The 57,686-nt window shown below is 41.1% G+C and overlaps 7 protein-coding genes across 8 annotated transcripts; 3 read left to right on the forward strand and 4 right to left on the reverse strand.

Annotated features, from left to right (window-relative positions):
- The first annotated feature begins 2,626 nt into the window (after positions 1-2,626).
- LOC115764309 lies at positions 2,627-3,262 on the forward strand. The gene is made up of 2 exons (XM_030707247.1): positions 2,627-2,727; positions 2,794-3,262. Exon 2 carries the CDS (start codon positions 2,794-2,796, stop codon positions 3,043-3,045), a length of 252 nt encoding a protein of 83 aa, XP_030563107.1. The 5' UTR covers positions 2,627-2,727; the 3' UTR covers positions 3,046-3,262.
- A 7,883-nt stretch (positions 3,263-11,145) lies between these two features.
- LOC115764359 (kinesin-related protein 13) lies at positions 11,146-15,833 on the reverse strand. Its single transcript, XM_030707319.1, is given in 4 exon segments — positions 11,146-12,259; positions 12,331-12,639; positions 13,123-13,329; positions 15,323-15,833. Coding segments are annotated over 4 exon segments (1,710 nt in total). The 5' UTR covers positions 15,470-15,833; the 3' UTR covers positions 11,146-11,212.
- Positions 15,834-21,342: 5,509 nt separating this feature from the next.
- Positions 21,343-26,649, forward strand: LOC115764388 (arginine/serine-rich coiled-coil protein 2-like). 2 transcript variants are annotated; one of them, XM_030707356.1, is made up of 4 exons: positions 21,343-21,539; positions 21,925-22,479; positions 24,882-24,950; positions 25,154-26,649. In XM_030707356.1, the coding sequence occupies exons 1-4, from the start codon at positions 21,474-21,476 to the stop codon at positions 26,378-26,380; spliced, it is 1,917 nt and encodes a 638-aa protein (XP_030563216.1). In that variant the 5' UTR covers positions 21,343-21,473; the 3' UTR covers positions 26,381-26,649. The 2 variants fall into 2 exon arrangements, with proteins under 2 accessions (XP_030563216.1, XP_030563217.1); XM_030707357.1 differs by lacking the exon at positions 21,925-22,479 and having other exon boundaries at positions 21,347-21,539; positions 25,154-26,638.
- A 615-nt stretch (positions 26,650-27,264) lies between these two features.
- Positions 27,265-29,231, reverse strand: LOC115764289 (tetraspanin-33-like). Its single transcript, XM_030707221.1, has 2 exons — positions 28,617-29,231; positions 27,265-28,553 (listed from the first exon to the last, which is right to left on the reverse strand). Exons 1-2 carry the CDS (start codon positions 29,035-29,037, stop codon positions 28,057-28,059), a joined length of 918 nt encoding a protein of 305 aa, XP_030563081.1. The 5' UTR covers positions 29,038-29,231; the 3' UTR covers positions 27,265-28,056.
- A 315-nt stretch (positions 29,232-29,546) lies between these two features.
- On the forward strand, positions 29,547-31,022 carry LOC115764316 (seipin). The gene is made up of 3 exons (XM_030707255.1): positions 29,547-30,047; positions 30,112-30,599; positions 30,675-31,022. The coding sequence occupies exons 1-3, from the start codon at positions 29,764-29,766 to the stop codon at positions 30,998-31,000; spliced, it is 1,098 nt and encodes a 365-aa protein (XP_030563115.1). The 5' UTR covers positions 29,547-29,763; the 3' UTR covers positions 31,001-31,022.
- Positions 31,023-32,060: 1,038 nt separating this feature from the next.
- LOC115764315 lies at positions 32,061-36,699 on the reverse strand. Its single transcript, XM_030707254.1, has 7 exons — positions 35,679-36,699; positions 35,367-35,608; positions 35,057-35,280; positions 34,258-35,005; positions 33,999-34,192; positions 32,402-32,864; positions 32,061-32,339 (listed from the first exon to the last, which is right to left on the reverse strand). The coding sequence occupies exons 1-7, from the start codon at positions 36,589-36,591 to the stop codon at positions 32,079-32,081; spliced, it is 3,045 nt and encodes a 1,014-aa protein (XP_030563114.1). The 5' UTR covers positions 36,592-36,699; the 3' UTR covers positions 32,061-32,078.
- Positions 36,700-38,269: 1,570 nt separating this feature from the next.
- On the reverse strand, positions 38,270-46,691 carry LOC115764397 (ATP-binding cassette sub-family A member 3). The gene is made up of 11 exons (XM_030707377.1): positions 45,926-46,691; positions 45,285-45,861; positions 43,930-44,073; positions 42,213-43,865; positions 41,032-41,870; positions 40,616-40,962; positions 40,209-40,541; positions 39,910-40,063; positions 39,642-39,839; positions 38,694-39,467; positions 38,270-38,629 (listed from the first exon to the last, which is right to left on the reverse strand). Exons 1-11 carry the CDS (start codon positions 46,189-46,191, stop codon positions 38,431-38,433), a joined length of 5,484 nt encoding a protein of 1,827 aa, XP_030563237.1. The 5' UTR covers positions 46,192-46,691; the 3' UTR covers positions 38,270-38,430.
- Positions 46,692-57,686: the final 10,995 nt, after the last annotated feature.

Here is a 57,686-nt window from a genome sequence, read left to right on the forward strand (position 1 = left end):
GGCTAAAATCGCGGCAATGTTCACCGAAACAGTGTCTGGGGGGGCAAAATTAATGCCGGACACAGCGTTCGCTTTGTGTGCCAATTGTTGTTGCTGCTGTTGGGTCTTTTATTAATCGTTGCCACATTTAAGCCCAAAATACGCTCTCGAATTTAGAATTTCTCTCTCTCTCTCTCTCTTTTTATGGAGATGAGCGCGTGCACAAGCCCAGCTGTCAATTAAGCGCCAGGACTTACTCTCACGAGAGCGCAGTTCTTTTCTCATACCTGCTTTGTGCCGCATTCGTAAACGTTGTGCTTGGCTTTTAGTCTGAGATTGAGAATTATAAGTAAAGTTTTGCAAATGCGGGAATGTAATATAGGAATCGACGGTAATTTGCATGTTAGCTTGAAAGTCGTTTATCTACAAATAATCTAGTCGCTGCATTTTACATGTATCTCCATGATTCAGGTGCTTATCCATCTCAGGTAACAAAAAACTGAATGCTGTTGCATAGTGTAATCAATTAAGTTTAGCTGCAATTTTAAAGATTTGATTCCGATTTGGATTCCGATTTTGGGCAGCACAACCGCACAAAAAGCACACGCACACACACTCATACACACATAGACACAGAAGGATAGGTCTAGGCGGTTGACATCACCTGCTGCATTAGCTGCGAGCTTAGCTAACGTTGTTGTTGTTGTTGTTGGTGCGTGTGTTTTTGATTTTTCCAGCGCAGGTGGCAGCAGCAACAACAACGCAGCCTTTGAGTAAAATAAATGATAATGGCCTCAATGATTATGCATCGGCACGTTTCTCATCGCGGCCTGCACACACACACACACACACACATACACAGATATATATACACACACAGCCACACACAAATACAGGTGTTACCTTCTATGTGTATTTGTGTGAAAAAGGATTCAACGGCCACTGCTGTTTTTGGCTTTGTGATGGCGTTTAGCTGTCGTTGTTGTTGTTGCTGTTGCTGTTGTTGTTGTTGCTGTTGTTGTTGCTATTGTTGTTGTCTTTTATCGCCACTCGCGCGATTTGCCCAAACAAATTACAAATTGGGTTTAACTACTATTTTTTATGCTGCCACGGCGTTTTGCCAACAGCTCCTGCCGCTGCCGTTGCTGCGTTTCAGCCCCCGCTTCCGCACACGCACACAAATACACACACACAAACGCAGTAACATACACACACACACACAGTGCCTGTGTGCCGTCCAACCGTCTGTACACTCTTTATTTTTTATTGTTGTTTGATTTTCGCGGTCGCGCGTTTGGCTTTTCATTTCATTAAACTGGGCCCGCCAATGTTTTTGCGGCCACGTTATGTCAACAGCAAATCGGCCGGACCCAGCCAGGATCCGTTCCGGCTCCAGCTTTGGCCTGGACGCACTTTTTGCCATGTTAGAAATACATTAGGCGGTTAGACCGCGCCGTATCTGTCGCTGTTTGCTCTGTTACAAAAAAAAATAAATAAAAATAAAATAAAAAGAAAAGGAAATCAGCATCTGAATGTATTCCACAAACAAACGAGAAAAACTTGGGCAAGCTGCGACCATTTGACCGCTCGCTTGTTGATATTGTATGGCAGGTTTCACATTCCATCAAATGTTTGTAAAATATAGGCGTTATTAAAGCGATATGATCTAAAAACAAGCAACAACGGGAGAGCCTAACAAGCCGACGTTCAAATACTCTTATAGACATCTGCGTTTCCGCAGACATGCAAGGAGATTGTGGAATTTGTTTAAGATATCTTATTAAAAAGAACCCTTAATCATACAATTAGTCAGTTGTCGGTCGATTATAGAAGGATAAAAGTATAATATATAGAAGTATATATAACATATAGAACGAGAAGGTAAACAGCAAAGTAAATGCCAAGCTTGGTCAAACAAATCTTGAAAAACAAACGAGAAGGTAAGGATATCTTCGCCACGCCGAAGATTTAATACCCTTGCAGACATTTGCCTAATGCAGCTTCAAAATGCTGAGTTTGTTGAGATATCCTTGAGAAAAGAATATTTTGAGATGCTACTATTCCACCGATCTTTCCAATAGCAGCTACATGTTATAGTGGTCCGATGTTGATCAGCTTTTGCATGCGTAAGGGGAGTATAGTAAAACATATAAATTCCGAGTTTGGGTAGAGTATCTTGGTAAACAAAAGAGTTGCTCATCGAAGTAATTAGTTTTGGACCGACCGTTCCTATAGCAGCTATATGATATAGTGAACCGATCCAAGCGGTTCCGACTTATGAACTGCCTGCAACTGCCTGAACTGCCTTTTGATGCTGATCTAGAATATATATATACACTTAATGGGATCGAAAGGGTATTTTTCTAGGCGTTTCATGACAAAGATGTAATATACTCTAGAAGGATATAAAGAGGATGGATATATGAATCGTTACAGGGCTATTTTTTCGGTTCGGTTCTCTGTCTCTCTCTCTCTCTTATCCTCCTTTTGCCTCCCACTATCTCGCTCTCTTAATTGAAAGTCGATTACAACTAAATACTGTTAAGCAGGCGATGCCTTGGATGCCTTCGTATAGCCCAGCTCTAACGTCTCGAGATATTCTCATATCAGTTTTCCTACGCCTAGCAAACAGTTCAACAGAACTGAACAAAAAATACATTTTTTTTTTCGCTTTTAACGAACGTATATTATTTTTTGCAATTATTTAAGAAAATATAAAAATTCAAGCTCTTTGCATTAACACGAACGGTAAGTAGCCCAAGCCAGGCAAGGCATCTAATAATATTGGATTCCCAATCAAATCGCATCGAACAGATGAATAAAGCAAAGGACGGTATCCAACAGAGGATGAGCCCAATCCCTTCCTGCTCGGTGCGTTCGCCAGCCAACCGGGAGCGCCGTGCCGTGGTGGAATTGTACGAGGGGCCACAGATGATGCCCGATGAGGCGATGCTGCCGATGCCGCCGCACAATATGGCGCGCAGTCCTGGCCATTTGCTGCAGGACACACAACAGTGGCTGGGTCGCTGGCAGATCCTGTTGCGCCTACTGAAGCGTCGTATCTGAGAGATTCGTTTTGTTATTGTCGGTTTTAACGTTATGTTGTTGCGCTTTGCCCCAGTTGCGGTTCCTTTCTGATAAATCCCATTTTGATTCCAGTTTCTGATTGTTTCAAATGCAGCTTTGCATTTGCGCTCGCGTTACAAATTGATCGAAAAGTGCCCTCCTGTAGGTAATGCCCAGTTTTTGAATGGTATATACTTAATAAAGTTCTACAAGTGCATTTATTAGGCTAAGCATCGCCGTTTCGATCTCATATTTGGAACTAACTGACCCAGAGCCACAAAATTTGATTGCTTTGAAATTTGAACTCTCTGAAATATTGAAATTTGCAGAAATTAAAATTTGACGTTAAATCCATTACTTTTCTTCTATTTTCTGGCCATTTGACTGTATAGAATTTTCACCAAATTTCCATGAAATAGGGTTGACAGCATTCAAGTGTTTTCCAAGCTAGATTCAATCTTAGTACTGCACTGCACACTAAATACATCGTGCCTGATTGAATAACTGATTGAGGATCAGTACACAGCTCCAAGAGTTAGATCCAGGACGGGATTTTAGTAGGTTTGACTAGGTGCAAATGGCAAGTGGAAATGGCAAATGGAAAGCTACAGCAATGCAGCGAATGAATTATGATTTGCAAGCATTCAACTGAGCGTCGAACTAGCAAGCGAGAAGATGCTGGTTCAAATCAGGCAACAATTTCTATAACTGAACACTTTATTTGATATTTTTAAAGTAAAAAGGTAAAAAGGGTATATTGTATTTGTGCAAAATGTAAATGTATGTAACAGGCAGAAGGAAGCATTTCCGACCCCATAAAGTATATATATTCTTGACCAGCATCAATAGCCGAGTCGATCTAGCCATATCCGTCTGTCCGTCTGTCTGAAATTTTAGCTGTAGGTCCTAGTGCCTGCGCAGATCGAGTTTGTTTCCGATAATCGATAACTTGCCCCGTTTCCAAGCAATCGATAAAAATTAATATGGATATCCTATTTTTTGGGCAATTTTGTAAATAATAAGAGCTAGAGTCACCAAACTTGACATGTAGCTTTTAGAATAGTATATATATTTGCATTTGGTGTTGGAAAAAGAAGGTTTAGGGTATCCTCTAGTCGGGAGCTCCCGACTAGAACCTCTTATTTTCTAATCAGTTTTGTTGCTACGAGTCGGTCGACATCGGGTAATTTCTTCTAGCACAATATACAAATAAACAAAATGCACATATTCCGTATTTGAGCCCAGTCTCGTATGCATTTCTGTACTTTGCACACAGAATAACTGCTAGTCGAGCACACTTTCCGGCTGCATCTGGCTGGCCCTTTGTTTGTGCTTGCTGGAGCAGAGGGAGGCTGCATTTCTTCTTTCTTTTTTTTTGGCCATGGCGTTACATTAACAAAGGATTTCGACACCACAGACACAGAGAGCAATTTAAATGTATTAAGGGTCGCTGTCGAGCTGCAGAACAGCTGCCCAAATCGCAAAAGGCCCCCAGCAACAACCACAGCAACAACATGGTAATGGCAACATTAAAATAAGTTTTAAAAACTAAGCAGCGCGGCTTATGCCACGTCTCAAAACAACAACAACAACAACAACAACAGCAAAAGCAACAGCAAAAAAGTGCCACAACATTTAGAATAGAATTTTTGTAAAACAAATCTCAGGCGCGGCTTCCCCAAGGTACAAGCGGCAAAAGCGCCGCGCGGGCAGCCAGGGTAGCCAGAGCGCACGTGCAGCCGTCGGGGCAGAGTTGCCACCAGCTCACATGTGGACTGTGCATGTTACAAATATGTATTTTTAAAAGATAAAACAATTAGAATTACTGGCAACATATAAATATAATTGTGTTAAGAATTTGTATAAAATGAAGCTTTATTTTGTTAATATTTTTTTTTATTTTTTTTAAATGAATCAGATTTACCACAATTATAGAATCGAAGAGCATATATTTTCTTATTGCTACAGCTGCCAAGACTGAAAATCCACAACAAGCCTTAAAAACCTGGGCTTGGTTCGTGGTTCAAACCAACGGAGGCCTGCTTTGAGGATGGGCTTCTCCACATTTTCAAAACCAGACTTGACCGCAAATCTTGCTTCTCACAAGAAAAATAAAAAAGAATTGAATTCTTTTCAGGTTTATATTTGGCTTTGCCTTCCCTAATTAAACTGAAGACTCGGTTAAAGGTAGATACAATATTGAGAATTTCCGACTCAGTCGGATTCGGCTTAATTAAAATAGCGATAACGATAACGATAACGCTGCCGATAGCGATGACGATAACGATAATGATGACGATAACGATACCGATGACGATAGCGATGACGATGACGATACCGAAGCTGATTGCGATTACGATTTCATAACTCTCCATGCGATTACTTTTACCTTTGCGATAACAATTGCGATAACAATTTCGATAACAATTGCGATAACAATTTGGATAACAATTGCGATAACGATTACAAGTAAAGTAACAATAAAATTAAGTACCTCTCTCTCTCTTTCTCTCTCACTTTGCTTCGTCAAACTTTTCTCTCTCTCTCTATTACTCTTAGTCGAGCAACCTGAGTGCGCTTCGGATCATTTTCGATTACTCTCTTTCGCAATGTGCATGCGCGACTCGAATGTAGGACAACACTTGAGCCCTGGCCCCGACTGCAAAAGTGCATTCCGGCCTGCTTTGAGCTTGAAGTTTATATTATTTGCTTTGTTTTTGTTTTGAGTTTGGTTTTGTCTTTTTTCGTGTAGGCCCAAACACACAATGTTGCAACGCCTGATGCTGCCACCCACCTGAACCCTGCACACCCCCCCCCCCCCCCCCCCCCCCCCCACCCCGCCCTACGGCCACTGACAAAACGTCAAAATATAATTTTTGCGTGGATTTGCGTCTGCACCACAGCAGCAACAACAATAATAAATGTTCAAAAATAAAAAGCACTGAAAATAGACAATTTTTTTACCACTTTTACAACTGCTGCCTGCTGCTGCTTATCGCAGCGCAGCCTGAGCAGCACATTAATGTGGCCTATGTGACTGGAGCTGGCAGCTGGGAGCTGGGAGCTGGCAGCTGGGTAGTGGGGAGCTTGAAGCAGTTGCCTGCGCGTTGCATGTCCTACTGTGAGACATAATTTTTAATAATCTACAACATGACCGGGTTGAAAAGCGGCAGCACCGTGGCCCTTAGCTGAGCGGCGCTGCCCCAAAAAATACGCGCATGCAAATGGCTTAATTTAATATATAATTATACCCTGTAAATGGCAAACGTATGACAATTGGGTCTGTGGAACCAACAGCTGAGCTGCAGGGTCTTAAGCTGAAAAGCTTCCAAGCATTGATTAAATATATAAACCCAACCTTTTCAACACTTCAGATATAAACCTTAAGTTGCAGCCTCTAGATGACGCAATTTCTTTTTAATTCAGCACAGAATACATTTATCCTGCGGATAATTTGCGGTGCTTCTTGATAGCTTCATTGCATATCCTACAGCTTAGTATATTGATCACTGAACATCAAAATCTACGTACACTTATCGCATTTAGTTTCAATGCTTTTTCCAGGACACACCAATTCTCATTGTAATATTTGCCAAGCAGATTAAGTGGCTTGCAACTTTTGCCAAGCAGATTAAGTGCCTTGCAACTTTTGCCAAGCATGTTAAACTTGCAAATTAGCCTGGAAAAAATGAAATTTTTGCATTTGATCTTGAATGGATCAGTTAGTATGCTTATGCCCGACTACAAGTCGGACATGCTCCGTCGGCTGTTGGGCCCTGGCCAACTCTCTGGCTGCTATCTGGCACTCCGGTGCGCTAAGGTGCTAAGAATAATGTGTATATGCATAGGTGTACTATATGCGCAGATTGTCTTGTCTAAGCCGGAGATTGATGCTGCGACGCACAAACACCAAGCAAACAACCCTTGCCCCGCGCAATCCCAGTGCTGTAATTAAATTATCATGCGAGCAACGTAAAGTTGCCTACTTTTAGGCTGAGACATTGTTGCCCTGCATATGTAAAGATGCCGCTTAGTGTGGCATGTGGCACGCTCTATGTCTGTCTGTGTGTGTGTGTGTGTGTGTGTGTGTGTGTGTGTGTGTGTGTGTGTAGGAGAGGAGGGCGGAGCTCTTGCTGCGGTCTTGGCTACTGAATGTTGTAATTCAAACGACAGCAACGGGTTAACATTAGCGCAGTTTTTATGGCCATGCGTTGGATAAGTGCTCGTTGTCGTATACCTCGTTGTTGTTGTTGTTGTTGTTGTTGTGCTGCTGCTGTTATCGCATCTCCATGATTAGCCTTAAAATTTATGCCAGCCGCAAAAGCCATTTGTGGCAGCAACAACAACTGCATTAAACCAAGACACATTTCCTAAAAATCCTCTACGAATAACAGCAGGCTGTTAAGTGTGGAAAGTGCTGTTATCGAGCTCTCGATTATTAACAGTGATCGATAATCTGTTACTGTTATGTCGCTTGAGCTGTTAGTTCAGCTTTTAGGCTAGTTGGGAATTTTAAAATTGAATATGAGGTTCTATTCCTCCGCAACCTTTGGTAGGAGAGACCGAAGGGTCTTGAAGTTTAGAAATATTTTACACATAATTGTCTTGAAAGGGCCAAACAGGACTACCATGCAAATGCAATTACTTATTGGTTTGGAAGATGTCCTCAGCAAGGAATCAAGGTTCTGTTCCGTTCTAGCACCGTTTTCCTTAGAACTCTGATCTGAGTTGCAAGTCAAAAGTAACAAATATGCACCCTTATTTTGAAGATGGTAACATTTCGCATTTTCTTCTTAAATGTGAGTCGCCTTTCTATGCGAATTTCATAACATAAAGTATTAACGAGATTATATTGCTTTCTCTCTTTCTCGGTGTTTAATCGTCTCTCCATCTTACTCGTTGTCTTCTTTGGTCTGATTCGCTCTTGCTTACTCTCTTTCTCTCTCTCTATGTTTTCTTTAAGTTCTGTTTTAAAGAACTGTCCCAATGCATTTGTCCCTCTAACACATTTACTGCCTCTAGCTCTCTCTCTCTCTCTTTCTCTCTCTCTCACTTATCCTTTATCTTTCTCTCTTTCACTCATCATCTGTGTTTATCTCTTTCTTAGTCATCCTCTGTCTTTAGCTCTCTCTCTCTCTCTCTCTCTCTCTCTCTCTCTCTCTCTTCCTATATGTTTGTCTCTCTGTTCCGACTCTTCCATTCGAATCATCCGATATCAGATGCTTTCCGTAAAGCCCCAACTAGTTAGGGTTGGGTTTAGGTTTAGCTTAAATTGGCCCATGAAGATGGCGGCGCACTTAGCGGTCAGTTGTTGGTTGTGTGTCAATTTGTTGTGCGGCAAGGGGCGGATCGGGTGGGGTTTTGGGCGCAGTCGAGTTCTTTGGGCAGCAGCTGTGTTGACCAAATGTGGACTTAGGACGTGCTTTTAATTTTTAAAAACTGCTCTTAAAACGTGATAAAACACGTTGAAACTGCAAATAGTTGTAAGAGACACACAAAAAGCGCACCAATACACACTCAACGCTCGCAATACATACATAGGTACATATGTATGTGTGCATGTATACACAATCTATGCAAGTATATTTATGTATGCAGCGATATTTTTTATATAATGCGCGCAAATCTCCAGCCACTAAGTGGAGGTGGGCCCGAGTGTGCGAGAGAGAGAGAGAGAGAGAGAGAGAGAGAGAGAGAGAGAGAGAGTGAGTGAGCGAAAGGGTGACGGGGGGAGTGAGAAGGGGCATGGAGGGCAAGCTGTAAGTGGTGGACACCAAAGGCAACAAACAAAAAAATGTGTAAAGCGTGCATTTACATAATGAAAGATGTAGCAATATGTGACTGTATATGCATATTCCCTTTCTCCCAGTGTATGTGTGTGTGTGCGTGCGTGTGTGTGTGTGTGTGTGTGTGTGTGTGTCCGAGTTCGGCTGGGGATAAGCAGCAAACGGGACATCATGTGCGTCGCGTTTTTTTCTTATATGCCCGGCAAGGGGTGTGCGAGGGGTTTGGCGGTTTGCAACACACACCGAAAAAAAAAAAATGAAATTATAAAATATTGAGGCGAACAAGAAATGCACAAAGCACACACACACACAAGCAGTGGGCGCTGGGTGCTGCTTGACTGCCCGCACTGCTTGCCGGATTGGGCTCTAGATGGCGCTCTGAACCACACTTACGGGCACACACAGAATTAATGTCCCTTTAGATACAAATGCAATTTATAAGCGCGCGCGCGAGCGTGTGTGTGTGCGTGTGTGTGTGTGTGTGTGTGTCCGAGCAGCCCCAAAAAATGCTTTCACATGGTCGCTCAGCATCTTCTACTCTCCCGCTGCTGCTTCTTCTTCTATTTTTTTTTGCTACATAATTTTGAATAACATTAAAATTATTAGCTACAAATGCAAAAAAAAAACAAAAAGAAAAACAGAAAAAATGCGCAAAAACGGGCGTAGCCCGGCAACAAATGTGCATAATGAGCCCTGGTCAGAGTCACAGACGGCGTTGGCGTTGGAGGCGCGGCGGGGGCGTGGCGGGGCCAATGTGTCTACGCGGTTCCTTGCCGAGATTTACGCGCGACACATTTTTATACCCTGAACCCATTAAAAATGGGTATATGGGTATATTGTATTTGTGCGAAAGCCAAATGTATGTAACAGGCAGAAGGAAGCTTCTCCGACCCCATAAAGTATATATATTCTTGATCAGCATCAATAGCCGAGTCGATCTAGCCATGTCCGTCTGTCTGCCCGTCTGTCCGTCCGTCTGTCCGTCCGTCCGTACGTATGAACGCAAGGATCTCAGAACCTATAAGAGCTAGAGACTTGAAATAGATGTAGATGCGATTATCGATAACTTGCTCCGTTTCCAAGCAATCGATAAAAATCGATATCGATATCCTGTTTTTTGAGCAATTTTGGTAAATAATAAGAAAAAAATCGAATATATATATGCATTTGATGTTGGAAGAAGTGGGTTCAGGGTATCCCCCAGTCGGGAGCTCCCGAATAGAACCTCTAACTTGTTTTTTTTTTTGGTTTTTTGCCTGCCCGTCGTGGGGCTAAACACTTTTCAGTTGATATCGCAAATCTTTTTTCGCAGCGCTAACATAATGATATGTGGCATATATTTTTTCTTTCGCCAGCAATCGTAGGCGGTGGCGGGGGCGGGGAGGGGGGGTGCGGTGGGCGTGTCGACATTTGCATGCAATTTGCGTTGTTGATTTTTGGGCGGGCGGCGGCCAACGTCCACTTGAGCAGACCTTGTCGCCAAAAAAAGAAAGGAAATAAATAAAATAAAAAAAAATAAAAATTAAGCTCCGTGCTGTGGCTCGGGCTTTAGCAAACGGACATGATAAGATTCCGGTACTTGCCATAAAAAGAAGAAAGTAGGAAAAGAATAAGAACCAGAACAAACTACAAAAAAATAACTAGCCAGTGCCTCGGTTCACGGTTCAAACCCATGTCCGGCCCGAACTAAGGGTCCCTTGCTGCTCCCATATTCCACTCCGATATCGATATCCGATAGCTTGAAAGGCAAACAAGTTATGCCAGCCATATTATATAGTATAGCCCGATCCGAGCGGTTCCAATATGTGTACTACCTGCAACTGAAACGCGCATCTATTTAAAGTTTCTCCAATCTGTAAAGCTCTTAAAAATATCGAATAATGCCTGAAAAACCCAAGTCTCAGAATCGCATCTGGGAATACGACGAATTTTCGAAAGGATATGATCAACACGCTCTGCCCCTCAATGTGTGCAGGGTACAAATATAATAAGCTCAAGGCTTTAAGACAATTGAGTGCTGGGCCAAGGGTTATCTTGAGAATAAATTGTAATGACAAACTCGACATTGTTGTTATTTGCCTTGTAAAGCCAATGTATTCAGAAACGGGAGTGGCACAGGGTATCTGCTAGTCGAGCACTTGATGGCTCATAGCACACATAGTGCAAATATTTACAAAGAGAATAACAAGAATGCAAGCTTTAACACTAGAATTGAAGCTCATGGTAAATTTAAGCTGATGTTAAACCTCACTTCAACTTCATAATTGTCAGTTTTCTTTTTTTTTTTTGGCTTTTTATTATTTTTGTTGCGTATATATATCATTTGTAGTACATGGTATTATTTGAAAGTGCGCCGCAAATAGATTTCCCAGCGCTCGCTTTTACAATTGCAATGCGCTTTTTCTTCCTGCTCCTGCTCCTGCTCCTGCTCCTGTTGCTGTTCCTGTTGCTGTTCCTGTTGCTGGCGTTTTCATTTTGCGCTTGCGTCGCTTTCGCGCCTTGCGCCGTATGCGATCGAATTCGCGTATGTGATAAACAATGAAATGCTTTAAATCATCGCCCTCATATTGACGGCACGACATTGTGAATAATATAAGCGAATTAATATAAAAAAAAAATCTTATATCATAATTATGCATAGTAGAATTTGGCCCATGCTTGCTGCTCTGCTCCTCGCTCCGACTGCCTTGCTGCTGCTGCTGTTGCTGCTGCTGCTGCTGCTGCTGCTGCTGCTGCTGTTGTTGCTGCTGCTGCTGGTAGTTGGTGTAGTTGTGTTTGCGCAGCTTGGGCGAGGGCGGAGGCAGCTCGTCATCGCGGTCCGAGTAGCGGCGGCGATTGCGTTTGCCGGCCGCATTGAAATGTTGACGTAAGTAATCGTAAATGCTCATATTTCTAATTGTGATCAAGTTGATGCTGTTGCAGCTGTTGCTGTTGCTGGTGATGTTGTTGCTTTCGATTGTCGTTTGCCTGTTGAATGGTCCCGATTTATGCAGCGCCACATGCTGTAGATACCGCCAACTGCCGCACGCCGTCTGCGTGCGAGTTGGAATCTTTAAGTTAGTTGTTGTTGTTGTTGTTGTTGTTGTTGTTGTTGTTGTTGTTGTAGTTGTTGTTGTTGTTGTTGCTGGCAGCATTGGCTTCGTTTTGTTGTTTGCATCGCGAACATTTTGATCTACAGCTGTGACTGCAACGCGTCAATGATCAGTGATCAGCGGACCCCAGAACATTTTTGATATTTTGGTATCATCTTCGGTTAAAAAGAATTGACGGCCCAAATGTACAAACTCCTTGAGCGACACCTGGCCATCGCCATTCTTGTCTATCACAGCGAATGAAATGGCAGCATCCTCTTCAGATAGTCCCAGACAGCGGAAGAAGAGCTTATATTGTTCGAGATCCAAGTGGCCAGTGTGATCAAAGTCGACGGCCTGTTGGCAATGCACATTCAGTTACAATTGAATTCTTGATATTTATTTGAATTATTTAACTCAACATTTACCTTAAACAAATAGGGCAAAAAGCGTCCAATGCGCTTGGCCATTTTCTTGTCGTTCAGTCGATGATGCAAATCGGTTAGGAACTGCTCAGCAGTTACCAGATTATATGGTGTTATCTCCCCGAATTGCTCCTCCCATGTTTGTTTGATCACCTCGTTAAATTCGGCGGCCACATCCTCCGACAAATGGCCCAAATCGCTGAAGCGTTTGGCCAGCAATGTGAAATCATCGTACGAGATGACACCATCGTGATTGACATCCATAATGCGGTGCAAGGTGCGCATTTTGCGGCGCCAGAACTCTGAATCGCCCTGAAAATAATAATTTTTGTTTTTATTAAAACGGTTACAAATTTCAATTTTCAAATCAAAATTCAAATTCAACTGACTGCAACTGCTTGTTGCATGCACTGCTTAATATCTTAAACATTTTACGGTTTTTAATTTTCATGTATACCCTGACAACTTTGCACTGCTTGCATAAACTGCTTGTACTGTACACACACACACACACACACACACACACACACACACACACACACTTACCAACGAAATATCAGACATAACGGTTTCATATTTAACTGTGCACTGCTTGCATGCACAGCTTGCATGTTCACTATTAGTCAAGACACAAACCACGGACCGCGCCTGCGCCACCCACCCACCCACACCCAACACTTTTGCGCAGCTGTCGCGAGCTCAAAACAAATTTCAACTTCCCAAATTGAAACAAAAGAAAAACTCGTTTCAAGCACACAGACAGACAAGTCAGACACAGACAGTTCGTTCGCTTACCCGTTCGCTGCGCTTCACATTTGCATTTTTGCGACGTCGCTCGAACTCATCATCCGAATCCGAGTCACTGTCGCTGTCCGTGCGGCGCAGGGTGGCTGCGCCGGCGGTTTTCTTTGAATATTGGCGCACATTCTGCAGCACGACTGGAGGGCGTTGCATAAGATTCCACGCACCGTGTGTTGCGCCATTTGATGATTTGACCAGACGCTGCAAGCCATTAAAAATAAGATAAAACAATTCGATTAGTTTTTCTTTTGAACTGTTTAAGTTACAGTTTGTGAGCAACTGGCCCGTGACAACTGCTTGCGACACCAACACACACACGCTAGCCTACTCCATTTCGAATTCGCTGTGGTTTTCTTTCGAGCAACACGCACATACATAAATCAAGTCTGTTAATTTTGTTTTCGCCCATTGTTTACTGTTGCATTAACAGCGCGCTGTTACACAACATTCGCGCTCATGCTGCGCTGTGTCCTTCAGCTTATGTGTACATACATATATGTACGTTTGTGTTTATATATAAACAAAAAACTTGCGTTATATACTCATGGTGGTTGTTGTTATTGTTAAGGTCAGTTCTAGATTCTTGTTATGGACCGGTTTCAACGGCTACTTAACAGCGGCCCTGAGACCATTAAACAACAGTCGTTGTTTTGAGAGGCATTGATGATGTCTCAAGTCACCACGTGGCGCAAACGCAAAAAGAACCAGTGCATGTTCAACTAGAATGTTGTAGAAGTTGGATTATTTCTTGATTTAGTCTCTCCTTGACCCTGTGTATGGGGAGAGAGAGAAAGAGCGCGCGCAAAGGAGAGGCGGCCTGATCAGCTACACACACATACATACATACATGTGTGATTGTGGGAGTAACATTACAAACGCAACAACAACAAATCACCAATTTGTGTATGTGTGTATATATGAACATATTAATGAGTTTTTGGGTTTTGTTATTGTTGTTGTTGCCAGACTGTTGGAGATAACCGTATACAAAGTTTCTTTTTCTTTCTTTCTTTCTTTTCTTGTATTTGGTTTTTAATTACAACCCCAAAAACTTGTCAACAACTTCAGGGAGCTACAAAACTGCTGGCCAAAGATAATGGAAATTGTAGCAGCAAATGCTGCTGGTCTCATTATGATAATTATGATGACATCACTAGCATTAAGTATGTATATTGTTGAGTTTCTCGCATTCGGATACAAAATAGCCTGACTTGTATACAAATGCTGATCGCGAGCCTCTTCTCAAACATAGGCACACACACACATATACATGTGTACATTAAAATATATTTATGCACGCGTGTGTTGATTAAAAGAAAAAAAAACAAAAAAGAAACAAAAAAGAGCTAAGCGTGTGCCAAAAACTCAATGACAAGCCCGCAAATAACATTTGATGTATGTATGCCGAGCGAAGAGCGAAGAAGCACAAGGCACAAAGGAAGTCAACAAAAATGCGAAAATAAGGAGAATGCAAAACTGAAAGAAGTTGGTGCATGCATTTGCTAGAATAGTCAAACACAATCAAGCGACGAGTGGGTTTGTGGCGCGGCTAAGCGCAACTATCGCCGCAAAAAGTGTGGCAGGCTTAGCTGGCTGCCTGATTTCCGTTTCGCCAGGTAAACATGAAACAGCAGGCGTTTATTGTTTGTTTTGTTATTGCTTTTTGGCGCTTTGCGCATGTTTTCATTGCCCAAATTTGCGCAGTTCGCCGAGTCGCCCCCATTTTTTGTTTTTGCTTTCGGGGGATGGTTTGAAACTTGCCATCACTCAGCGGCGAATTTGTTATTGTTGTGTGTGCAGCATTGAAAGATATGCGTCTTTGGCGGCAGTATTGATTGCTGTTATAGTAAAAGGGGGAAGCAGTGCGAATCAATGCAGACATATGCACATACATACATATGTATACATATAGACTGATCTATATACGTGTGCATATTTGAGTGTGTGACTGTTTGTATTGCTGGTATTTGCATTCGCTTCTCTTTACTTGTGCCACGCTTACAAATTGTTTCTCAAATCCGACTTTAAATTCTGTCTCTGTCGCACACATGGTGGCCTCATTTCTTGTAACTATAACAGATGCCCCTTCCCACCAATCGCACGCTTCTCTTTTTTGGAGCTCTTTGTAATTTAATTAAACTAACACACACACACACACATATAGATATGCACATACACACATACAAACGCTTACATTGTTGTTGCAATCGCTCGCTGAAAGCGGCAAGGTGGAGATGGGTTGCTGCTGTTGCTGCAGTGCGCCCACCGTTGCGGCCATATTGCGTTCCAGGATTTCTCTCGAAGTACGCAATAGACCACGGCTTACAATGGAGAGGGCCATGTTAGCTGTTGTTGTTGTTGATGTTGTTCTGTAACTGTTTTAATATCGATGCCAACTTAACGGTATAGTTTAGCAATTACGCTCTCTTCGTCTTTGTTTGTGTTTCTGTTATTGTTGTTGTTCTTGTTGTCCCTGTATCAGGCAAGCGAAAAAAAATGTGCAAGCTGACGGCGTTGCTTAGCTGCTGGTATTGTTGTTGTTGTTGTTTTTGAATTTATTGTTGCAGTTGCAGCGCGCATTTAACAACCGGTTTAAAGTCACAGACACAAGCACACTTTTATAAAATTTAAAAAAAGTTGCACTTTTGTTTGCTTTTGCTTATTACACTTTGCTGCTCCTTTTCAACTTCTTATTCGTCTTCTTCTTCTTCTTCTTGAACTTCTTCCTTCGATTTCTTTCCGTTCAACACGACCGTTCACTGGCGAGTTCCAAATCGTTTTGACAGCGACTGTTGCGGCGAAAAGAAATGAAAACAACATCGACGGCAACGCTGTACCAGAAGCGGCAAAGGCGCTTTAGGTGTATGTGTGCTTGCGTGCGCCTGTGTGCGTTCGTGTGTGTTGTGTCTGTGCGTGGTGTTTATTAAATTGGGAGTGCGAGCATAGAAGGGCAGCGGCGATGTTACCAGAAAAACAAAATACAAACAAACATGCGGCAGACACATACATACATACATATGCACATTTTAAAGCCAGCGGCATTATTAAAAACAACCTCAACAGATGTTCAGGCCGGTCAGTGACTCTCAAACCGTTGCACATCATGTTTTTAACTATGTATGTACGTATGTTATGAATGCATTTGTATTTTCAAGCGATTGAATAAAGAGAAATTTAACCAAGCGATGAATGTATGCTCGTATGAACGTAAATTTACGGTAGTTTGTATGTTTATTGATAAAGTAAACGAAAACTTACATATTTAGGTCGGTGTGACAGACCGTCTGATGACGTTGGGTCGCTTTCAATGTGCCAGACATACATATGCATGTGTTCATATGGATTTATGTATATGCACATACATATGTACACACATACATATGTAAGTGCCATCGGCCAAACGGTCGAGCGAGTTTTCTGTTTTTGTTCTACTTCCACACACTTCATTGCCTCACGCGCAAGCACACGTACACGTGAATATTTACACACGCACACTAAATGAACGAACATAGATGTATGTATGTATGTGAACACATATGTAGCTCTGTACATGTATGCATAGATATGCTTGTGTTATATAATCCGTCTTGCTCAGATGGAGCGCACTCTTTACTCTCTGAGCATAACCTCTTTGCAAGCGATCCTGCAGCGAGTAAATTTAAGAGAGCCAAAATATAAACAAGAACGGGCACTTAGAATATGAGAAGGAGTCGGCAAATGACTTTCAAAAAAATTAACAGCTGTAATGCATCAGCTGTTATGCATACAAATGCTGATAGGTACATATACATACATACATATATACATGAACATGTACACGTAGTTTTTGTTTTGATTTACGGGCCTAAATGTGCAACAAGTTACAAGTTGGCTTAGACTGTAAATGGCCCCAAGCAGCGCCATTTGTTGTTGTTACTTTGTATTGGGAGTGCAATGCACTCGGGCTTCATTCAATGTGTTGGTGTATCTGTTTCTCAGTATGTGTGTTGCGTGTGTGTATGCATGTGTGCATGTGAACGTGTACAAGAACAACGCGCGCATCGACATCGGCTGACTCCCAAATCGTCACGTAACATTTTAAGCGCCGGCGAATGCAAACGATTTACATGAAACAACAACAGGTTCAAGAAAATGCTTGCAATATGCATGTTGACATAATTACATGACACTGCATGTATGTATGTATGTATGTGTTTAGTTGTATCAAAAATCATTTGGGAAGTAATAAAGATGGGTAGAAAAATAGTTGCGTTTATCCAAAGAAAATATGAATTACTGTTATGGTTATTTTCTTTCTATTATTTATACAGTCCAAATAATTATCTTCTGCGACGATCTCCTCATTTGGCTCTGTGCCAATTAATTGAAATTTTTCGTGGGGCCATTTTATAAACTTCACGGCTTAAATCCACACATTTCGTATCTTTTGGCAGTGCTTTTGCTCAAGAGATAGACGAAAAGTTCGGGATATCAAGCAGAGTGGATAGATAAGTATTGATTATTTAAGGTTTTGACTTCCAAAATATTCAATATTTTGTGCATATAAAATACATTTAAATAAAAGGCATGTGATTAAAGAAAAAAAAACAAGAATTAGTAAATATTATTAAGAATGTAGAGCATATTGAATACCCTGCCCAGCTGAGCAGACGATCCAATGTTCCAGTTAAGCTTGGTATGCAGATCGTTGTTAACAAAAATGCATTGAATTGAGGATTTTATTCTATTCGCAGCTCTCAGCTTTTCCATTTAAAATAACACCTCGATATAGTTAATAAGGTTTATTTGATTTCGAAATACAGCTTCGAGCGCAATTTATATTAATGGCAAACTTTTATACAGTGTGTTTACATTTGCGTGATCAGCGTACTAACCATGACGTCACATGCTTAAGCCTGGGACTGCCAAAAAAAAAAAAGAAATGCGTATTTTGAAAAGTACAGCTGCATGCTAATTTAATGCTTAAGATAAAAAACAACAAAACACAAGATGGCGTAGAAAGTTTGTATACTATTTCATATATGTATGCATGTGAATACATATGTATGTACATACATACATATGCCTATAAATCTGCGACCGGCTTATTAAAATGCGAAGCATTGTGTGTACACACATACATATGTAAGTGCATATGTATGTATGCATGCTTCCCAGCCTACACGCGACGCGTGTAATTGTAATTGTAATTGCTCGTGCTCCCGGCGCTGAAGCGTGGAGCGACTCCGAGACATGCGTATGTATATATGTACATACATACATATATGTATGTATATGTACTGTTAAGAAGTTCGGTTTTTGTTTATCGTTCTGTCCTCTGTTGTTTTTGTTGCTCTTTTCGATGTTGGCTTTTTGCTCTGCTTGAGCGCATGGTGTTTTTTTTCAAGGTTTTCTTTTTCGCCTGTTTGAGATTTCCGCAACGCCATTTAATTTTTGGCGTACGTGTTGCGCCTCATTGTCGTCTGCCGGCTCAACAACAAGAGTTGAGAGTTTTTGATACTGGTATTTTTCAATTTCATTGATGCTACGCTCTGCATCCGCACCGCACAGTTACTTGACATGCAACATGGAGGGCGAGCGCGTCAGTGTCTGGGCTCTGGGGTCGGCAATTGCCGCTGCGGTTTTTGTATGCGGATTTTGGCACGTCAGCACCGTTATGCCGGCAGTGAGAGAGTCAGCCGAAACGGCGCACTTTTCATTTTATTTTTTTTCATTTGCAGCTTTTGATCTGAGTTGAGCATTAAATGACATTGTATTGAGCGCCTTTGTATGTGTGAGTGTGAGTGTGAGTGCATGCAAATATGTATGTGCGTGTATGCGTATTTTTGAGGTCGTGGTGGCATTGCCAGACAGCAGAAAAGTGTACGTGCGTCCTTTTTGTTGTCGTAGGTTCTAGATGCTGAACTTACAGCTAATTGCAGCTTTATGCACTTATGTATGTGTGCATGTATGTACATATGTATTTGTGCATATGCGTGCATTTCTATGTTTATTTACAAATATTCATGGACAGCCAAAACTGTCGCCTTATCAGCGACCTGCTTTTGCTGTTTTTCATTTAATATAATTATTGTTGTTGTTGTTATTGGCATTGATAAAAAACAAAAAAATATATAACAACAGCAGCGGACTCTTTGTCCATCATTAATTTGAAAGTGCGGCGTGGTCGCTTTGTATGTAAAGATTAGTCCAAAAAGTAAACAGAAATTATCGAGTGTGCTCGAGGGTAGCTCGACAAGTTATTTAGTTCAATTCTCACACTTGGCGTAGAAAGTGCTCGAAAGTGCTTTGCCATTTTTTTTTGATTTAATGATTTGGGGAAATGCATAACACTAAAGACTGTGTCTATCTATATAACTTTTAACTCTTAAAGATAGCTACTTAATAAAAAAAATACAAATTAAAGATCATGTGAGCATACATATCGATGTACCTACGCAAGGATCCACCTGGTTGTCTAAGCTAACGATGCTGAAACTACATTAATTATTACCTAAATACCACAACTACATATATAGAACATGTGTACAAACTTACATTTTAGCCCTCGCAGAAAAAAGGTCAAACAAATTTGGAAATAGCTTTGACGAATTGGGTAAATAAGGAGCAAAATTGGTAAACAAGGTTTTTAATTTATGGAAAGGTTCTTGTGTGTGTGTGTTCTTATTATTTGTTTGTAAGTATTTTCTTTCATTCGCCTCATACATATATTCTTAACAAAGTTCAAGATTTGTTTATTCGCAACAATCCAAGTCCAAGTTTTGCTCTTTATACTTGTGTATGTATGCATAAAAATGTTTGAAAATTGCTAATAAGCGATTAATAATATTAGAAACTGATCGCAAACAATATTAAGTATGCGAAAAACAATTGGCCTTGCATAGCAAACAAACAATAAAAACCATCCAAGAGAAATCAAAACAACATTAGAAATAAATAAACCGCAGCAAAAGCGTGCTGTATAAATACATATGTACATACAAATGTATGTACATGCATATGCGTATGTGTGTGTATTTACATGATGTGCATGTGTTAGTGGCATTACTCTAGCTGTAATCCACACCAGTAGCGCACCACAGTGGCAGCCCTGACAGTCTGCGACGATTGGCGAGCATAGTACAGTGCACGCTTGATAAGGTTGACTAGTTCAAAGCCGGAGAGAAAAAACTCTTTGTTGACGTGATGTTATGCTTGAACAGAGACTTAACATATTTGGAATAAATGTATTGTTAAGAAGTTGTTCAGCATTGGCTGATTAAATAAAAAGTATTTAATTTTCGTTAATTTACCTAGATTGCTCTTTAGCTTATTTGGACGCTTTTTTAAGCTGAAGCATATGTATTTGTCAAACAATGCACAGTAATATGAGCATAAGCGTGTGTTCATTTTGCTGAGCATTCACTGTGCTATGTATAATGATTACCCCTCCCCAGCATTGGTCAAGTGCTAAGTGGTAAACACCAACTCAACGCTCCGATGGCCCTTCGGCAAGCACAACTGTAAATTTATTTATGGTTATTTTTAGGTCCAAATATGTTTTGCTTTATCTCTCAACAAAAATAAGGTTAATTTGTAACTTCGGCGACGTTGAAGCCGGCACGTTAGCCAAAAAGTTCTGCGTAAACAAAATTGTAAAAAACAACACAAATATATAAACAACAATAACAATGCGCCACAACCTTAATGTACTTATCTTATTACAGTTTTAGAGCCACTTAAGGAAATCAAAATGATGGATGTTTTTTATGAGGGAGAAGTGAAGGAGAGTGGATTTTAGCATTTGTATGCGACAGGTGACATAAGAGCACTTCACATAATGAATGCAAGTTTTTATTTACTAGTCATTAATTTTTAAAATTGGCGCGCTCAATGCAGAGTTGCTCTGGGGCAAGTGCTGCCACAGCTGATAAGCGCCGGCGTTTCTTGCAACAAATAGGCTGTCACATATCGATGCATGTGTGTATTTTTCTCGGCCAAAATATCGAGCGGGAGCGCCAACAAATCACGTTGAGCACTGCTATGACTGATTTTACATATACAATGATTTTATTTTATTAAATGTTAAAACTCTTAGTATATGCTTTTTGTTGTAGCTCAATTTGTGGTATAGGCAAAGAAACGATACAATCTCATTGACATATCGATAGAATATCGACACTCATTTGCCGTAATACGATATATTGGCAGTCGATGCCAACAATTGTCATCCCAGTGTATCGACAAGCTGTCTGCCAGAGAAAAAAAAAGAAAAGATAGCAGCAGCAACGGAATAGATTTATTGATTTTAATATTCAAGTTTTAAGAACAGCCCAAGCGCGAAAATCAATTCATAATTTGGCAAAATGGAGGCGCTGGTCAATTATAGCAGCGAGGATGAACACGAGGACGATCCCGGCTACGAGATAAGGGTAAATACTCCAAATATGTTAGGGGGAAAAAAAAAATGCCAAATGTCAGAGCATTTTTTTTTTGTGTATACATTTTACCGAGGCGAGCATGCCTCTATGCATATACATATATATATATAAATATATATATACCTATGTAGTTTTGTGCGTATGTGTGAGTGTGCATGTAAATATCGTATGCTTGTGTGCATATGTATTCATATATTTATAAGCAGAATCTGTATTGAAATACGTATGGCGCGGGTCATACCTCAAACTGAAATCAAAACAATGAACTTTCCCATCTTGTCCCCCCCCCCTTTGTCTCTATTAATGTAGTTGTGCCTAGTGTTTTAGTAAAATAATGCGAATTTGCTGTTTCTGAATAGTTGAACCATTCCCCTAGGCACCACCAGCCGCAGCACCACCACCACAACCAGCTGCAGTCACAAACACAAGCACACGAAAAAAGCGCAGTCCGCCACCCGCTCATGCAACTGCAACAGCATCTGCATCTGCTGCTGCTACTGCTGCCGCCGATGCCGCTGTCGCTGCTGCTGCTGCTGCTCGACGCCGTTCACGCTCGTGCAGTCCGCCGGCAATGGAGGCGTCATCTAAGGCAGCCGTAAAGCAACAAAAGGCTAAAAACAAAAGCAACGACCGTCAGATGCGACGCCAGCGTCGACGCTCGAGCAGCAACAGCGCCAGCAGCGCCTCTGACAGCAGCATTGACACTGACAACAAAATAGACAAGTTGAAGAAACGTCTGCCAACGCTGTCGCCCCAGCCGGCCTCAACATCCATGTCCAAGATGGCCAGATACCATCAAATGCCGACCACACCTCCGCTACAAAGTGGCGGAGGGCGACATAGTCATCACCATCGTCATCGTCATCACAGGAGCCGCAGCAGTCGCCATAACCACAACAACAACAACAACAACAACAACAACAAAGATGAGGTAAACTTTTGTTGTCATTGTCATAGATATTTAAATGCCTCATATAATTATTTAACTGTCGCAACCAAAAGCAACTAAGGAGCCATAATTGCAATTAAGGCTTTTGAATACATTTTGTTGTAGCACAGGGAACTTTTCGTTTATGTTCTAAGTAAATACTAAAGCTATCAGTCTATATTGTTATCATGTATTTAACAGATCAGCCAGTCAGTATAACGAGAAGGGAGAAGGGCAAAGACTAAGATTGTATATATCAGTAGAATTATAAAGCTTGTTGTTGTGTTGAGGAAATAACAGTAATTGTTGTCGTACAAAAACTAGTCTTGTTACCATTTCTTGCCATTGAGCTATATGTCTGTATTGTAGTGTATATTGCCTGTAGATAGTTATACTGAAACTAATGCTAGGCTTAAGATATCTTAAAAGAACAAAGAAATCATTAATAGAAGAACTTGTTTGACCGATCGTTCCCTAATAACTATATGATGCACTCGATCTGGACGGTTTAGATATATTTACTGCCCATTATAGAAGGACGAAGCTGTGCGAAGGCTTATGCCAAAAGCTTCAAAACTGAAAGGCTACCTTAGCATGGAAACAGACAGTCAGACAGATCCAGATTCTATATGCTTTATGGCCTCCTTATGTCGCCTCACTTTGCTCTACTCCATTCTACTCCCCCTACAGGGAAATAATTATGAGTCTAGAGTAGGCACGCATTTATATGAAAATTTGAAAAGTTGTACAATTTCTACCAAACGTCCTCCTGGGCTGATTTGTTATTTAGCTAAACCATTTTTTAGTGCTAACCTTAATAAGAAAGTTGAACTTGAATGCCAGTAAAACAAGTATGAAAACCCTTCAAGGATCCACGATTTGTTTTAACCAAAATAATAGTTATGAATAGGAAATGGGAAATTATGATTGAACTACTTTTGAGAACTGTGAACTGTTTGTCATTAACAATTAATTACTATAGATATAGTATGATATGAAAGAACAAGAAAATGTACTTTAAAGTCTTAAATGCAAAATGGTTGATAAACTATTTGTGTTTTTCAGGCAATGCACTGATATTTAAACATTTATGCGAGGCACATAGTTATAGTTAATTTTGTTCTAATTTTGTACATTTATACAATATGTGCTCGTACATAAATGCACTTTATGTACCTACACACACACAAACTCACACATAATTATTATTATTATATATTTAAGTTTTTATAGCTCAATGTTTTCGTTGATGGTTGTTTTTTGCCCTATTTCCAATTTCTTGTCTGGGGCTGCTTTAGTTTTACTTGTCCGCTTCCCAGAGCTCCTCCATCCTCCATCGAAGGACTGCGGGCGGGTCTAATGTGTCTAGTGTGCGTGCATGTTTGTCTGGATGATTTATAATGGGAAACTATATAGTTTTTGTGAGTCGTGGTGCTGGAGTCGAGGTTGTTGTAACAACTCTATTAGTATCAATTATAGTCATAATTGCAATTCTAATTTGTGCTCGTATTTTGTTATTAATACATATTTAAGCTTAAACTTTTATGCAACCTTTATATTTATATATGACTAAAATATACCATTTTATTATTGTTATTATTATGTAAACAAACCAAAAAAAAAAAAAAAAAAACAAAAAACCAAAAACTAAAGAAAAAAAGATAGTCTCGACCAGGACCTGGCGAACTCGACTAGCAAAAAAAACAGAAACTTTAGAGAACCTGAGTACTGTAAACGAACTGAGACAGTTAAGACCTAAAGCGATAACCGATAAATGATAAACGATAACCGATAAACCGTGAACGTGACTGTTTTAGAGTTATTAGAGTTGTTCCAACGCGCCCAACAGGGTATTGTGTCCCACTCCTTTAACTCCTTGAACACACACTCTAACCGCATGGTTGCGACAAAGAGAGAACGAATCGAGAATCGAGACGCATCAATGTGAGTATTGCAACATAAAATAATAACCAAAAACTCAATACTTAGCATTTAATCCACACACTTATCTATGAACTTATCCAACTGTGAGAAGCCGTTGGTTCTCGCGTAGCCGAAGCGACAATTCAAACATCTCTTGCAGCAGCGCCAGCAGTCACAAACTGAACAACAACAACAACAACAACAACAACAACCACAACTATAACAACAACGATAACAACAAGAACAACATTAACCACATCTCCACCGCATCCACACACGCATGGACTTGCAGGGCAGAGCCGAATGCATAAGAAACGTTTTTGGTTTCTTCCTTTAAACAAAAACGTTGTGTCCAGCGCCCAATTTGTCTTACGTTTCATTCTGTTTTGTTATGAAAGGTTTCATTTGTTTTGATTATAAGCAGCCGCATCGAATACGAAGCAATAATATGAGTTTCCATGGCCTTCTTCATTTCGTTACAGGATGCCCGCGGCCGACACCGTGAAACAGAGCGCAACAGGGAGAAGGATAGGGATAAGGACTACAGCAAGGTGAGTGCCATGCAATGACACGAGGGCAGGGCATGTATTAAAGCTGAAAGTTTAACTATTTTGGCCCATATTCCCCTCTCTGTTCAATCAATAAGCTATGCTGCAGGCCCTTTTGCACATGCCCTTTCCCACTCTCTCTCGTGTCATTGGTGTTGAATCAATTTGATGGAATCATTTAACAATAATTTACACTTTATTTACAGAGCGAACGCCATCATCGCACCAAAGAAAGCAACAAAGAGAGCGATTACAAGCGCGAGCGCGAACGCGAGCGCGAAGAACGCCGCCATGGCAGTGGCAGTGGCAGGGATAGAGATAGGGATAGGACTGCGTCGCGGCATCACACCAAAGAGACGCGCTACAGCGACAACTCGCGTTCCTACAACTCAGCCTCGTCGTCATCGCTGACGTACAAATCTCAGTCGCTGCAACAGCAGCTGCAGCACTCGCAGCGACGCTCCTATGATGAACGCGGCCGTCGACGTCGCGACTCGCGGTCCCGATCACGTTCGAGCTCACGGTCCCGCACACGCACACCTATTGATGCGCCGTCAAATCGTCGGCGTCAGGCGCCGCCGCAGTCATTGGGCACGCAGGCAACACGCAAATATCGCAGACGTGATTCGCGCGATTCTAGCAGCCGTTCCAGATCGCCGCCCGAGCGTCCAGTCAACGTCAGAAAGTCCAGCGAGCCGCTAATGAGAGCCGCCTTCCCAGCAGCCGGACTACTCGGCAAGCCGCCAGTGCCATTTACAACAGCTGGCCCGGGCGCAGCCGCAGCAGCAGCAGCTGCCCTATCTGTCACTATGACTCCAGCTGGCGGCGTTATCGGTGGCGGCGGCCTGCTGCCAACGCCCAACTATGCGCCCAAAATACCATCCTTAATGTCGCTGGAGCTGAACACGCCGGCAAGCGTGCTAGTCGATGCACAGCCAGCGGCTGTGCAGCTACCCAAATACTATAATCCGGGCATTATCAATGCCAATCGCTATGCGGAGCAGCAGCAGAAGCGTAAACTGCTCTGGGGCTCCAAGAAGAACGAGGATTCGGCCAACAAGTGGGGCAATGCGCATTTCTCTCAGGACTCCGATGGCAAGGTGGCGTCCAAGTTTATGCGACTCATGGGTATCAAGAATGCCAATAACAATACAAATAGCAACAACAACAACAGCAACAGCACCAGCAGCAGCGGCAGCGGCACCCACAATAATGGCAACAATAATGCGGCAGCCAAAGCCGATCCAGCGATTGATCAGACCAGCAGCAGCAGCAGCACCACCACCACCAATGGCGGATCTGTCCCAGCCGATGTGCAGCTGCGCCAGCGCATGTTCTCCAACATGGAACAGCAGTACGAGGTGGCACGTGCCGCCACGCACACGATGCGCGGCGTCGGCCTGGGCTTTGGATCACAGCCGCGCAGCTTTTAAAGCGCTTGGGTCGAGGACAACAAAAACCGTTTACGAGTGAAAGCTGTAAATAGTATGTGCCCGCATCAACACTCGATTAAGTCACCTAAAACTGATCTAATTTCGCAATATTTATTTGTTTTAACAAATTTTTTCTCCAACTATTATTATTAATAATTACTTTTTATTTTGTTTTTTTGATTATTTCAAATAAATTTTGCGAGCAAATGTTCCAATTCAGATGCAATACGATTTTGTCGAATGGAGAATGTGGATTGCAAGAAAATATATATGTATAATATATTAGATATATATTGGTTCGAGCTTACAATCGAATCATCATAAGCTAGTTTTTATCATGAGCACTTTTCAATCTGTTCAAAATAATTGTTAAAATGGTTAAACAATATGCAAAAAACTTTAATTTTCGAATTATTTCGAAGTTAGATTATATCAGGGCTATCAACAAAAATGTTCGGTGATAAGGTAAGGCCTAAGCTGACTTCCTGCCTGCCCGTTAGTTTACCTGGTTTCCACACCCACCAGCCCAGGTGTTGGTTCAAATAAGCCATGGAAGAAATATGGCTAGGGATTGGTTGTTCTTCGAGTTCGGCACCTAATGCAGACTAGATTGGAATTCCGAGCCCGAAGCATTTCATTTGACATGCAACTTTACAAACGCTGTAGCCGACCGCGCAATGCTCTCTTCCCTTACCTAAATATGTGGCTGGTGACTCTAAAACTGTAGTTATATGTCAGTGATTCTCAGCCTGTGATTAAATTGACTGCAGATTACCAGAAAATATTAAAGGACACTATCCAGAAATTGCGTACAAAACCAGGAAACCCCCTTTTTTAACTCAGTAAACAGAGTATGCACTTTTTGGTGGTATAAATACAAAAATCTACTTTTATTTCTGTCTTAATTTATGAGTATATTGTTTATAAGTTATACGCTATTTTTGTACCCATGCAGAGGATATTTCAATTTTGTCACGAACTGTGTAACGCATACGAGGAGATAACTTAGACCTTATAAAATATATGTCCTTGATCTAGGACATATTCGTCTGTCTGCCTGTCAGTTTCTAAGCATGCTAGTCGCTGCGTTTTGAAGTTATCTAATAGAAATGTCTTGGGAACAATTGGGAGATTTGATAAGAATAAGGTTTTGTTTCTCTGCAGGGGGTGCTTAATTTTCGGAAATCCAAAAATAACTATTCCTTGTTAGCATAAATATTATAAAATGCAATCTCTATTTAATGTGCACTTACAAAATAGGGTATGTTCATTTGACTCGACTCTCTACTTATATAAGTAAGTACATGTATATATACATATTGTCGTAGGTGGTAATATTATAGCTAAATTGGTCCTTCGATATAAACCAATTAAGAGAACATTAATTGTTTCTGTTTAAATGAACATACTTATTTCAGACTTTTACAAATTGAATAAGTTCAATTTACAATCTTTAAATAGTGTATAAATATGCTTTTTTGAAACATTTAAAAGACAAAAAGAGAGAAAAGAAAAGTCTGCTACTGTGGAATATAAAAAACCGAATCTAAATGCAACAAATCTTTGAATAGCTCGGTTAATCAATCTCGAAGTGGAGCAGCTGCGTAGCAAGGATACATGCTCTATCCTTATCTCACAGCGATTGGCAGTCTGACTATATGTGTATGTGTGTGTCCTTACGCTGCCCAGCGTGACTTCTGCAATTCGATTTGGCCCTCCAGGGTTTTGGCCAAGTAGATGACCAACAATTGTACAAGTGCAATGCCCAGCGCTATGCCCGCAATAGTATAGAGATTGCGCTCGGCCCAGACACGCACGATTTCAATGCAACCACTGGTCCAAATTAGTTTGCTGGCGGCCGCAACCGAATGTTCCTGCACACCGTAGCCGCACATGATGTTCACCAAGCCGGAGCTAATGTCAGTCGCATTCATGCAACAGCTATATGGCACTCCGCACTTTTCCACCGACGGCGAGGAGCAGTTGAAGTACTCGTTCTTGCTCCAGTCCTGGTAGCCGGCATTGCTCAGGCCACAGCACTTGAACTCCTGCTGGGCAAAGTCAATGAAATTCTGTAAGTCCGGATCATCACGATACGAGTGTATAATCTTATCAGTGAACTGATCTTCGAGAAAAGAGTTCATGTTTTGCGGGAAGACAAAGCAAATGATGGCTGTAAAGTAGGCATTGTATAAGAACATGTGATTGATCGTTACGATTCAACAATTCCACGTACCTATGGCCATTTCCATGAGGAAGAATATCAACAGGCACATCGAGTAAAATTTGAGCAGACAGGTGTTTTCGCGCAGTGCGCCCAGGCAGCCAGCAAAGCTGACCACAAATATGACAATGCCCGTTATGATCATCACCAGGGATATATTGAGCACAACATCATAAATATTTTCCAGCTTCACCCAACCGTTCGCCTCCTCCCATTTGTCCTTAAACGCATACACACCGATGCCCAGCAGCAGGCCGCCAAACAGCCAAAACATGAAGTTCAATATGAATATCATGTATTTCACGCAGGAGCTGACGAATGTAAAGTGATGCGGATAAGATATCCGCTGATGCATGTCGCGCACCTCAATGCCATAATAGCCAACGCCGACGCCGCCACCTCCGCCCCCGCCGTGGTATCTGTAGTTGCTCATTGTTTTTGTCTGGTTGTGAGAGAGGCCAGAAACCTTCGATGTCAGCCAACTTGGGTACAAATATTACAATGCACACATATTCGAGTCTTGTTGCTTAACACATTGCGTTTCTAGTTACACTTGATTGTTTTTTATAATTACTTTTGTTTGATTATTACATTCTATATACTATTAAAGCGATTGGCTATATTACGTTTACATACACAAATCCAAAGGCTAAATACATATCGATATTTCAATATATCGGTAAGCTTGAGGCATGAACCAGTGTTGTCGATTGGCAAACATGCCAAAAACTAAATCAAATATATAGCTAATATAAACATAAAATAAAATATTATTAATTATTTTAATTATAATTTATCACAATATGCACAACAATATGTTTTCGCTAATAATACAATTTATACATTACATTGATACCAACGATATGTGTGAACAAGAGAACTGGTTCTGGAGCTAGTTCAACTAAAAACCAGTATTTCTGCAGATATGCACGTGAATGATTCAGCGCGCAGCTCCCAGTTGATTGCAAATTTGTTAACAACTGATAATGTCCACTTTTGCCGTTCAAAGTTTGAACTTCAAACCATGCAAATCCGGCAATAGACATTATCGCCGATAAGAACCTCAATTATTAAGTAGTATGTGCTACATTTACGGTACTTAATAGCCACAGTTCGATAACAGACGCAGTCATAGTTACGCTCGCCAGATCGCGCCGTCATGAATTTCCTGCTGCGTTTCATCGTTTTCTGCTTTGACCCGCTTGGGTTGGGCCGCCGCTTTATTGTGCGCCCGGCCGTAAATCTAACGCTCAATGTCTACGATCGATTTCGCAGCAAAGCCGATGAGAAAGTGGACACCATACGGGAGCTGGTGCTGCGCCTGGGACTGATCGCCTTTGCCGTTGTGCTGATCATTTGGCTAGCCGTGTTCTTCTATGCCGCCTTCTACTATGTCTACATGCCGCCGATATCGCATACGCGACCCGTGCACATGCAGTTCAAGTACGTATTCCACTCAACACAGCTGCAAGGCAAATGTTCATTTTGATTGGCGGCACATTTGCAGAACCTGCCTGGAGACCAGCACACCCTGCACCTTTCCCCATGCCCATGTGTCGCTGACTAAGAAACAACAACTGTTGATGGTGGGTCAAGCGTACAAGGTCATTGTCAACATTGATATGCCGGAATCGCCGCAGAACCTGGAGCTGGGCATGTTTATGGTCTGTGCTGAGATGCGCGACTATGATTCCATGCTGCGTGGTCACTCGTGCCGATCGGCCATGATGCGCTATCGCTCGCCGTTGATACGAATGATATCCACATGGGCACTGAGTCCGCTCTATGTGCTGGGCTGGAAGGAGGAGTTCCAGAAGGTGCCGGTCGAAATATTTTCACGTTATTTGGAGGAGCGTCAGCATCCCATAACCGATGTTTATGTAGAGATACAATCGCAGAAGATACAATTCTATACGGTTACGTTGCACATTGAGGCGGATTTTACTGGTCTGCGGTACATCATGTTCAACTGGCCCATTCTTTCGGCCATCGTGGGTAAGTTCTGCAGCACTGATCATTCCCATTTGGACAATATCATCTAAACTGGCTTTGCATGCACTCCCTTTCCAGCCATTAGCACCAATCTATTCTTTATATTGGTCGTCTTTCTGCTTAGCTGGTACCACTGGTCCGATGCCACCTGGCTGCACAATTTGCAAATCAGATACGCACGGCTCACGAACCAGCTGCAAAAGAAAGCCAGCAGTGTGATCCTCTCCAGCTCGAGCAGTTTACGCGACGAGGACGAGCTGAGTTTCCTGGATGAGAAGTACGAAATTGCTGAGGTTGGGGCGAACATTGAAGATCTACAGCTAGATAAGGCTAGCGATAAGACACCGGAGAGCCTAGAGGCCCAGACGCCGCGTCAACGCAAAGTTAAGGAGCAGGCCCAATGAGCTATCCAAGCTATCCAAGCATTTTAAATGCAATCGCAAAAATTCCACCGCGCTAGGCTTACGCCAAAGACTTATAGGCTTAGGATTATTGTAGTTTCCTGCTGCGGTGCAGCATGTGCAGAGTTTGTCATTGAAGTATTGCCATTAATACAATAAATTTGAAAAGTTACCTATTTATAAACGCGACTCGCTATAGTCTGTATACATTGTGCCCAAGACGAAAATACTACTTTGCTTATAAAGTCATAAGTTAACTAACTTTTATAATGAACTGATTTTGTACAATTATTGTGGCATCTATGCAATTTATATATATATATATATATATATATAGAAATTAGTTTTGTACAAATGTTTGTGACAGGCAGTAGGAGGCATATCCGACGCCTTTAAGTATGTGAATGGGCATGTAGGCTTTCGTATTGAATATACAGATCAGGAATATTTTATTTTCTGGATACCTCGACTCTTTTAAAGGGTAAAATGTTTTTGTACAAATGTATGTAACAGGCAAGAGAAAGCATATCCGATCGCATAAAGTGTAAATATTCTTGATCAGCATCAATAGTCGAGTCGATCAAACCATGTTCGTCTGCCTGTCCGTCGATCTCAGAACCTATAAGAGCTACATGCGTGAAATTTTGAACGTACTTTTGCCTAGTGTCCGCGCAGCAAGAGTTTGTTTCCGATAATCGATATTTGGATATAATCGATAAAAATCGATATCGAAATGTTGTTATTTTGAGTCTAGAGTCCCAAAATTTGACAGTTTCTATAATAGTATGATGAACGAATCTTTACCCTAGTCAGGCAAAAGGCATTCTCCTCTTGAACGGACGGCCGCTGTCCGGCCAAGAGAGTTTTTAACTGTGTTATCAGCTCTTTGTGGAAAACTTTGCGAATATTTTGATTTAATCAGACTAACTAATATAAAAAAAAAGACTAGAAACCTCCAACCTGGAGTTAGGATAAAGCAAAGACTCTTTCTTTTTGCTCAGTCTGGCTATCTGGCTTATCAATGACAAACTTTAATTAATGGAAATAAAAATACATAGATGCAATAAGTATAATTGAAGCATTAAATGTCGTTCGACTTTTCCTCCTCAGGCTCTGATTCAGAGGACCAAATCGATTCGATGGGCTCTGGCGAATCCGGTGATTTCTCCGATGGCGTCGCCTCCGACGGCTCCACAGTTGTGCTTACTTTGCTGCTCGATAGCAGAACATCGCTAAATATGATGTCCAATAATATATAACCTATTTGCTGGGCGGGAAAGTCAATTAGGAAGGCCACAACAAGGGCGAAGCACACAATGCACGCCAACTCCTGTAGGCTTATCTGCGGAGCCGACATAAGGGTTGCAAATACTTGAATGTGGTATGCAGAAGAGATTTACGTACCAAATCGGAGATTTGAAATTGATGGGGCTCCTTTACGCTTGCCGTGCTCCACAGGACGACCACATAGCTGGCTAGCTGTAGCGGAATTTGCATTCTCGACAGGAGCAGCACAGGACGGGCAATGTTTGGATAACGCTGCACCAGACCTTTGTCCAGTGGCGCCATCAGAATGGCCCAGCATAGGCCGAGGCCAAGTATAAGCGGACTCCAGGCCAGGTATGCAGCTGCCTCCGTCGCATTGTATACGAATTTGGTGCGCATTCCCGCCGCGGCTGACCAAAAGCACCAGGCAATGCCCAGCATTGCCAGAGCCCAACCCGCACGCCGAAAACGTGGCACGACGCCAAAAGATCCGGACTCGCTGCGGAATAGGAGGCCGGCGCCAATGCCCAAAAGGTAAGTGGTTGCACGCGTGATTGGCGAGTTGTAAATAAGATTAGCGGTGCGGTAGAACTTGCTGACACTGTTAATAAAAAACAAAAAAAAAAAACAACATGAAAATAAGTCCGAGTGCCGACTAGTTGATACCCTGCACCTAGGCTCGAGTTGCCGTTACAAGCGTTCCAGCTCCCTACTTTACTTGCATACACAAAAATCACACACACTCACACACGCATGTATGTGTGTATGCGTCTGTATTCTTGAATATTTTTGTAGTCCGATTTTGATGAAATTTTAAGAAATTAATTATATAGTTATTATACTTTTGTAGTGCAAATTCATTAGTGATTTCATTAGAATGAAGGCAATGATAGTTAATATCATAAAATAAATAAATTGAAAATTACAATAATTGATCATTGAAAAGATTAGCATAAAAAATTATTTACAATTTTCATTGAATAAAATAACTATAACGAAAATCGCATTTAATTATAGTTCAAAAAAAGAAATAAATTGAAAAACTTATATTATTATCATTGAAAATGTATTAATAATGGATATCTGATTAATATTTCATTATGATTGAATACGGAAATAATGATAAAAATTAAAAAAAAAAATAGCATTGAACTTTTTTTTAAGCAATATTGTTTTCATAGAAAACCCAATATCATTAGCAATGATAACACAATGATAACAAAATTTTACAAATTAATTACTAAAATGACAAAATATCACTAAGCATGCGACTTTTTAGTTCTGAGGGGTTGGACAACGTAAAGATAGAAAGTTTATGGGATGGGCAATGAACAATGAAACCCTGCTGATTGTATGAGTGTAAATAATACAGTTTAAGGGTCTAGTTTTCAAATTAGGTTTTTTCCAATTTTGGGGGTTGGGGAAGTGTCCCCAATAGGTGAAGTATACCCAGACAGTGTATTCTACATATCTAGCTGCCATCATTTACGAGCTAGAAAACAATCTCTCCTTTAGTTCTCATAGACGGGACGGACAGACATGGACTTGGTTAAGCCGACTCAGCTTCTCGACCTGATCAAGCGTATTTACTCTCTATGCAGTCGAATGTGCCTCCTTTTGCCTGCTGCATACGTTGGCAGAAAAACATCATGCCTTTTTACAAATTTACAATGGGTGCAGCTTATGAAAACTAAGTTTGAGCATGAGTTTTGCGTAAATCTAATGGAACACCCACCCGATGCCGTGGAAGAGCGACGGTGCCAGGAAATCTCGCTGAGTGCGTGAAAATCGCGCCGCAACGGAGATGGCATGAAAAGCGCCACAGAGAAAAAAACCAGCCTCTGGATCGGTGAAGTACAGCCAGACGACGAGTGCACCCAGAAAGTACAATTGCAAATCCAGTGAGAGTTGGACCGTGATGGGCGAGCACTGAAATCGAATTGGATTGTATACTTTTGGAATAGTATTAGCGATAAGGAAATCAACTTCAATACCATTTCCTCAAGGTCGCCAGTGTTTTGGACACTGAGCGCATTACGCCACATATTCTCCTCGCAGAGACGGGCATTCTCGCCGACAAGCAGATGCCAGAGCGGACCGCTGCCCAGATGTGGCAGTATCCAGGTTTGGAAGCCGATCACCGCCAGTATGCTGGGCATATGGCGACACGCCTTCGAGCCGACATTCCGCAGGAAGCTCAAACGGCACGTTTGCTCCATGTCATTGGACAGCTGGTGGGCCACCAAGAAGCCACCTATCAGGAGCAACATGTCGCTGTATAGCAGTGGAATGCGGCACGCCAGGCTCCAGTTGCGATTCACAGTGCCAACAAATGCGTCGCGATTCGTCAAGGGCAAATGGCCGGCCATGATGTACTTGAGATTGACATAGATCATGAGCGTGCCCAATATCTTCAGCAGATGTATCAGTGGGAACTCAACATCTGGATGTGTCAGCGAGACTAGCGACTCCAGAGTGCGCTGTGGCGAGAAGGCGCCCAACAGCCGTACATGTAGCGCCGGCGTGATCTCCTCCTCCTTTTTGGCTGCCGTCTCGTCCAGCTCCGGCTCCTCAGCGGGCTGCGGCTCACACACATTCTCGACTCTGTTCGCCTCAGCTGCCGCCAGCTGTGCGTCCGCCTCGTTGCCGCCGTGCAGGCGCATCAGCTTGTGGCTGATCCAGTCCCAGTGCTCCCAGCCGAGCGCCAACAGACACATCAGGCCCAGCGTGGCAATGCCTAATCTATGCAACGGATTACATAGAGCTCCAGAAATAGTTCGATTGTCAACTCACATGCCCGTTGCCAAATAGCTGTCCTTGGCCAAAAGCTTCGTGAAACTCTTCCGCTGCCTTGTGGTGCAGTGCTCGTCTCTCACCTCGATGTGGAACTCGATGCCCGTGTCATTGTAGGGACGCAGACTGGTCTCAATAATGCTATGCACCACATGGGCGGAGCAGGCGTGCGGCAGGCAAATGCCCCAGTTGGCGATGTTGTAGCGTGGTGCAAAGTGCTTGGGCTGAAAAATAAAACCAAATAGAAAACCAATAGAACTTCAATTATAAGAGATGAGATCCCATTTTTGCTGGGCTGCTGGCTAGCTACATGTTTCAGGTGGGCGTGCCACAGGTCGCGTCCATGCAGCAGATGCAGCGGCTCCTTGAGACTGCTGAGCGTCGATCGCATCTCGATTTGGGCCAAACAGTATTTGCCATGCACGCGCATCGGACTCTTGGACGCGGTCGTCTGCACCGTCGTGGACACCTTGGTGCATTGGTCATAGTCCCCAAACTGGTTTATGTTGCCGCGCAACAGACCGGCACCGATTTTGGCCGTGGCATCGAGCACTGCAATGCAAATGGGCATATCAGCTATATCAGAGATAATCCCTGCTGGGGATCGGTCATGTGCTCCTACTCTGCAACGTCCACATCTTGTGAGCACGCAGCTGGCGATGCAGCAGCTCCAGCTGCTGGTGGCAATCGCCGCTCTTCGCTTGGGACACGCTGCCAATGAACGCGGGCAGCGAGTGTATCAGCAGCTCGACATATTCCTCGCTCTTGGGCGGCTGCGGTCGCGACGGGCCGCTGCTCTCACCATCATCCGGGCTGTTCCTGTGCCGCTCGCGCCGCCGCTTGGCGCTGGGCTGCGCTGGCGGCTCTGGGAAGATGCTGTTGAAGGGCCAGCGCTTTAAATATGTCAGCCAATCAATGTCGCTTTTCACCGATTTGCGCGACTTTTCTTTTTTGCCCACTGGAGCGGCTTCCTCCGTGGGCTCCGTCAGCCAGTGCAGCCAGTTGAGCACATTGGGATACTGTGTCTCTGCTGTCTCTGTCTCATTGGCAGCAGCTTCGCCCCAAACAAATCTGTTCCAAATGCGATTCAGTAGCGACGGTTCGGTCTTGTCTTCGTCATCGGTTTCGTTATCATTATAATTTTCAATCGAAGATCTATCCTCAGCTTGCCGCCTTCTATTGCCAGCCTTGGACTCATCATTATCATTATCAGTATCGTTATCGTTCTCATCGTCGTCATTATCATTGTCATCAGCCATGTCTTCAGCGCCCGATTCGTTATCATCGCCAGTGTCGCCGTTGTCGTCGTCGTCGTCCATGCGCTGAATTTTATGGAACTTAAACTTGGCTCGTTTGGGCGCTGCCTTGCGACCCGTGCCTAGAGCTTCGGTCGCCTGAGCACAGGCGGCCGCATCGTCTGAGCCCTTGCACAGGTCACGGCTGGCCTCCTGGGTGTCCAATGGCAGCAATAAGCTGATGAATAGTATTGCTAACCAAAAGACGCGATTTGCAGTTGCTGACTGGCTGGAAACCATTTTTATATTGCAATATTTTTTTCTTTATCGTTTTTAGGTACTCTTTTTTGTCGCCGTTCTTTTTTTTCTTAATATTTTCGCGCCTTCCAAATAGTTTACTCAACCTTTTCACACAGACTAATTGTGCCCATAGAAAATATACCCAGATGAAAATAATTTTGATGCATATGTGAGGACCATGCTCTCTGCTCCGAGCACAAGTGCTGCACTTGCTCTGGGCCTCGATGCTATTAATAAATTGCAGAACAAACAAAAATCGCATTCGTATGCTGCAAATACTCGAATAATTTTTTACTCACATCTAAATAGACCCTATCAGCGAACTTATAAAAAATACAAAATTGCACATTTTTACGAAATTTTGCAAGCGTCGCGTCAAAAATACCCTGGCAAGCAGATATTAGTTTGTCATATATTACTGGGAATATATCAATAAATATGGACCAACTTAACAAATTAACTATAAGTTTCATATTGATAATAATAAGTCGAATTATATTGATAATGACATTAATACTGACAATCATATAAAATGAATAACAATAAAAAGAATAATAATAATAACGATAATAATAATAATATAATAACAATAATAATAAAAATATTTATAATTAAAATGATAATATTTTTAATAATAAATAATAATAATAAATAAGAAAATAGTAATGATTTAAATATAATTAAAGCTATAACTTTATTAATAAATATTTTTATTTAAATATATATTATTATTTAAATGAATTGATTAGTTTAATCAATTTACATTTTAAAAAAATTGTATTCCAAATATGGATAAGGTACACATAAAATTCATGATATGTGGAGGGCTACGGTACTAATGGTATTTCTTAAAAATTGCGCAAATATGTAAATATTATCTGTTTATATGCATTTCCATTTTACTATATTTCCACATTCTAAAACGCCTTTTCTATGCTACTATATTGGTTGTATCCATTTTTGCCGAGTTTGGTACATTTTCAATAGTCTTTGGTACAACATAGTTGTTTCACGCGGCAGCCGTGGCTATATGCAAAAAAGATGGGGAGATATGTGCGGACCCTTAAAGAATATATGTTTATATATACGTATGTTTTTTTCTGTTCACATCCAATTTCCTATTTATATAGATTAGGTTAGGTATAGCTTACCAAACGGGGTATTTAGGTACTCAGGTACGGAATATTGTTTTGAAATATGTACAATTGTTTTAGGACGCTTCAGACCGAATATAGGGTATCTGCAAGCCGACTAGTCGTGTGCTTACTTAATATTATATATAGGATGTACATGCACGCACATATTTGTTTTATCATGTTTGCATATTATTCTTAGCTGTGAAAAAGTGGGTTCATTATTTTTAACTCAATTACTTGTATGGTCAGCTGGGGTCAGCTTTATAGCCAATTGTACGGTCTGTTAGCTTTGATTCTGTCACGTTGAAGCAATGCCGGGATAGTTTGTTTCTAGTCTTCAGTTTCGGCCACAAACACTTGTCTGACAAATGCGCCAGTCATATTATTGTTGGCATCTGTCATGTAGGCGATTAGGATTGTTTTGTACATAAATAAATTTGAAAGAGCATTGGCCGCAGTTAAATAATATTCAGAGCTTTTTGGTTCAGACAATATAGGAAAGGAATGAGTACTTTATTTGGGATATGCCCAGACTTAAGTTAGCCCCAAATGCTTTTAAGATTTATACAGAAATTGTAACTTAAGAAAATGATGAATATGCTTGAACCTATGAAATATATATAATATTAGTATTATATATATTTTCTATTACCTATATGCCTATCTAAAAAGAGCAGCAAAATCGTATCAAAAAATATAAAAATTAGATATCCTCGTCTTCGATTATTTGAATAGTTCGACCCGGTTGTCCCACAACGTTTATGAATATCGATTTGAGGAAAGGTGAACAGATCGTGAATGGAAAAAAGATATTTTTGTTTTTGTGCAGCGTCTCCAGGGCCACCGACATGCTATACGTTCTTTTCGATAGCCAGAAACAGGCCATATGATTGGTGATGGATCTGAAATCATACATACTTATATATGTATCATATGCACTGAATAGTTATGTATTATTTAACTTACTTAATGATCGCATGAGGGAAAAAATGTTCAATTATTGAACAGAACTGAAAGTAATCCTGGTTCTCGTCGGTGTTCCGGCTATTGGACAAATCAGAAAGTCGCGCCTCGTCCTTATCCTCGTCCTTATCCATGTAAAACTCATCAATTTGAATACGTGCCTTGACAACAATATACTCGTCCAGCTGTTTCATTTGCAGATCCTCCCGGTCACCAATGACGCACAGGTTCGTACGGTGCAGCAGGGTCGTCCGGTTGGCCACGTCGCAGTACTTGGGATCCGAGCTGGTATAGAGCACCGCCTGGCCGTTGAAGCACTGCGATTGAATCAAACTATATATGTTGTGCTGGCTGCTCACATCCAGATAGGCAAAGGGATCATCCATTAGAATGAGCCCAGCATATCCAATCAGTGATATGGCCAGGCTCAGGCGCTTCATCACGCCTCGACTGCATTGGGGCAGCAAATGGAATCGACTGTTGTATAGATCGAATATCTGTAATAAGTTTTTCGTTTCCTCCAAGGCATGTGCCTTCTTCAGGCCACGTATGATCAGTACGATTTGCAGATACTCGATAACAGTCAGTGCCTCCTTGATCGTATCGTCCTGTGCGCAATATCCAATTAGCTTATAGTTATCGTGCTCACTGTACTGATACGAGTGCTTCCCAAAGCTGCTTATGCTGCCCGCGCTGGGGGGATAGGCGCCCAAAATCGTCTTGATTAGGACCGTTTTACCGGAACCGTTCACACCCACCACGGACATGATTTGGTAACTTAATTAAAGCAATAACAAATTATAAATTATAACATGCTTTGGCTTTAAGCGCAATATGTATCACGGCTGCAAACGGCAAAACTAGCCTTAATAGGCTTTGATTCAAGTCTTCGCTTGTCGGTTTGCAGCCTCGTTATACTTATTATATTTTTACTATTTATCATTCACGTACCGTTCTACCAAGAAGTTGATATGATTTAGCACCACATGCGTACGAAAAAACACTGCCAAATTTTCGACATGCAGCGCCTTGGTCTTAATCAAGGGACGCTCCAGTGTACGGACACGTATCTTCTCCTTGATCCACGTGTTGTCGGGCTCATTCTCGTTGGTAAAGTGAAGGATGCTTTGGTCAAAGCAACTGTCAGGGCTGTAATAAAGATGAGAAAATATAAAAGTTGTGCAAATTTCATAGCAGCTTCACTTGGTGGCCTACTTACTCGATGTCCTTTTTTAGGGTATCATTACTTCTGGGCGGCTTCAATTTTGCCACACTCAGGCCAAATCGTATGTAGATAAATCCCCATATCAATATCATGGTAAGATAAGCAGTCCATGTAAATTCCCAATATGGATCATCTCGGCGTGCTTGCTCTAACAAAAGAAATTTTGATATTAAAGAGTGCAGATCGTATACAAATCATTTTATAATTCAGTCTGCTCCAGACGGGAGTACTCGACATATTCAGTTGAAAATATTAGATGACTTAATAGGATTGATTTAGTTCTCAGCACTCACCACAACAATTTGGCACCAGCTGACACTGCTCCAGATGCACACTGGTCTTGTAGGTCTGCTCATCGGCGCATACATCAATTATTTCGGATATATTATTGAGCCGCATCAGATTGTTGAGCATCGCATAAATTGGTAAAAAGTTGAGTTCCCTGAACTGGCTATGAAATTGCATTGTCTGCCATTCGTAACTTGACAAATACAATACGATACCGATCGAGTATAATATTATGATTACAATATACCCAATGCGCAGCTTTGTCAGCCAGTACGAGAGCAGAATATTAATGGACGTAACGCAAGCGCCGGCAATGAGTATGACATAGAGAAATGCGACTGTGGTTAAAATTGAAAGAATTGTTGCAGAGTCGACTCGACTCAAATCGAATCGAGCAGAGTTAATCACTCACAATTATCATAAATATCCATGGGCAGTGATGTGTGAAAGTATAAAATGACCGCATTCAATGGAATCAGGCTGGCGATTACCACAAGGACACCATATATGAAGTTGGCCACGCTGAGTGTACCAAAACGCATGCCACCGATAACCTCAATGCGTTGGTAGGCCGTACCGCGACCCAGACCAAAGTCCAGCAGCGGCAATGACCAAACATAACAGAAACAGAAGCTCAACGTTAGCCAAATGACCCAGTCCAGGCAGTTCAGCTCATTGGTCATATAGACCGTATGCATGGTGGAGAAGGGCAGCAGCTCGAGCTTCACATTAATGCCAGCTTTGGGATTGACAAAGGCCCTATACATCAATTAGATCAATTAGAAAATACGAGACACTATTCTAATGAGATCAAAATGGATCACTCACACGGCCAATGAGTTCATGACCAGACTCAGGCTAATTGGCGCCGAGTGCATTAGATTGTTGTTGTACAGCGCTTCGACTGCCTGATCACTGAATATGGCGGCAACAACGAAGTTGAGATCGGTCATTATTAGATTCTTCGCCGTATACCATCTGATGTATTCGACCATCTCCAAATTTGGATCGATTTCAATAATTCGCTGACCGTGCGTGGCATGCTCCAGATAATGTTTACTTGCGGCCCGCACCGGCTCCAATAGGGCTCGTTGGGCCAGTAACGTGACCGTGTGCTGGAAATGGTTCATTGTCATCGATACTGTGGGCAGCTGGTAGCGTCCCTCCTCCAGGTGCGGCATGATGAAACACCAGGTGCAGACAACGCTGGGCAAAAGCAATTGGAGCATTAGCACGGTGCAGCAGCGCATGTCGACAATAAATCGTTTGCGCAGCACCACACGGATGTGGGTCAGCAGCTGGGCAATATCGGTCAGGAATTTGCTCTTCTTTGTCGAGAGTTTCGTCGCCTCGACCTGACGTATGCGATTGGCCAGCATGGGCAATGGGTTTTGCATAAACTCAGTGTTCTTCACATGCTTGTGCATCATGGCCTTCAGCAGTATCTGCTCGAGGGAGGTCGTCTTTAGCTTAAAGCTATCCAGATGCAAATCATTCATTTTGATTGACAGCAAATCAACCAGCTTATACAATAGCAGCAAGTCCTCGTGCTCAATGGCAAAGACGGCTGTGTCGCCCATCTTCGATTCCAGATCCATGCTTGGTATGTGATAGGCGAAAAAATTGAATAACAGTCGAAAATTGCAGCCGCTGCCCAAGTAACAAACCTGTTCATAACAATCAAAGTATAAAAACTGTTGAAAAATAGCTTCAAATATGCGAATAAGAGACCTTTTTAATGCACCCAAACAAATTTTTCTTGAAAAGTTCAAAACTACGAAACATTTCTCTATTTCTACTCTTTTCTGAAATAGAAGACATCTATTTAAATTTACGAATTTTCAAATATATATACGTATAACTAATTTGCGAACATTTTTGTGAGTCTACAGTTAGTGTGACTCTCAAACTTTTACAATGACTGTAAAACTTTGGAAATGGGTTGCGGAATTTGATAAATTCGACAAATAGACAGAAAACTGAACAAGGGATCCGCATGGATGACTTACCAAGCGATAGACATTCTGGTTCCTGCGTAACAGACGCATCTCCTTGTCGCAGATAATCAGTTTGCCATTGATCAAAATGCCTATGCGATCGCCCAGATTGCTGGCCACATTCGGATAGTTGGTTGTGATCAGTATGGTGCGATTGGACTTCTCGCGAAACACAAAGTTATAGAAATGGCGTCGCTTATCGGCGTCCACGCCCTCCATGGGCCTGTCGAGCAGCACGATTTTTGTGCGTCCGGCGAATGCGCATAGCACCTGGAGGAGTCGCCTGTGTCCATTTGTTAGCATTGCGACGGGCAAATGGGCCAGATCGCCGGCGTGCAGCGAGTGCAAATATGATTTAACATCATGTTTCGTCTGGCTGACCGATAGGCCGCGCAGTCGACAGAAGTAGGCTATGTGCTCGGCGAATGTGAACTCATTGAAGAGATTGACGGTTTGCAGGGATATGCCTACGTGTTCGAAGGCACGCGCTGGTCGCTTGAACACATCAAAGCCGTCAATTAGAATGCTGCCATGGCTGGGCGCCGTATGACCACAGGCCATATTCAGTATGGTTGTTTTGCCGGCAGCATTGTGGCCCAGCAGGACCATTAGCTCATTTTGATATACTTTCAGCGAGAACTTACGCACCACAAAGGTTTTGTTGAACTTTTTCCAAACGTTATTAAATTCGATGACAATCGGACCCTTCTCCCCATCACTTTCCTCCTCGCTGTCTGTATCTCCGCTGCTCTCCAACGGCTCGTTCACGTTGGACGCCTGCTGCAGGTAGAACTTCTGGGCAACCCGCTTTGAATCGCTATCGAGCATGGCCTTGTTCTCCATTTCGTGGTTACTCAACCAGACCAATAGTTGTCTGTCCAGTGCATTCTGCTGATTGGCCCTGTCAATCAAAGCCTCATCTGATTCGCTTGAGGAACTCATTGATTCGGTGCTAATATCTGTATCAAATTTGCGTCTCGGCTGATTCATCATCTTCGTTGGCACTAGTTTGTTTGCCTGCTCCTTGAGCAGCTGCACTGTTTCTGTTAATTGTTCACGTTTATCTGTATATTCAGAAATGCGACGCGACAGGCTCTCATTGAGCTCCTCCTGATCTTCCCTAATTTTCCTTTTCCGCCGTTGTCGTCGTTTGATCCACTGTCGTGCCTTAATGGCCAGATTTTGGCATGGCACGCACCTGACAAGTTTATAAGACCACGGGCATACGTTGCAGTCGAGAACCATTGCCAGTACCATGTACAATACGGTCTGGATATAAAAAATTCCGATGAGCATTAACAGCGTCAGATCCTTTGACATCAGCGTGGACATCAGATATTGCTGGACGCTCAATTTGCTATTATGATACTCAAAGCTCAACAATCGCTTCAGCCCGCGGCACATTGTCACATTGCACAACAGACACGAGGCCACAAGTAGAATGTTGTTCGACAACGAGGATTCCAGCGACTGGCCCGTCAGCAAAGGCAGCGTCGCCACGATCCAGAAGGTGGGTATTATTATCACCACCATTTTTGTGGTGCGTATCATTACGGCCAGAAGCACCGAAAATGCCACGACGGAGAGCACGTACGAAAAGAAGAAGAACATCATGATATGCCATGGACATTTTTTGAAGACTGATGAATTTAAGCTCCACTCAACCTACAATTTGATTATATCTCAATGATAATATCCATAATATACATAAGGTATCATGATCTCATACCTTTAGCACTAGCGTGAATATCAAGCAGGAGATGAGCTGCAGGCAAAATCCATTGAAATACCAGGCCGCAAGCTGCCAAAGGGTTCCCACACTGTTTCTATTCAGCGAATAATGAAATGAGAGTTCACGCTCCTCAACTATTTCCTATAACAATTTTATATTATGTGTATGTTAAGACTCTTTGTATTATAATTAAATAAAAAAATCTGGTATTTTTATAGCAGATTTGGCAATATTTGGCATAATTACAAATATCACATAAATGGTACTTTATTCATTTCTACTTGATAACAGAAATGATAGCTTGGGAAATTTGTACCTTATTGTACCATAACTGGTAATTTATTTATATCCAACAATTGGCACTTTATTTGATCCTTGACTACTTGACAATTATATATATCATTTCACAGAGCCAAAACTGTTGGAAAATTTGTACCTTTTTGTATCATAACTGGTAATTTATTTTTCCACTAATGTATATGTTTATTACTTGATGAAAGTGGTAAAAAACAGTTAGATGCAACTCTTGTACCAATGCCAATTATCAGCTACCACTCTCGCTAGCTCAATATGGTACAAGCTGAAAATATAATGAATTGCTAATTTGGACTAATATTCTAATTTTGTACCATACTCGAATATTAGGTACAACTTTCGATTACTAAATGTAGTAAAAATGTCCAAAAACAGTTCAATGATTCCTTTTTGAACTAAATAAGGATCAATTTGTAGAGTGATGGATGTTGGGAAATTTGAATTGATAGAAAATGTTGTACCAAAGTTGTTTATAAAGTACCATTGTCGGCTGTTAAATACGGTACTAATGCCCCATAATGGGTAATTTATTTGTCAGTAGTTCACGGAATTTAGTTTTTCTTTTCAAAATGGAACAAATATTTCTCGAATATGCTTTTTAATAAAATGATTGTTTAGGGAAAACTCAAATATTTCTTAATTATTACCGAAAACCTGGGAACAAGGTACATGCTGAGAATGAAATAAAAATTTGTTTCAATTCGAAATTGATTTCAAAGCCAAAAATAAAATGAAATACTAACAGAGCTGATGAAGCGAACGTTGCGTTCTAAGCTGTTGACGATTTTCGAAGAATATTAAAATATACGGGACAGTTTTTAATATAAAGCACAAAAAGTCCAGAATCTAGAGCCGGCCTAAGCTAACAAATTACATGAAAATAAGAAACAGGCCACCGAATCTCTACAATAATAATAATAATAACTGATACTTTTTGAAAAAATTGATACGTCTTGGTATTTGTCACAATTAAAGCTCAACGCGCGAATATAGATATGTATAAACATATGTATGTATGTATGTACACATGTACGTACCTTTGTTAGAATGGTGACGGGAAACATGAGTCCTAGCAGCAGTACCAATACACACGTATCGATGCCCTCGCTTATCAACTCATTAACAGTGTTATTAAGGCCAAAGGTACGTAGCTGCACTTGTGGTATCTTTGCGTTGCCGGACGCTTGCTGCAGATACTCAATGCCAATGTAGTACTGAAGCGATATGAACCCCTCACGCACATAGTTGGACACGGGCGTTGTATTGCTGGGAACGTAACTAGCAGGATGGCTGTCGAGCATTTGGTTCACTTTCCAATTATTGCCAATCCATGTGTCTTCATAGAGCCTCAATTCGGATGGCATCAATATCGAATAATGCAGCTGCATGGGCAGACCACGCTGCGACTCATCGACATTGTGAAAGCATACGCTGGCAATAAAATGCTCCATGGTCGCTCGTATGCGCAGCTCGTTGCAGTCGTTAAAGCTGGAGATCTGCATCGGTGTCAGAGACATAACACTCAGGGCACCATCAACCAGTTTGCGTATGCCAACTGTTGTGTTTGGGGCATAGCCTACCATTATTTTCGGTATGAACACATTGCCCTTGAAACTGTATAAGCGAGAAGTACAATCTATATTTTTCCCCCTCTATATATCTAGTGTCTTTGACTTACGTTTCTTCCTCTCGGATCATAAATTCGCGGCGCTTGTTTATTTTCTCTATGAGTGCTTGCCACCAATATTCATATTGAACGGCCGTATCTGGGCTTGTTTGAAATTTCGGTATGTCTGGTATATATCGCAGCAGTATAATAACTAGAGAAAATAACACGGGCATTATCATCATTGCAAGGAAGGTTAGCTTATGCTTCCTTTGCTTTTTAAAGTGTTTGGATACCATCAGACAGAAAATACGACATTTCGGGATTTTGCACGGCATGTTCTCAAGTCTGCCCTTACGTAACGTGTCCTTTTATTTTTTTATTCACTTATCTTTTTTATATAATTTTTATAATTTATCTTTTATTGACGAGAAAGCCAACTCACAGTTTGCTATGATTTGTTCGAGCTCAAATTTCGTACTCAAAACAATATTTTTCGCCTGTTTTCGCAGCTTAAAAACTAGCAGTTTAGAGGACGACATTTCATTTTGTTGGCTCAAACAAAAAGAGCCTCAACATTTTTCAGGCCCACGGCGACCATTTGGCTATTTCGCACGGGTCGCTTTTGTATCGGTGCATGACGCTGGGTTCACTTTCATGTCGCCTGCCAAAGTTGAGTGCCAGTGAGGTCAGCATATTGCTATTTAATGTAATCAAGTCGGTGTCCTTCATCACAACTGGGCAGCGTTCAGTTGCATAAATACACCTGCAAAATATGTTCCTCTTGCAACTGTTGTGGTTCATAATTTGATTTCGCTTTTAATTAAAGTGAAAATTTTGCCGTCAAAGTGAGTCTGGGTGTGTGTGTGTGTGTGTGTGTGTGTGTGTGTGTTTTGAATGAATCGATTCTGACCTGATTTAAAAAAAAAAAGCAAACTAATATTATGATTTTAAAAACTAAAAATTGTGCAGACTTTTAGTTGCTTTTACCATATTCAGTTTCATGACCGTAAAAAAAGAACATATTTGTGCCTGGGAATACCCTTATGCGCTTTCTCAAGACATGTGTCATGTCAGGGCCATACAAATAAAAAAACAAATAATAGAAAACCCAGTAGCGGCATCAGCTTCAAGATGGCAAGCGCATCTTTGGGCCCACTACATGCTCTACGAGTACTCGGTTAAGTTGTGCCAAAGTGTATGCGTGTGCTTGTGTGTGTGTCTGTGTGTGTGTGAGTAGGCATTTGTGCTACGAACACAAGGGCTGAGGGCTACGTGTCCTTGAATATTAGGCTACATTTTTGTTGCTATTTTAGAATGCTCAGATTGATACATTTTGTTCATTTTAGATGAGGGGGACAATTTCGCACCACTATCAGCAACACCCGAAAATTGCTCGTGCTAAATTCTTCAAGTCCGTGCACGGACATAAATATGTACTTGTTACTTATTTACATACATACTGGACTACTTATGTGTGTACGCATGGATGTGTGTTCGTGAGTGTGTGTGTGTGTGTGGGCCTCTTCTCTGTTGGCTCCACATCTTAATTATATTTGTGCGCGACTTGGTGTGTATGTGAGTATTTCAGAAACAGATGTCTGCTTGTGTGACAAAACACTAAAAATATCTCAAGCATGTGGCATGGTATGCCAGCAGTTGCCAGCAACAACCAGGCTGGGCACCAGTGCGCGCAGTCAGGCACTCAGTCACACCGCCAACCCTCATACTCATGCATGAAACAACAATCTTCAACGCACCGCCAAGCCCCATACACACACACACACACACATACACACGCATACACGCACACTCACATACACCCTATTCAGAATCTTCAAACCGAAATTCCCCAATGCCCATGCCCATGCCTATGCCCATGCTCATCCCGGTTGCACAAAAAGCAAATGTCAATGCTCACTCTGCACAGCGGTAAAGTCGAGAAAAACAGAGAGAGAAAGAGAGCGAGAGCGAGAGAGCGAGAAAGAGAGAGAGAGAGAGAAAATGAGAAAGAGACGTGTGCTTAAAAATTTCCCAACTTGTAGCAAACGAGAATAATAAAAACAATACATATAAAATATCCTCACGCATGCACGAGTCGGCAAATAGAGCGAGACAGAGCGTGTGTGTGTGACAGAGAGAGGGAGAGAGAGCGTGAGAGTAAGAGCAAACGAATGCGATATATACAGCAGCTATAAGCAGGAGGGCGCGCGCTCTTTGTAGAGCTCGGCTTAATCTGCGCAACTGCTCACGCGCACATTGTCGAGGCCGAGGACGTTTCGGCAAAACGTTGTGCATCCATCCAATCCATCCAAGCCACTGATGGATGCTGGCTGCATCTCCAGCTGCTGGCCTAGTTATTCAGCGAGGAATAAGGTGTGTGTGTTTACTTAGTGCTCGCGCTCTTTACGAACCACTGCGAAGACGTCATATAGAGAGAGAGAGAGCCAAAGATGATGTGCGTGTGTGTGTGTGTTTGTGTGTGTATTTATGTGTGTATTTGTGTGTGTGAGCGCTGTTTGTGTGGTCTGATTGTGTCACTATGTCAATAGTTGTCGTTGGTCTTCTTGGCAGGTACTCCACAGCCACTTGCTGAGAGTAGTGAGCGCCGCTTTAGCCGTCGTGCTCTTTGCAGCTGATGTGCCGTGCTGCCAGACTGCTCTGCTATTCCGTGTAACCCCTGGCCAGCATATAACAACAGCAGCAACAGTAAAAGCAGCAGCAGCGGCAGCAGCGGCGTAAGGCGCCTCGTTATTATGTTTACAATGTTGTGTAAAGTTGTAAATGAAGCACAAAGAGAACACATACATATATGTCTATATGTATGTATATGTGTACATACAGATATGTACATATATATGTATATGTACATATATATTTATGTATATATACATATATTGGTCTAAACACTGTGTACACATACAGGTGTGGCGTGTGCATGTTTTAGTGTGGGAATAACAAAAGGCAATGAACGGGCAATAGTGACGCCAAGTGTGCGGCAGGGGCTGAAGTTCACAGTTCACAGTTTGAGCGTGCGTGTGTGTGTGTGTTTAGGTGCAGGTATAGGTGTGCGTGTGTGGTTGTGTGCGCTTTTTGATTTCTCATTTGATTGTACACCCATTTCAGTTCCCGTCCATTTACAATGGGCATTAATTATGTATGCCTCAAAGGTTCAACTGGAAAATTGGACGACTTCTAAACAGCAAACATTCATACAAAAAGTGTAGCATAGTTTTCTGCGCGCACTATTGCTGGTGCTTCTGCTGCTTCTGCTGCTCTTTCCGCTGCTCCTGCTGCTGCTACTGGGCGAGTAAAGCGTTAAGGGTGTGTTGCGCGGGTATAGTATAGTAGTTAGGTGCGATACAGTTTGGAGGTATTGGGGTGGGCCATGATTAGATTTGCAAATCGCACACTATTGAATTTGTGAGCCTTCAATTGATGTAAATTTTCAATTTGTGATTACTCGTTTTTACCAGCCGGAATTCCGGAATTAACTTAAATGAAATTATGCATATGTGATTGCATTTGCAAATGTCTGTATGTATAGCAATATATATCTGAAATATGCATTTATGTATACGCTTTTAAGTGAAGCACGCGAAAAATTATGCCTCCCAATAAAATTTATTTTTATTGGCGAGGTCAGGAGTTATTTTGTTCCTTTTGTTATTGGCATAACAAACAAAACGAGAGCATCTCCAATAGCTAGTCTAATGTTTCAAGGCATCAAACAATAAAAGAAACAAATTAGCTGGAAATTGGCCAAAGCTAAATTTGTGTGCTTAAAGATGGTTGGTTAGTTATAAAAAATTCAATGAAATAAAAAATGGCTTTGAAATAAATATAGTTGTTCTTTATGCCAAGTCTTATTCAAATATTGAAAGACAAATTCTGTTGAACATTCTTAGATCAGCTCGAGGCTTGTACGCTGCAATTTACAATTAATTCCAAGAACTCACACCACAACCTGAATTCCCGCGAAAAGCCATTCAGCATAACTTACATGTGTAGAAGCATGTGCGGTTAGACTAGAGATAAAATTTAATTAAGTTTCTGCATATTATTATTACGTTTAACTAAGCTTTGTGGTCACGAAGTGCTCTAGAGCATGAGTTTGGTTAAGCGGAAAGGCTTATGGCGTGAAAGGCTTATGGCAGCATTTTCTCGGAACTTGCACCTAGACAAGTGTCATTCAGTTGAACTGCGTTTGCTGCTCAGTGTTAAGTGATGCTTAACACTAAATTGAAGAAGTTGTTGCAACCGGCACTCGGAACAATAAGATATATAAGCAACACAAACTGCGGCAGCCAACACCTAACCAATTAAAAGTTTTTCAAAACTTTTCGAATTAACTCGAAAAACAACTTAATTTTTGTATTATTTAGTTTTTGTTTTTGTTTTTTTGTTTTCTTTTTTTTTTTTTTTAAATTTTTTTTTGTGTGTTTGTGTGTGTGCCTGAATATATTTGAGACCCGCAGAGTGCTTCGAAATTGCGTTCCCAATGCTTGGGCTAGTCGCTATGTCTGTAGTTGTATTTTATTTTAGATGACTGAGAAACTTTGCTGTCGGCATGTGTGCGGTCTCTATGTGTGAGGGTGTGTGTGTGTGTGTGTGTGCCTCTTGCGTATCTACAAAATATCCCATTTTTCCTAGATAGGTCCATACGTCCATCGTGTAAAACAGGGGCGTTGATGCTCCCGCCCTATACATTTTGGCCTACATCGCATAACGTAGCGCACCGAGAGACTGAAATAGAGCGCCACACAGAGAGGGTGACGCCGCCAAAACGATAGTCAGCAAGGCGCTTAATAAGAGACCCCCTACTGGTAGCTGAATCAAACGTGAGAGCAAAGAGCGTGACTGAGGCTGTGATGCTGCTGTTGCCTGTCTGCCTGCCTGCCACTACCCGTACGAGACCGTCCCAATTGAAACCGGCTCCAGCATGCTCCAATGCTCCATTGCCCCATTGCTGTTGAGCGTGAACTCGTCGACATCTGCGCATCTGCGGCTGCGTCGTTGTTGACGCGACGATGTTGCTGCGACTCGGAATTTGGGCCGTGTGCCGTGGCCATGTCGCGTGCTCATGTCCTGCAGACTGCAGACGTATGCGAGCGCTTTAGAACGTTGTTTGCAATCGCGGAAAGTGGCAACGGGAAATCAGCAACGGTGACGACAGCAACAGCACCGCCAACAGTCAACCAAAACATAACAGTGGCAGAGTACAACAACTGTCAATGGCCGCATCCAGAGTCACAGCCGGAGTCTGAGTCAGCAAACAAAAAAACTAAATAGAAAAAAATTACACACACTCACACACACATACACACAGTCACACACTGACACACACACACACACACACACACAAGGCACTCACGTACAGCGCAAGAAAAGAAAAGGCAGCAGGCAAAAGGACACAAATTCAATTAAATGCAAACACACAAATGCAGTTGGTTCCTGGATAATATAAACTCATATAAATATTAATAAAGGCAAAAACACAAAAAAGAAAAACACACAGCCACAATAACAACAAAAATGACAAGCAGACAAAGATAAAATATTGCGATTACACATAATTGCGATTCGGTGAGCAGGCGCATTCAATCAAGCAACCAACCAACCCACTAACCAAGCAATCGGGAAGAAAAAGGTGCACCTTAAATAAGAAATAACAAAATAAAAAAATTAAAAATTAAATTAACATAAAAAAAGCATAAAAAGAGAAAATATTTTGTAAAGATTTTTTGCCATTTTTTTTACTGTTTGCTCTCAAAACGACAAACAAAAAGTGTTCATGTAGTTAAGTGTGCTGTAAAACCAAATTTGAAATCTGAAATGCCAAAAATAGCAACAGCGCTATTAAAAAATTAAATCTAATAAAATAAGTATTAAACATACTAAATTCTTGCTCTGCATGCAATAAATCGCATTGAAAATAATTTGAAATATATTTAAAATAGAACAGCAAGCAGCAATTCGGGCGGCATAAGTTTCGACAAGCGCATGGGTAAGGTCATAACTCCCATCAAATATATCTAATTACACTACTAACTATGGCAATAAGCATTAGCCCTTGCTTTGAGGTACACACAAATGCCAACACACACCCACACACACACATACGCACACAAGCACACAGAAACTCGCATGCCTTTACACACACGAATATGTGTGTACATACAAACATGATATGCTTTCGGTTGTCCGGGTCAACAAACAAATGGCAAAAAGCGTTGCGTGCTTACAGGCGCCACCCGCTAGAGATACAAATGCATTCGCGTACATATAAATATAGACCTATATGTACATTAGCATTTGCGGCAATATGTTTAACTTACATTAAAATTTATATCTATTTAACTTTGAACTGAATACTCTGGCGAAAAACACAAATATATGCAATAGGTTTGTCTTTAGAGCACAATCAGCACATATCCCTTACATTCCCACTGCATATTTAAACGCTTAGCAGTACAACAAAATAGTCTGACAACTTTTCTTAATTGCCACTTACTGCATTGCAATCAGTCTGGCAACTTTACAAAATTACCACTTGCAGTAATGCAGTCAGTCACTTTGTCAAACATTAAGAATCTCATGTATATATAGATATATATAGATAGGTCTATGCAGTTGTGATTCTTGATACTTCAATGTTATTTAATTGTTCATATAATGTAGTAAAGTATATAGCACATAAATATTATTGTATATGTATATAATATTATGGTTTATAGCTTACAACATTGTAGTTCTAATAAATGGATCATGATGGAGATTCATATTTCAAATATGTCTTATGCTTACTCGTATTCTTCTGCTTATCTTAGTTTGCCTTATACATTATGCTAGGCATTCTTAACCAAAGAGCTATAGATCTATCGTTGCTATGGCTACTCTCGGGATCCTTAGAGATCTTGCATATGCAATTGTATATGTATATGTATATGTATATGTATATGTATATGTATATGTATATGTATATGTATATGTATATGTATATGTATATGTATATGTATATGTATATGTATATGTATATGTATATGTATATGTATATGTATATGTATATGTATATGTATATGTATATGTATATGTATATGTATATGTATATGTATATGTATATGTATATGTATATGTATATGTATATGTATATGTATATGTATATGTATATGTATATGTATATGTATATGTATATGTATATGTATGTATATGTATATGTATATGTATATGTATATGTATATGTATATGTATATGTATATGTATATGTATATGTATATGTATATGTATATGTATATGTATATGTATATGTATATGTATATGTATATGTATATGTATATGTATATGTATATGTATATGTATATGTATATGTATATGTATATGTATATGTATATGTATATGTATATGTATATGTATATGTATATGTATATGTATATGTATGTATATGTATATGTATATGTATATGTATATGTATATGTATATGTATATGTATATGTATATGTATATGTATATGTATATGTATATGTATATGTATATGTATATGTATATGTATATGTATATGTATATGTATATGTATATGTATATGTATATGTATATGTATATGTATATGTATATGTATATGTATATGTATATGTATATGTATATGTATATGTATATGTATATGTATATGTATATGTATATGTATATGTATATGTATATGTATATGTATATGTATATGTATATGTATATGTATATGTATATGTATATGTATATGTATATGTATATGTATATGTATATGTATATGTATATGTATATGTATATGTATATGCATATGTATATGTATATGTATATGTATATGTATATGTATATGTATATGTATATGGATATATATATATATGTATATTTATATGTATATGGTGGACAATATTCCATTACATTTAAGCACATGCATGCATATTTATACATATGTTTCTAATGATACTATATGAAACATCCAAAAGTTTTTCCCAACGAGCATCGTTGGCGAGGGAGGCGGGGTTTGGAGGCGGCGTCAGCTGCGCATGACTGACAATCGCGATTCGAAAATTGTTTTTCGCCCGTCGGGCCATTTGTCCGTCGTAGATTAGATTAGGGGATTTGGGCTGCTTGGGGGTAGTGCGGTAAGTGGGGTGGGCATTTTAGTTAATTGGATATTGGATGCAGCAGTCCTGCCTCATCACCATCATCTGGGCAGACACGACGTAACGGCATTAACATTTTCTTCGCCCGGCCAGTTTCCAGTTTCACCAAGTCCCTAAGTTTGGGCGCGTTTTCGGTCACCGCTGCTCGGGCATGCGTCGATAGTGGCTGCTCGGCAATTTGATGTGGGGCACGTTATGGCTACAGCCACGCTTTCGGATGCTGTCTTGGCGAGAGAGCATAACACAACGAGAGCAAGAAAGCAACCGAATGAGTGATGGGGAGAGAGAGAGGCCGAGAGCTGGCACAGAGTATGTGACTGGGTTGTCAGCTGCCTGCTGACTGCCAGTTCCTGGCTCTGGACCTGCCTGTGTGTAAGAGAGCGTTCTTTTCGTATCTTAAAACCACTATATATATATATTTATATGTATGCGTGTGTGTGCATTTTGGTCTCATAGCAATCGGCAAAACGGCAAGCGGCAGTCGGCGGCGCCTGGCGAACGTCCGGACCGCCCCCTGCCAGCAGCTGCTGGCCCCAGGGCAGGGGCGTCGGATTCCACAGGGCAACGTCTGCATGCCAGAGAGAGATTTGTTATGTGCTCCGAATTGTGAACTGCCCAGACGATTCTTGAGCCCAGGCTGCGTGTTTTGTTTAGATTTTTCCTTCTTTTTTTGTGCCTACATTTAGTAAATTTGGGTTTATTGTACCCCACGGTAAACTGGTATGGGGCACTTTAAGAGCACAACTTAAGTCTTTTGAAGAGATCGAGTATTTGAATACAAGGGGCATAGTACTTTACTGTTCCATACAAAATTTCCGTTCAGTTGGTTGCAAAAAGTTGGGAGTTTTCCTCATTCCAAACATAAAAAAGACTCTCTATTGATTCCCGCGAACAGCGCGAATGTTATTATATCAAATTTCACACCAGACTTGAAATGCTAATTGTCCCAATGCCTGGAGCTTTTCAAAGTTAAAAGCCAAAACCACATTGCTGTCATAGCAATAGCGTCTACGGCTTATGTATAAGTCCTATATCGAGTCAGACATGCCCAAAAATATCTGCTTGGAGCTATGTGAAAATCAGTCAAGTTTTACAATCCGACATTGGCATGGAGACAAATGCACACTCACACAACAGCCGTGTTCTTTATGTACTTTGTGTGCCGCACGAGCACTCGAGTTGAAATTTTTGTTGCGGCTTACTGGGCTAGGCCTATGCAAACCAAAAAATAGATTCCCCTTAAAAATAAAAAAGTAATAAAAAAAAAACATACAACAATGACCACTGCAGCACAATGCCGCTGGCAACAAATGCTGTGTGATTATGCAGCCGCATGATTGAAGCCGTGGCGAAATGGCGCCCCCAATTTCCCCATTGCTGCTGCGGCTGTCATTAACAGGGGTGGCCATGCGATGCCAATGCGGATTATCTGTGTGCCCAGTGCTGGCCACAGGCAGGCCGCAATCAAACTTTCAATCCGAGCCCTTGCCTCAGACATCAATTTTTCAATCCGAGCCTTGCCTCAGACATCAATTTTCCAATTGTGTTGTGGACCTCAGCTGGAGCTCAGTAACTCAGCCAAATAGGACTTGTGCATCACGTTTCTCTTCGAAGTACACCCAAAATATAGATTACTAGAGAAATTACTCGGCGTTGCATGGTTCACATAATGTTGAAAATGCATTTGGTATCGAAATTGTTGGAAGATTCATAGTCGCACAAAATGCCGCCGCGCGTTTTACCCTTAAAGATGTGTAAATCACAGCTGAATTTGAGCCAGCGACTTACCGCTTGTAAGTCCGACGCTTATTGATCGGAGCTTATTCTTAACTGCTCGACATTCTAATTGTTGAACAAAATGTTACTCCACATGGAATTCGATTCGAGTTCAATGTCTAGGACCAGGTTCATTTGAGAACCTCCTCTTTACTTTACCTTTACTCTTTTTGTGAGATATATATATCTGAAGGTAGTTTTTTTTTTTAATTTTAAGGACATGCAAATTGATTTTGGTTTGATTTAAAATTGTTTGTTTTTTTCAAAAATAGCTATCAATTTGGTTACAAAATTAAAAGTAATCTTATTTTCGAAATGGACAAATGCGTTAAGTCCAATTGAATTAATAGATTTATATTCATTTAAAATAAAGCCATGACCAAAATGTGATTCCGAACGAATATCGCTTCAGTTGTGTGCGTTAAGTGTTGGGATTTATTATAAAGCTCGACTTAATACTTTAACAACTTTACTTTGAAAGTAAATTTTGCCTACAGCTGCTTTTACTCGACTCTGCACAATCTTCTTTTATTTGTATTTGGATATATTTTTTTTTATATAAACTGCTTTATGGCAGACTGCAGTAAAATATTATGTGCGGCTTGCTTTAATAACCTGGCATATTGAAAAGCGAACAAAGTTGCAAAAAGGCGAGTTCCGTGTCTATAAGTTATTTTAATTTGCAAATAGTTGGCGTAGTACTGCAGTGATAGCTTAATTTATATTGCAATAGAATGAATAGCTGCTAAAAGCTTAGAGGAATTACAAACATTTTTAATAACATCAGCAACACGATGGGAGTATTTTATTTGCCCGTCCGGCTATCTATGCCCCTATTTACAGCTAACTGTTGACTGTTATGTTAATTAAATCTACAGGTAAATAGAAAGGCATTAAGAGGAAAGGTATATCTCGGAAGTAGTTTTTAATTACCTACATTATATTAAAACACATTAAAAGAAAGAGAAAAAGAAAAGCATAAGAAAGTTCCTTTTTGTAAAGAATATAAGTTATAAGAATAATACGATAGGCAGGGTGGGTCAGTAAGAGGGCGAAAGAAACAGGAGTGAAATTAAATAGTTTGAAAAGAGATAGCGAAATAAAGTTGAAAAATCATTGGTAAGCTGCATGAAAATACAGAAAATGCTTTACCAGTGAAAACATTTTATTCGCAGAAGTAGTTAAATCAAAGGATAGTTTCCCTGGCAGCTAATTGATATTAGCGGCGGTCGGTTACGAGCTGATAAAAGCTGCTCGCACAACAATGAAATTAACTGAGAATATCGAAAATGGACTCATTAATTGACTTATAGCAGAATCCAATTATAAACGAGCGGCATCCGCACAGTTGACGTTATTCAGGGACATATTCGCATCATGATTTGTTTATGTATCCACTTTGTGCACCCTTGACTGGCTAGCCGTCTATCCATCCGTTCGCATGAGGGTCGCCGCAATTAATTATTTAAGCAGTTCGGGCTTGCCATTGCTTTTGCTATGATTTAACTATGACCCCTTTATGGCTGCCCTTGGTTAATTAGGCGGCAAACAGTGGAATCAAACAAAACTCGTCACAATACAAACTTTCTCATTATTAATTGAGTTGCTCTTTCAAATTCGATAACATTTTAGTCAATGCTTTTGAGTACAATTTGGGTTTTAACATATTGAAATTTTTCTTAAAGTCAAGTATAGGTTAAGTGTTACTAAGAGGATAATTTGCTGTAAATATTCGTATGAACTTTTTCAATTCAATTAATAATTATCAGAAGTATTGCATAAATATGTCCATCTTTGCCTTGAGGTTAAGTTCGTGAACTCGATTTACCACTTGATATTGTTTCAAACCTGGGCTTGTCATATATTTCCAAAATATAAATAAAACAATTCAATTTTTAATT

The sequence above is a fragment of the Drosophila novamexicana genome, unplaced genomic scaffold, assembly GCF_003285875.2.
Source record: "Drosophila novamexicana strain 15010-1031.04,08,12 unplaced genomic scaffold, DnovRS2.1 tig00000820-arrow-pilon, whole genome shotgun sequence".
In the NCBI taxonomy this organism is placed as follows: domain Eukaryota; kingdom Metazoa; phylum Arthropoda; class Insecta; order Diptera; family Drosophilidae; genus Drosophila; species Drosophila novamexicana.

Bases quoted from the DNA above. Each gene is read 5' to 3' on its own strand.
- LOC115764289 (XM_030707221.1), bottom strand. From the start codon at position 29,037: ATGAGCAACTACAGATACCACGGCGGGGGCGGAGGTGGCGGCGTCGGC. The intron at 28,554-28,616 runs GTACGTGGAATT...CCTACTTTACAG, and splicing joins CCTCATGGAAATGGCCATAG to CCATCATTTGCTTTGTCTTC.
- LOC115764309 (XM_030707247.1), top strand. From the start codon at position 2,794: ATGAATAAAGCAAAGGACGGTATCCAACAGAGGATGAGCCCAATCCCT.
- LOC115764316 (XM_030707255.1), top strand. From the start codon at position 29,764: ATGAATTTCCTGCTGCGTTTCATCGTTTTCTGCTTTGACCCGCTTGGG. The intron at 30,048-30,111 runs GTACGTATTCCA...GCACATTTGCAG, and splicing joins CCCGTGCACATGCAGTTCAA to AACCTGCCTGGAGACCAGCA. The intron at 30,600-30,674 runs GTAAGTTCTGCA...CTCCCTTTCCAG, and splicing joins CATTCTTTCGGCCATCGTGG to CCATTAGCACCAATCTATTC.
- LOC115764315 (XM_030707254.1), bottom strand. From the start codon at position 36,591: ATGGTTTCCAGCCAGTCAGCAACTGCAAATCGCGTCTTTTGGTTAGCA. The intron at 35,609-35,678 runs GTAGGAGCACAT...TTTGCATTGCAG, and splicing joins CAAGATGTGGACGTTGCAGA to TGCTCGATGCCACGGCCAAA. The intron at 34,193-34,257 runs GTATTGAAGTTG...ATTCGATTTCAG, and splicing joins CTGGCGACCTTGAGGAAATG to TGCTCGCCCATCACGGTCCA.
- LOC115764388 (XM_030707356.1), top strand. From the start codon at position 21,474: ATGGAGGCGCTGGTCAATTATAGCAGCGAGGATGAACACGAGGACGAT. The intron at 21,540-21,924 runs GTAAATACTCCA...CCATTCCCCTAG, and splicing joins ATCCCGGCTACGAGATAAGG to GCACCACCAGCCGCAGCACC. The intron at 22,480-24,881 runs GTAAACTTTTGT...ATTTCGTTACAG, and splicing joins ACAACAACAACAAAGATGAG to GATGCCCGCGGCCGACACCG.
- LOC115764397 (XM_030707377.1), bottom strand. From the start codon at position 46,191: ATGCCGTGCAAAATCCCGAAATGTCGTATTTTCTGTCTGATGGTATCC. The intron at 45,862-45,925 runs GTAAGTCAAAGA...TCGCTTATACAG, and splicing joins ATGATCCGAGAGGAAGAAAC to TTTCAAGGGCAATGTGTTCA. The intron at 40,963-41,031 runs GTGAGTGATCCA...ATTGATGTATAG, and splicing joins GTCATGAACTCATTGGCCGT to GGCCTTTGTCAATCCCAAAG.